This window comes from Nelusetta ayraudi, unplaced genomic scaffold, assembly GCF_046127955.1.
Source record: "Nelusetta ayraudi isolate G7.1 ecotype Tasmania unplaced genomic scaffold, CSIRO-AGI_Nayr_v1 ptg000084l, whole genome shotgun sequence".
NCBI lineage: Eukaryota > Metazoa > Chordata > Actinopteri > Tetraodontiformes > Monacanthidae > Nelusetta > Nelusetta ayraudi.
The window spans coordinates 3,273,477-3,345,565 of record NW_027466134.1 but is presented as its reverse complement, the minus strand read 5'-3'; the positions used below and the strand labels follow the sequence as shown (position 1 = coordinate 3,345,565).

Sequence of the window (72,089 nt, the reverse complement as noted above, 5' to 3'; positions counted from 1 at the left end):
CCTGCAGCTCAAGATAAAGTGACGGCAGGTGACAAATTCATAACGGCTTTGTGTCCTTACAATTCAGGGAGACTTTGGGCTCGGCCGAGAGTAAGGTGACGCGGCTGACGGGGATTTCATCTGTCTCAACGTGCGGCACGCCGCAGCAAAGAGACAATGCTTTGCCCGATGGATGTTCTGAGAAAGTGAAACAGTGAAAGATTTTTTTTTTTTGGGCTGTTTTTTCTTATCTGCACAATATGTAGTGAAAGAGAGAAGATTAGAGTGACGTAGAATTGATGTGTCGACTCATTTACAGGACATTTGCTTTGGAATCAACGCACTTCATAATATGCACTTTTGACAGTTTCAGCTTGAAACATGTCCTGAGCGTATTGCTGCAACATCTCTGCTCTGCCTTCCTCTCCCCTCCCCCCCCTCCCCCCGTCTCCAGCTGCTGTCACTTGCTGCATCTCACTCCGCCACCTCTGTTCTCTGTAAAGCTGTGATTCACCATCTCACCCTGGTTCTCTGCCACCGTCCCAGAGTTTGAGCTGTAATGCCTGCTTGAGCCCGGCAGCTTCGTTACCCGCTGTGACTGACTCTCACCGCCTCCTCAGTGCAGCCAGAATAACCGCGGAAGGCGGATGTTACCTTCAAGTGCTGCCCATAATTACAAGCTGCCCTTTTAACTCAGCAGATACACTTGCCGCTTTAATTTGGCCAAATGTTCGCCGAGGCTTCCTCGACAAACACACTGCGTGCTGTGTTTGTCTGCGGGCATTTTTAAAGATTCGAGAACTTTATTCGTCGCATGCTCAATGCTGGATGTGCAGCGAAATGACAAAAGTGGCAACGCTCACGAAAGGCCGATAACATTCACAGTAAGGAAAGAGGCAGCAGCAGCAAGAACAATCTGGAATAACACTGTAATACAACCGGTGTTCAATATAGATATAAAAGAAGCACACAATTTACAAGGGACCTTATTAAAAACATATGTAATATGTAGTGACTAAAATAAACGTTACTGGTTATGAGGCCGAAGCAAGCTGATTGTTGATTCATGGACCAAACACTAACGTTTGTATGTGTGGTATGATTGGTGCATTCTTTCTTTTGTAGTTGTTGTGATTTTACATGTAAAGGGGGTAACAATACAATTAAGAGTCACGGGGTCACGTGACCAGTTCACTTGACAAGTGAAAATGACGCGTTATGATTGGACGGAGGAGGAGATGCAATATTTTTTTTTTTTTTTAACAGGTAATCAAAGAGAAAAATAGAACAGTCCATTCTGGACAGCAAACAAACGTAAACAAACAAACGCAAACATAATTCTCACGCAATCTAACGGGACGAGATTTTACTAGAATTACGGCTTATGTGCTCCAGATTCCCTCCATGCAGACATGTTTGGGCCTCATACAAGTTCTAATAACGACACCAGTGTGGAGCAGCAGTGTGTTGGTCCTCTCTGTCGCACAAACAACAGCCAGCGTTCTGTGTTTGTAGGGATCTGCACCCAGAGGGACAGAGGCATCTCTGTTGGCAGAATGGCATTCAATTATTTATCTCTCGCTACCATCTGTATCTATCATGTAAAGATCGGCCATTAAATATTTATTCCACTGAATATGATTATGCCGCAATCTGAATACTGAAAAATAGTTCTTGGAGATTTCAATGTGAGTTTGTTGTGTATTGTCATGTCGGCGCGGTCAAACACAGACGCGATTGATCTGGTTTATGTAATGCTGTTTTTTTATTGTTTTTTTTTTTGCCCCCTGACTCCTGGGACTGCTTTGACCTATATGTTCTACTCTCAGTTATATTTATGTCTTTATCTGGCATTCGGCATTGTGTTCCCCCAGCGTGTTGCGTCAGTTCTCTCCTGACACTGGCTCCCTTCCACCTTTGAAAGAAATGCATGTTATGCCAACTGAAAAACTCTAAACTGTTGACTCTCAGTGTGAAAGTGACTGCAGCTGGTTGTTTGTCTCGCTGCGTTACCCCCGCGATGGATTGTTGCCACGAGGTCCAGGATGTCGGCTACCCCACCTTCGCCCCAAGACAGGTGGGATGGGCCCCAGCACCCTGCGACCCTGGGTGCAGGATAAGCAATTATAGAAAATGAACTGGATAGATGGTAAAACCCCTCCCATCAATTTCTATCATCGGCTCCAGACTCCAAACTGGCATTGATTCCAGAGCCGCTCTGTCTATCTGCACACTACAACAGCTGCGTATGGGCCTGCGAGGTCCACAATGAAGTGCCGCTTGGACAATCTTAGAGGCTAATATGTGCTAGTGTGCACCTGAATAGAAAAGCAAACAAGAAGCAAAAAATAAATAAATAAATAAAGTTCCCCAGCACTCTTTCTTGCCCTGTAAGTAAAACAAACATTAGTACCAAAAAAAAGTTTTGGTCAGTGTATTTACTGAAAACTGCTCATTATTTGGCTACTTCAGGCAAAGAAGCACACAATTCACAATGGGAATAAATCTTTCTCACAACAGATGAAATAAGAGTTCAGTATTCAAAGTCTTTCACTGGTGGAAGTGTGAATTTTGAACAAAATGTGAAGGAATTTCCCAAGTTTTAATAGAGTTGTTTGTCGTTAAGTAACACTTGTTGTCAATGCTTATGATCATGTCAGAGGTTTGCAATAGAATTGAGTTGCTAAGGCAGTAAATATTGAGAGTGATAGTGTCCCAAGCGTCTTAGGGTTTATGAAAAGCGCCATATAAATCCAAGTTATTATTATTATTATTATTATTATTATTAGTATTATTATTATTATTATTATTATTATTATTATTATTATTATTATTATTATTTTAGTGAGGGGAAGGAAGACATAAAAAAAATTGAGGACATTGTTAGAATTCTCAGTCGAGGTTTATTGAAACTGCACTTTTCTTCAAGTCAGCACAGGAGTTGGTGTGAAGACTCTTCTGTCGGCTATCTTGTGTATTTTAATGGCAGGGATTACATTGAGAAGTAGACAACTGATAATCTCCAGTGAGAAAATGAAAGAAGCAAAAAACGCCTCCAGACTTTGGCAACCAGTTCATAATACTGCTTCTCCCACTCATGTGCTACGATGCAGCACGCTGGGAGGATGGTGGACTCAGCTGCGTTCCAACTTCTGAGCTCTAAGCCACAAACACTTCAGACGGCGCGAATATTTACACCAACATGATTTTGGTAAATGCCGGGTTGAACGTGAGCCTTATTAACGTGCGCCTACTCTCGCTTGTCAGTCACTGTGCTCGCCAGCCTCACTTCAGAGGATATCAAAACAAACAAAGAAGAAAAAAAAAAATACACATTTCCAAATGGCAGCATCTGCGCTGCTTCCAGGATATACGCTCTGAAGATTAAAAAAAAAAAAGAGAAGAAGACAGGGGAGACAAAGAGCAGGGAACAAAAAAAAAAAAAAAAGACAAGAAATCCACTTTCTCCTACCTGCGGCCTCTGACGCCCCCATCTCTCACCTGCCTTACCCCCATATGCTGCCACCCACATTCAAATGTGTTTCATCATAATGTTTTGTGCAAAAGCCAGGATGATTCATCACGAGGGGGATCTGAGGGGCAGGAGGTGACGGCGGGGGGGGACGCCAGACATCCATCCTAGCGAGCGACCTCCTTTTTATCCTCCCTGCACTTTGTCTTTACTCCTCATGTATCAGTCAGAGAAGCTGCATACGGCTGAAGCGCCCGCTCGCCGCCATCTGGCAGCGGGAGAAACTCTGAGGGCAAAACTTGAGAGTGAGCCCAGTTTAGTGTTAAGAGACAACGTGACCGAAATAAGGCTTTTATTACAGCTTCATTTGATGAAGTCCTTCAATCAAATTGAGTGTTTACGAAAAGACGATAACATTCAATCAAACTCTTTGTTATTGTAAATGAAACATTTTCTCTTTTTACCGTCAGTTTAAACAAAGTCTTGTGCGAAGCTAATTAAGCAAATACGTCGACTACTTTTTCATTTGGATCGTTTTTACGTAATCGTTCCTTTTTTTTTTGTGCTCACAGCAAGACGTTATTAAATTCTGACTCCCGTGCGTGAAGTGGCAACGAGATTAAACAGTGTCTCTTGCAGACGTAATGTCTTCATAATTGAGGACTGTGTTTAGTAGAATGCATGGCTGCTAAAAAAAAAAAAAGTGATAAATCTTCTTATCTAAAAATCAAGTCGGCTTCTGACTTCATCGAAAGAGACGGTGAAATGAAGCCGTGCCGGCTGTGTCAAATTAGAGTCCGAAATGGAGTTGATTTCAATATTTTCACATTACCTCAAAAGTAATTGCATGTTGTTTGGTTGTCTGAGTTAGCTCAGCAGCCAGTCACTCCTTGTTTCCAAGAATATATCCTCCAGGCTGCCAGGCTGCTGTTTTGTCTGGTGCACAAAGTCTACCAGTTGTGACTTTCTTTATCACTTCTCAATCTCTTTATTCTGAGCTCATCTTTTCCCCCCCGATCCACCTTGTTAGTTTCCAACATTTCATGTGAAGGACGGGATTTTCTTTTCTTTTCTCTTCTTTTTTTCCCACTTTTTTTTTTTGCCCCTTAGCTACTGTCACTGTCAGGTGTCTTTATGAAATCTCAGGGCCTTGCTAGGTTCATGCCTCGGTCACCTGTCTCTTCAGCCACTGGGGGAGGAGGAGGGGGGGCGGGGGGGGAGTGAGTGGAGCGAGCTGACTGCCAATCAGGGGGTGCGGAGGAGTGAATAGTCACGGAGTGCACTTTGACATTTCTGATGGTGTTGTGAAAAAAAAAAAGTGCGCAATTGTCTGCCTTAATGCATCTGTGATGTTGACCCAATCACCTCGCACATAAATACGCAGAATAACGCACGGCTTCTTAAGTGTTCTGTAGAACAAGTGAAGTCAGAACAACGCCACAAGTGAGCCTGCTGCTGAGGCGGTATACACAATTTATAACTCTGCCAAAGAACTATAAAAGAGGCGCATTAGCAACGGCACAAAATGAGACTGGCTAACACTGCAGATACCTCCACTATTCATGTATGTTACACTCGTATATCCAGTTGTCACTGCGTTGCTGATGAAGAAATTAGGGAACATGACATCACGATCGGGTTTGTCTCCTCCGGTCGTATCTTTTGTGAGCCTTTTCCATCTTGGCCGCAAATTCCTTCTGCCGGAGTGCCGTCAGTGTCTGGAGATGTTCCGTTCTGTATTTCGTTTCTATCATTTCAAACAGGGACAAAAGTTGAAAGTAGGAAGCAAAAAAAAACACCTCAGAAAAGCCACCTCATTCTCTTCTTCTATACTGCTCTCCATTGTTTACTTTCTGCCGTGCTTTCTGTTGAGCTCTGTATATGTGAACAGCCTCCACGGATCAGACCTGAGATTTTCGTCCAGTGAAAAAAAGAGTGGGGGTAGGGGGGGGGAAAGTCCAAAAGGAAAAACAAATTTAATTACACCCAACTGTGCTAAGGGCACAGCGTGTATCGAGGAAGCAGAGTTCTTGCAATAAATCCTGGGCAGGAAACAGAAGTGTCTCTGATATAGCCAATCAAGGGCAATTAATCTCCATTGCAGGTGCAGGTATGGCTTGGTTGTAAAGGGCCCAGAACCCCTGGCATCATTATACACTTGGATGCCTGTTGCTTTTTAATAGGTGAGCCAGGGTGGTCTATTTGTGCATCGAACCATGCTGTGTACAAGCAAGGCCGGGGACATTACCCTTGCTGTGTGTCGCGACACTGCAGCTTGATCAAGGTGGCCTGCAGGGAGGCCATCTGTGAATGCTCTTATCCAAATGCCATATCTATTACGCCCACATACCGTTAGCTTTTCTGTAAAACAACTTGCGTTCCTCCCCCCTGTATTAATATACATAACGGGCATGGATGCTCAATCCAGCTTCTCAACTCAGGAACTTAGTCAAAGGGCACAAGGTCAACATGCCAAACAGAAAGACGGCCAGTGTCGGAAGAGGCTCGAAGTCGAGTTTTGTTTGGTCAAATCCCATTTTGCAACTCAAGCAAATTCTCTGTAGTATTGTGTTTTTACACAAACTGTATTGAGGCAGAGAATCATTATTTAAATAACATGCATTACATTCAGGAGTCTGCACATTGACTAGGACCGCTAAGGTATGGTCGTCTTCAGTGGAAAGATTTGCTATTGCAGTTTTAAAACATGTGCAATATGAAAATGACTTGATGATGGCTTTTGGATTTGTGGACCCAAACATAAATAAATAAATAAATAAATAAATAAATAAATACAGTTCTTTCCTTCCTAATGTGGAGGCCATTTGTGCGAAACACCAAACATATTGTTGTTGTCCTCTTAATGATCTCCCCAAAGTTATTAGACCTCAGTATTGCAAGCATTCTAAAAAGTCACCATGGTACATTTACTGCTATTAGAATTGTGTATGGATGAGAGGAGAGGAGAATCCTCCGCCTTGTATGTAATTTAATGTATCTAGTCGTCCATTAAATCACATCATGGATTATGTGGAATGCTGTATCCAGCATTTTTCATGATACATTAACCCTGTACAGTATGCACTTATCCAAATGGTGGCTCTGTCATTAGCGCAGCAATTACCAAAAAAAATAAATAAAATAAACACGGTGGAGAAAGAGAAACAGAAATTAGGCTTTTTCTTTCTTTCTTTATTTCCTAAATTTATACTCCACTCCCCCTCACTAGTGCTCCATGTATATATTTTTTTGTACTGCCGCTGACTTCCAATTACAGCGGAGCACAAAAGGAAGAACAACAATGGACTGTGTATAGAAAAAGCTATTTTTAATACACACTGGAATACAGGAATGAGAAATCTATCATGTGCAAATGTGTTGCTTTCGCGAGAGGTTTGCAATTACTCCAAATCACATCAGGCCTCTCGTCAAATGAGCATCAGCGGATAATTTGACCCCGCCCACGCTATCAGCAGAAAGGTAACAGGCCTCATGTTAACAATCTAGCACCTTCAGAATCACTCCGACGCAACGCCACTGCGCCTTAATTGTTACCGAGGGTGCAGTGCAGCCGCCGCAGCAACTCCTATGACAAATGACATCACAACACATTTCAATGTCTTCACGGAGAAACCCGGCGTTGCTCTGTGGACAGCCATATGCACAAAGCAATTTTACGTTCTGAATGTCTCCGTTCCCATTGGGCCATTCCTCCGCGAGAAGAGAAAAAAAGGCTGCGGGACCAGGTGAAGGAGCGATATGAGCTGTGACTTGCTACAAGGGAAAGAGAATTGGACGTTGAATGAGCAAGTGTTTGGGCAGGACTCGCGGGGAAGCGGATCAGAAGTACAGGCCCACTGAGGTTCGGCAGGAAGAACAATGAGAGTGAGGTCCAGGTGTGGAGGAAGTGGTGGAGAAGAATGGGATGGCAGCCTGGAGTGAGGTGAAAAAGGAGCACAGTGGTAAGAAGGATTTAAGAAGGTAAGAAATGTTTGATTCTTTTTTTCTTATACAGTCATTTGCCCCAGACTCAAACAAACATGGGTGGGGTGGCAACGACAGACCAACCTTGCAGGACAGCAGCGTAGCCTCGATTATTATTCTGAAACAGAAACACAGCCAGGAATAGCAAAGATGCCGCGCTCCATTAATAAAAAAAAAAATAACAGTTTCGGTTGGTTGGGGGATTCTATTGCTAGTCAACGTCCTCGAAAATCCCAGACAAAGTTATTGGCAAAAAAAAAAAAGAAATACATGAAGTGACTGCAAGCGTATGCGCTGCTACAGATTAGTGTGAAAGCTTCCGTAGCAGCAGTTCTATCAGAACTAAGTGGGATTTTCACATTAAAACAAGAGCACGGAGCAGCACTAAAGGCTTTTGAGGAAGATGTTTTCCCTTTGCACCCAACGAGGCTTCGGCAAGAATTAAAGGGATATTTCCCAGATTAGCAACCAGCTTTGATTCACGACAAAAATCCGCGGTGAAGCATAATGAATCCGCGTTCCTTTCCTTTCTCCTCTCTGGTACTGGCTCCCCTGTTTGGCTTAGCGCAGAACACTCCATTGGATGAGAATTTGCCCTGCTTATTTAATTCTCCCTTTTTTTGAAATGAACGCTGCAGCCAGGAACGAGGGTGGCGGGACCTCCGTAGGATTTCTGCAACACTGCGGGACTGTGTGAAACCTCAGTGCCATGGTAGAAACCTTTACAAGACTGTCTCAACATCACCGGTTCACTCCAGCTCCTGTTCACTACGTCTCAAATTCTACCTGAAAAGCGCGTCTTTCTAGTAACATTTTCATACTGTGATAAGGTTGACATTTCTCCCCCTCATTTGCCTCTGTGTTTTCTTTGTGTGTGTGTGTTTTTTGTTTGTTTGTTTGTTTTGAAACCCCGTAAAAACAACAACAATCACTTTTAATTAAAACTTTAAGCTTCCAATTATTCATCAATTATTCGTGTTTTGGGAAAACAGGCCTAAAAGGTGTTCGTGTGAAGCCGCCACTGTTCACATAAAAAAAACAGAGCAGAGGTTTTGAAAATGACATTTGTGTTTACTTTCTCCTCTGACCTTCAATAAAACCAAAAAAAAAACAACCTTTTTGTGCAACACACATGTGCGAACGCACACACACACACACACACACACACACACGGAAAAAAGAGCAAGAGTGACATGTTTGCCTGAGGACCATCCCATTTCAAAGGTGGATTTTGTATGTAGACAACAACCTGGTAATTTCCCTCGGTGCTGCAGCTGAGCACACTCATCTGTGCGATGACAAACTGAAAGGGTTATCCGGTCCCCTCAGAATACCTCGCAAACATCACTCAGATAAACCTAATTTTGCCCATGGCTCTCCTCACCCGTTTCAAAACTGGAGCAATGCATTTGCAAATACCTTGTTGAATTCCCACTCGGCCAAACCTGTGGTAGCAATATATCCGCAGGGGCACGTCGCTGCCCCTAGAGGACTCGGTGAAATATCTTTCAGGCCTCCAGGTGTATCTTTTTTTTTTTTTTTTTTCCATGACGATAAAACGAACAAGCACAACGCACGTCATGAGAACATTTCTCAAACTTTACAGTTATCTATGATTTTTTTTTTTTTCTCTTGTTTTGCAGTTCGGCCTTCATGAATATTTATCAGACAGAATAATTTATTGTCTCATTAGATGCTTTTTTTCCATGACCCCTAGAATTGCACAAAACCTAAATATTGCAATAAAAAACTGGTCACAAAGTAAAGTTGGAAAATATGGCCAAAGGGTTTTGACGCTGCAGTGAGGTGATCGTTACAGAGGTATATCCCAAAAGTGTCACGGAAACACTTTTTTCACATTTACGAGTCATCGGACGTGACGGACATGGGTCATGTGACCAGTTCACTTCAAGTGAAAATGGCGCATTGTGTTTGGACGGAGGAGGAGATGGAACCATTCTTGACAGCAAACAACCACAGACAAAACAAACGCAAACATAATTCTTATGTCCCACAAGAATTCTTGTAAAATCTCGAATAGCGCCTTACGCTCTTCACACCATTCACTGGAAGCACCTACAAATCGCAGTTGTTGAAATTTTAGAAACATCACTTTTATTTAGCAAAAAACTGTAATGGAAATGCAGCTATTGTGGCGGTAAGTGCAGCCGGTGGCCTGGATTAGATTGTGGACTGAAGCATCTTGAAAAGTGGGAGTTGCAGACATGCACAATACAGAAACATTTACTCACAAATTATATATTTTCATTTTATTCATGGACAAATAGGTCGAGAGGAAACCAAACTAGCAAAATGCCAAAGCGTCCCCCGCCTGCACCCCACTTAATGAGCTCCCCAAAAAGCTCTCTGTGAACGTTTCACACTGCATTCCAAGAAACGACTCTTGTGGGAGTGGCAGGCTGACCTATAGCGGGTCTTTACCCTGAGACCAGAGCTGCTTTTAGGACGGGCGGCCAAACTTTAGGTCACCGGGGATTAATTAGCTTTTTGAAACCCGCCCTGGCAGATGTCAAGGTAATCTTGAGATGTGGGCTGCCGAGGTCAGTGTAATATCTCTGAGCGGAGGGGGAGTGAGAGCTGATCTAACCAGTGTCCGGCTCCCTGCCATGCTGGTCATTAGTCCCAGATAGGCCACGATCTGCTCAGTGGCAACCCTACAGCCCTTATTTAGCACCCATTAATGACGGGGCCTGGAACTGGGTCACGCTTAAATCCAGCAGAAGCAAAGTTTGATGGCAACTAGCCGGAAGATAACTCCGAGAGAGATTTGCAACCATGCGTTTGGACAAAGGTAAAAACAACAACAAAAAACACTGCTTGAAAATATGCACATTTAGGGGCCGTTTACACGGAGACAGATTTTTTTTTGGAAACTGACAATTACCGAAAACGCTCTTGAAAAAAAGAACGGTCTTCAAAAATGTTCCCGTTCACATTAAGACGCTGGAAACGACTGAAAAAGTGTCGTACCTAAGCTCGGCCTGGTGTGGCGCCACAGGTTTACTCCATGAAGGTGGAAGAAGGGGAAGAACGCCTGAAGCAGCTGTGTTTAAAGAAGCAGGAGCTCGCTAACAACATTAGCACCACTGAGAACGGAAAGACAGATCGCTCCTGAAAAGACGGTGAGTTGAACTTCTGCTTCGGAAAAAACTTTAAAAGATCCATCTTGAGGTTGACTGGGAGTCATGCCAGTAAAAGTTTGCTAACATTTTTGTCATTTAGGTTTCCTGCCTCAATATCCCAGTCCGCCCACCAAAAAGAAAATCAATAAAAAGTAACACAGGAGGTTTGCAAAGAGCTCTCGTTGAGTTTATTTTCACTTGGCATACAATCCACAATCGATCCACGAGCACCGTGTGTTATTGTTCACTGTTGTTTGCGGTTCCATTGTCCGATGCTATTGTTGTTCTGGTGAGTGGTCGTCTGCACCTCACGGCGGCTCAGGTTGTCGGGAGCGGGGCGGGGTTTGTACCTGCGATATCAACATTTCCAAAAATGATCGGTTTCGCCGTTTACACGAGGCCGGGCAAGGCGCAGTTTTCAAACTTGTCCACCCTGGACAGTGTTTTGGAAAATGTGCAGTTTCGGTCTGTGCGGTTCGGCGGCATTGTGTAAACGCAAGGCCGAACCGACTAAATATGTGCACGTTTTCAGAGAAACCCATCTTTGTGTAAACGGGCCCTCAGCCCGGTCACAGAGGAGTTAAGTTCTAATTGTCCCTTGTCCCTTTTCTTGCCAGTAAACTGTTTGCCAGAACGACCTTCTCCATTTGGGAGCTCTGTGCCACTGCGGTAGGAAACGGCAGCCAAAGCCATTATTATTCTGAGAAAGGTGAGAAAACAGGGTTGAGAGTCATTGAGTTGAGAATTGTCAAGGGCTGACCCAAAGTGTCTGCTAAACCTGCTGGCGCTGTAACAAAAAAAAAAAGAAAAAAGAAACTGCCACAGGGAGAAATCTCTGCAGCATTTTTGGTCAATAAAGGCTCTGCAGCATTTTCAAGCTTCCGCCCGATGAAAGATCCCTCACATATTTTACAACAACTGTGTCAGTAATGTTAGAAAAAAAAAGAAGTTTTTTGCGGATGTAGATTTGAATTTGTTGCACACAAATCTCAAATTCCACAGTGCACTGATTTGTTAGTATTCACATTATTAGCAGTACTTCTGTCTTTGTCGTGGCGCAAGCTGACCATCAATGGCAAAACTCAACAGGACAGAACAACATTTGGATGGAGTTTGTTGTTCACTGTTCCGAAGCAGCTGTTGCGTTCTACAACTGATTGCAAAGTGGCTTTTTGGGAAATAATGGTTGGACTGATAATTAACTTGAACTGCTGAATTTTTTTTTTAGTTTTGCCCATTACCGAAGTAGCTGTTACTTTACGGACCATCTGTATTTTGCCGGCATTAAGGCCTTGTCCACTGTGTTGAGTGTTTCATGAGACCCTTGTTTGAATTTGAATTACGTGGACGTCCTCTAGATGACTGTTGTCATGGTGACTCTTAGTCCTGGGCCACCATTAATGTTTTGTGTAACACGTGTAACTCAGAATGAAGTCTGAGTTCATTATTTCAACTCGAAACCGTTGAGATGAAACCAGAAACTCTGAAACCCAGAGTACATAAACTCAGACGCTGGTCAACCCTTCTTTGTGAAATAGGTGTTTACTAGAATCTATAAACCCAGTACGACTCTGTAGACTCAGGTCAGACAGTGGAGGCCAGGGTTCAAACTCAACATGGTGAAGCAGCATTTAGCTGTTATGCTGCACACAAATAGGAGAAGTTGCCAACAGAAGTGAAGTGAAGAGTGTGAATGTTTTCAAATCCAGGTCAAAGACTCTTCTTTTCTCTTATGCTGATGATTGAGTGCTTTTGTTCAACTTATTATTTTTTATTATCAAATTTTTATTTCTATACTCATTTATGACTGCTCTATGCATTATAATCTTTCTTTGTTCCTCTGCACTTTGTCTTTGAAGACTCTGTTCTTTGTATTTTTAAATGTTTTTAAAATATTGAATTTTAATCGTGTAAAGCACATTGAGTTGCCTCGTGTATGAAATGTGCTATATGAACACAGCTGCCTTGCTTTGCCTTGCCTAGACTAGCCAGTCGACCACAGTACATTGCCAGTTAAGCACACAGAAACATTTGAACGTTGCTTCCCACACTCCCACGGCACGTACGCCACTAAACAAATCAAACTTAAGCCAGTTGGGGATCAGATCGTTTGGGAGGCGGCAACTTTAAACAATTCATCCCAAGGGGCTTCGAGTCTTAACCAAATGTCATGGCAATCGATCCAATAGCTGTGGAGGCATTTCATTCAAAACCCACAAATGTCAACCTCACGGTCGACAAGGGGGGGGATCTCGAAGCCATTTGAATATATCTGCGGGGAATCAGGAGTGACTCTGGGACCAATTCCGTAGTGAAGATCCTTCACCGTGAGCTGTTCAGATATGTTAGGCAAAGCACATTGGCAGGAACAAGCCAACAAAGGTTCACACAAACAAAGCAACACACACACACACACACACACTTCAAACTTTTAATATGGGCATATGTCATCACAGTGGTCGACGATGGAGGAGTCTGGCAAAAATCAACTCCGTTTGGGATTGGGGGAAACAGAGTTGGCAGACGGGTATTAACTGCACTGCGCCAACAAAATTGTGAAACTATTTGCACATCCATAATTAAACACTTGCGATACCCAGTCCATCTCTTTTACATAAAACACACAGGGAAATGATTCGCATATCTCTCAGACAATCTGCAAACTTAATCAAACGGACGCTGGACCCAAAGAGAGAGCCGGAGAGGGAGGGAAAATAATTTTGTTAATTATGCCACACTTCATAGAAACAGATATTTTCGATAAGTCATTTGATGTGAAATATACAAAATAATGCATTTGAGATAATCTTACTGCATGGGAAATGGGATGAGAAAGATGAAGGGAAACGCAGAGGACAGCAGTACATTCCTGCCGTGCACTCCTCCCTCTCTCTCTCTCTCTCTTTCACTTCCTGGTTGACCCCGCTCTTGAAAATTGGCGACCCGCTCTCCACTGCTCCAGTGTTAATGACTCAGAAAATGCATCCAGGCAGGGAATTTTCATGGGAGCCTCAGTCTCAGTATTGCCATACCGTAACGTTGGATGTGCGCAGCTTTAATAAGCAGGTGCAGTGGCGGAATATGTAGGTCTCATCAAAGCCGGCAATAACCCGGCTTAGTGGGAGTGAGATGGCGCCGTATATCCCCGGCCAATAAAGGGCTGAGAGTTCCGGGAGTGCACGGAAACGCATTTTTGTTTTCCCACTTGAAATTTTTTTTGGTGCGATGCGCCAAGATATTATTAACTCGGCGCGACGGAGATCACTGTCCCGGCACGTGGGTAAAAGTGAAATAGAACCTAGCTGCGTTTCACGGTGCTGAATGCAGCAGTTTTATAGGGCAGCCGTAAACAATGCGTTACAGACTGGCCATCGTGACTGATTGGGAGTGCAGCGTATAAAACCCGACAGGAGACAAGGATATTTAGACTCTTCGACGACCTGCAGTCAGAAAAACAGAAGGGCTAGACGTCTTGTCGGGAACAAAGTTGCTGTGAATTATTACACCAGTGGGTGGACGTCTACAGCAGCAGTGTGCTATGACCTTGGACCAAGCAGAAATTAGCTCTTTTTTATATTCCTTTGAATTTGTGATTGTTTCATGAAGTTGAAATGCAATGCAATGCAATGTTGATATTTGCTGTGGATGGAGATTATGTTAATATTAAAAAAAAAAAAAGAAGCTGTTTATGCTCAAACATTGAAAGTAAATGTACACACTTCTATCTATACGTCAGGCAATACGAATTCAGCAAGAAGGATATTTGACGCAGTGTTAAATTTCCATTTCTATAAAAACATAATTCTTGGCTCCTTTAGCCTCGGAGACTTCATGCCGTTCATTTGGAGGAACTAATTAGGTTCAATGGAAAGAAAAAGAAAATGCAGAGTCACAGGTATGCATTACTCATTTGTGACACCAAATTACTGAATCATGCATGCAAATGAATGGCCCTCACACACAAATTACAAAGTTTGAGTTTAGCACTTGCCTAATGAGGAAAAACATTCACCTGATGTGGTTTGGACTTTACTAAGAGGAGTCATGGGTGCGTTTATTGCCAGGTCCAGCTGGACCTAAAACACTGTTAAGCCCCTGAGAGGTTTAGAATTTGATATAGAGATTTTTTTTTAAAAAAAGAACATGTTAAAATAAGGAGGTGAGGTTATGCTAGTGAAATCTTTCTTCTAACTATTCTGAAGTCCCAAGCCCTTAATGGAACCATTGTCTCAATTATACTCTTTGGCCAATGACAAACCTAGATAAATAATAATTGTATTAATTATACCACTAAGAAACATAGTTTTATCCATTAATTGATTTATTCCTTCAAGTCATGCAATATTAAACTTCAAATGATTTGAGATGATGATACCTTATATAGATAGAGATACCTTATTCATTTGCACAGGGAAACTGGTATATACACATACAACACGTACAAAAACATATATAAATCCTGTCATGTACATACATGAGAAGACACAGAAAGCAACTTAAAATACACATAAACTCAAGCAAGACTGTGGCAAACGCATTGACCAAGTCAAACATATCAAAGAACTGTTTGATATGAGGATCCAGTGTTCTCTTGCAGTTCGACCAGTGACGCTCACAGACTTCCTCCAGGCTGCTGATTTGACCACAGAGTGCTGATCACTCCTTTAACTTCTGATTTTGACCAACTGACTTTTTCAATATTGTTTCCAATTTTAATTTGCAACTGCCAAGAGGCTTAAACGTATTGGGAGATTATGCCAAATGAATGCTGCCAAGGTCTGTTGCACACAGCCGCATTAGAGCTGGAAATAGGCAGGTAATAGTGCATGAAGGCCGGCGTGCTTTTACCATGACACTGGGGAGTGGCATTTATGTCTGCTCAGGAAATAAACAGCCAGGGCCAGAAAAATCCTGTCACTTGATGTGACCTCCTCATATAATGGAAATAGAGCCACTTGTTACTTTGCTTCTCCAGCTTTCTGATTTCTCTTGCCCACAGTGACTAAAAAAGGACTTTGACAAGGCAACTTCAGAATGATGCAGCCTGACTAAAATGTTGAGGGACATTTCATTTTCAAACAATTTTTGGCTATAATTTTTTGAGGAATGATGGACCCCACAGGCATTAAGAAGGACTTTATCAAGCAATTGATGTGAAGTTTGCAGTTTAATGGGTTTGTATTTGGTTGGAGGTAGAGGGGAGCACTTTCATTTTAAATCACTATCTAAATAATAAAACAAGCAATTAAAAAAAGGCAAAGTCAATTTAAATTCAGTCATCACTCCAAAGTGAATACGGACCTTGTGACACTCACTAATCTACATAACCATCCTTTACCGAGGCAAAGCCAATGGGAAATGCAACAGCTCTTAAGCCAGGAGCGTGCACGTGTGAATGTTGCGCATGGCGAGCTCTGAAGGTAGCCTGAAGCATCCACTGAAAAACTCGGCTGCCGCATCCTTCATGTTGGACACTTGGATGAAACAAGACAAGAAGTATTGAACCATATTATGTTATTGTTTGATTGTTTCACCTTGGACTTTCTGCCCATGCTAGATGTCCATTCAGGGGAATTCTTTACCTTTATGAAATTACTCAGGGCCACTTTTCAGTGTTATAGTATCAGCGCACAGTATGGGGAATATAGAAAGCTGAATATCTTATTTTATCTACAATAAGATGGGAAACTTCGACTTTAGCAAGGACAAGGAAGATTTCTTTCAGAATGCTATAGAACCTGGTGGCCCACTTGTGAATGCATAAGGTGTAGCAACATTTTAGGTTTCAATAACATTCAATAGAGGTGTTCTGTTACTGTCTGGAACAAAGAAAGAACTGGATGAATCAACATTTTCTTCAATTATACCACAACAAAACTGAGATAATTGTTTATGGCAGCGAAGAAAATAGGATTGATATTAGACATTAGATAGTAAACACCTGGAGTCACTGCCTTTCAAGACCAAAGACCAAGTCTGGAAGCTTGGTGTGTTGATAGACTCGGATCTGACCAGCAGTCACATCAAATCAATCACCAAAACAGCCTCCTACCAGCTGAAGAACATATCCAGCGTGAGAGGTCTCATGTCCCAAGCAGACCAGGAGAAGCTCATCCATGCTTTTATCTCCAGTAGACTAGACTACTGTAATGGCCTTTGATAGGACTGCCCCAAAAGAGCATTAAAGAGCTGCATCTCATTCAGAATGCTGCAGCCTGGGCTCTTACCGGAACAAAGAGATCAGAGAATATCACTCCACTTCTGACTTTACACTGGCTCCCAGTAAGCTATAGAATAGACTTCAAGGTTCTGCTACTGGTCTGTAAGTCATTGAATGGTTTGGGTCCAGAATACATGAATGAATGAATATAAACCCAGTAAGACTCTGAGATCTGTAGACTCAGGTCAGATAGTGGAGCCCAGAGTTCAAACTAAACATGGCGAAGCAGCATTTAGCTGTCATGCTGCAGACAAATGGGAAGTGAAGCCCCAAGTGTGAAGGTTTTTAATGGCCAGGTTAAAGACTCTATTTTTTCTCGTATGCTTATAATTGAGTGCTTTTGTTCATCCTTTGATTTCTTTATTACTGCTCTATTTATCCATTTTAATCTGTCTTTTTTCACTGCTGTATAAATAAAGCCGCCTTAATTACAATGCCCTCTATAGATAATGCAATCCCCCTTGTGTGCAACTAGAGCTATAGGTCCATCACATATATTCTCTGCCATGCAAATTTTTTCCCCTATTTGATGCACTGACTTTTATCATCCAGACATCAAAACTGCCTTCCTCTTTAAATTTTGATGTGGGCATTTAAAGATATGGTCAAATATGAATGAATAGAGTGGCTCTTCAAAAAAGAGGAATACAAGTCTCACTCCATACATTCCCTTTTACTTTCTGCCTTATGGGTGTGTTCGCACGTGTGTTGGAGATTCAACGTCCTCCTTCAAGACACTTCAAGGTCCCGTTTATCTAAAATCTAAATCAATGGTATCTATCTTTAGATTTATTTCTCACTTTCTCCAGTTCACAGTGAAACAAAATCAACGTGAAGCACCAGTATTGTGACAAACGCGGGCACTAAAAAGGTCAGTGGGGGAAAACAACAAAGACTTAATGCCATTTGAATTCAAAGAGCAAAGCCATTCGTCTTGTGAGAGCAGATATCGAAGGTGTTCATTTGAACACGCAGTCACTCTGCTCTCTTCCAGCCGTAATTAAGAACTGAAACAATCATCTGACAGAAAGGTGGAGTGGATAAGAAGGAGAATCAACATCAGTCACATTTTGTTTAATTCACTCAGAGCAGCTTATGACCTGAAAGGTCCAATAAAGACAAAGTTCCGTTAAATAAAGTTTTTTTTGTGTAGGGTCCTAAGTTTTGTGACCTTTTGTCTTTGTGTAATTGATTCGATTAATAGGTAATTTGTTCCATTGATAAAGGGCCTCCTCTTGTGTTTTCCTCTGCCCTGATTTACTTGGTTTTGCATGTTCAAGAATTACTCCTTTGAATTCAACTTCATTGTCTTCTCCTTTAAAAAGAAATGCATCTAAAACGAATCTAATTCATTCTGAGGTTTTATGTTTCAAATCCCCCTGAACACTTTTTTTTTTTACTTGCTGAATTTATTTAAGCATTGACTTGTGCCAGAACATGGTGTCTCCAACAGTATACAAATTGTCATATTTTCTTAGTTTTGTTCAACATTGTCAACAATAGAGATTAAGGATGATTTGGTCATCCTTTGACACTGTTGCCCCCCAGACATAACTTAAATGATGTTATAATAAACAAATCATCTGCTATTACCAGTTTATTGGTAATGGTAATGCTGTTGATATTGTTAAGACCATGTGGGACATGTTAAAATATATAACAATGTTTTTCTTTGTCGGTATGTTGTAAAAGCTTTGGATTGTAAACTATGAATGTGACCATATAATATTGTCTTAACTAAGGGATTATTATTCCCATTGTAATTCATATTAAAAAAAAAAAAAACACAACATGTCCTGATGTCAGTGAGCGAAGGGCCTTTTCTACTGCAGTGGATGAACCAGAGCACCTTGGACAGTTCCAGCTGCTCTGAGAGGCAGATCCAGCACCTTGGAGAGTTACAGAGTTCTTCCACTCAATGCTACTTTTTTTTCTTTTTTCTACTTGTTTCTCCAGGTTTCCATCTACACAATGTGATGACTGAAACCACCAATACAAATACTGACGGCAGTGTTATATAGCTTCGGCTTATGATAGAACACTATATGTCACAGCGCACTGGGGTTTTTGTTGCAGTAATATCGTGCATACCTGTGACCTACACTTCCAGGACCAAGTCACTTGACTATGGTTTTGCTGTGTGACACTACAATCATATTTTCTATTTGTTGAGTATCTGGTCTGTTAGCTCACACAGTGGCAGTCACCTCCTCTAAGCCTGTGTGGTTTTCCCTACTGAACAAGAGCAGTTTTTTGGCACCATCGCGTTAAAGTCGCCGTAATACTGGTAACTGCTACGTTTACAACAAAAACAAAACAACTAAAAACAAAACAACTTTGTGTTAAAACCAATCATGTTTCTCATTTTTAGATGGCGTTTTTGGAGGCGAGAGGGAGACAGATGTTGACCATTTACTGCCAAGTCTTAAAACCTCTGTGTTTTGATGTTGTTTTCAAAATTCAAACTTCATTCTTGAAGCGGATGATCCAAAAAATACTCATGCTGACTTATTTATTTATATTGTGTTGACCTCATTAAGAAAACGTCATGATGAAGAGTGTGACGATTTGGTGGCGAAAAATTAGAAATTATTAGCTTCCAGAAATGACAAGCTAATTATGATTACACATAATAGTTTCACATGAATTTGAAATAACTGAGGAAAAGGTATATCATTAACACTGCATTCATTTATTATTGCAAAAAATATGCTTTGGTTTTGTTTAAGATCATTTGTTTCTACTTTGCTATTCCTAGTCCTTTAAATACATGGACAATCAAAGGTTATATGAGTAAATAAAGGCCAGGCATCATTGTAATTTACCTAGTTGATAAATCGAAGACACTGCTGGTGATAATCTTCAGGAGGGTTCACGCCTCCGAACAGAGGACACAGTTACTAAATATTTAATGTCTCTCACAGTGTGCCCCAGCCTTATCTAATGATCCGATCTGCACTTGTTTTTATTCACACTGTTTATGCATTATGCATTACGCTCATGCAAGTGATGGGATCGGTAAATTTGCATGAAGTGGAGAACGTTCTGAGAGACAGAAACAGATCTTCTGTGAATGCGAGAGATGTGGCTAAAAAAAAAAAAAAAAAACAAGAACACCCACAACCTGTCCTACATTTTTGGGTCACTACTTTCAAACGTTAAAATAATTTCCCTCCTCTTCTGAAAATCACTGTAATGCCTCCGAGTTACAGGAAAAATAAGATTATGTGGGTTTACAGCCGTTTATCTTCAGTCCTCAGCCACTGCCTTCCAAGAATACAGTGATCAAAACATGATGGATAGCTTTCACTTGGACCCTTGTCTGCAATCCCTCTTGGCAGCGCCCACAGACATGTTCATACGCTCTTAGTTATGTGGGCATAAATTGTGAAAACTCGTAGCCTTGCAATCTGTCATGCGTTGCCATAGGACACGTGGGAACAATTATGTTTAATCAGACTTTAGCTCGTTCAGTAATTCTAAAAGCAATCACAATACCCCTGGTGTTTTGACATCAAATGTAGACTTGGCACTAAGTGCCAACTACTTTGGAAAATGTAGCTGCTGCATGTCAACAGACAGTGTTGGGTTTTTTTTGTTTTTTTCACTACTTCATGAAAATGTAAATTAATAAAAACGTCCAACAGTCAACAAGTTTTGTTCGGTCAAAAAACTCCTAGTTTATAGAGAGAGAGAGAGAAGGAAAAAAAAAAAACATTCCTCCCACTCTGCTTTGGCTCCCCCGTCCCTTCCAGTCTCCTTCTGTGGTTCTGCCCCGGAGCAGACCAGTCCTTTGTGATTGGCCAACCGCTCACTCGATGGCTACTATCTCTCAGGGTGAGGGAGCAGTGCTCTGCACACATTAAAAAGAAAAATTCTGCAGAAGCGTTGATAAACCATGATAATCGAAATCCCGATGACTCATTTGAGCGCAGTGCCACGGAGAAAGCCAGCCTAATGCACAAACTGTCTTTTTTTTTGTTGTACTTGGTGTGTTAGTTGGCTATATGTATATATATATGTTAAAATAGAGCCCCCTTTCTTAATGTGATGTATGAGGCTACAGGCCCAGGAGTATGTGCTGTGTCTGTGTTTGATAACCAGGTCGATAAATCCATTCTAATAACAAAACAAGCTGAATTTCCTCAGGTTAGCGTAAGGCAGGCTTGCGCAACCTTACAAGGCTGTGTTTGAAAGACTTCTGAGGCCTTGTGTCTTTTCTTTGACCCGAATGCCGATTTATTTTGCGTCTCAATCTGACCTTCTAACTATTCAGACTCAAAGGTGATGTATATGTAATTGCTCTGCATCAACTTCTCTTCTAGCAGCAAAATGGAATGAAAGCCATTGGAAGTTGTTGTTTATTCAGAAGGAGGCAAGTGAACTTGCTTTTAGGGCATGATCACCTTGAAATGAAAGCAGTCAACATGTGCTCCAACATCAGCTCTAATCCCACACATTTAAAATGACCTTGCTCTTTAAAGATGATGAGAATCCTTTATTTAAGAGCGAAAAAAAACAGAGTTGCAGACCGGCCAGCTTTTCATCCTTTGGAAAAAGAGTTTTCTCTTTGATTGAATACTAGAAGTTTGGTTTTTTTTCTCAACAGTGACTGACACCTGAATGTGAACCTTTAGCCAACATGAACATTTGAAAAAAAAAAAAAAAAAAAATCAATATTGCCTGTTGCAATCATTGATCTGAGTGGTGTTTAGAAACCTATCGGTGATATGGACTCAATGGAAAACATTACACTAGTGGTTTATAAAACATTGCTCATCCTTGTCTCTGCACAATTGACTGTCTTTTGCACATCTTGCTCTTGTTTGCTTGTTGCATTTACATTCACCTGACTCTTGGAATTACTGTATAGTTTATTTTTTGGATTGTTTTTAGTGCTGCGAGGGCATAGTTTCCCAATTTGGGATCAAATTAAGTACATCTATCTATCTATCTATCTATCTATCTATCTATCTGTCTATCTATCTATTCCAGCAGAGGTAAAACAACACAAATAAATAAATGAAAGCTAAATGGGTTGATGATTCATCTCCATTCGTCACGTTATAATCTTCACGAATCACAGCACATCGACAAGTAGCAAGTTCTCCTCCTGTGCCCCAGACTGATAGTTATGAGGAAGGTGATGTGACTACCCTACAGCAGGACTTATCGGCTGGGGCTCTGAGCTGACACATCCCCGAGAACGCGAGGCTCCTTATCAGCATTCACTCGGCGTCTTCAACCGCCGCAACCAAACAGATGGCCGCTGCTTTTACATAAACCCACATGAAAGTGTCACAAGTCGCGCATGCAAAACCCAATGTAAGCTTAAATAATTGGGTGTCACTCTGCATAATGTCCATGTTTCTGATGGGTTTGCAGCTCATAATAGATTCGTAATTAATGCTTGTACATTCTGAGAGGCGCCGGTGCCGTCACGCATGATAAGACTGTATAGTCTCCTTCAGCTTGTTTTTTTTTTTTTTTTTGTTTGGGGGGGGCTGGGGGGGAAATCAGTGGACTTGAACATGATGATGATGGTGATGATGGTGATGATGGCGATGATAACAGAACAGCTCTATCTGGAGTTTATTGCGTCTGTGTAAGCGCCGGCCTGCCAGACATCCATCTCTGCCTCCGTAATATTCTTGAACGTGTGCTGAGAACATCGTTTGTCTCAAGTGTCAGGGGCGCTTGACGTTACGGGCCCACGGAGCCTACATCAGAGGGGTTGACATGGATCTGCCAGGCGATTTTTGGAGCCATCTGAGACAGGGCTGATCCGTCAGATGTCCGTTCTTTGTGTGCTTTAAAAGTTCGCCACGAGATGACTTTTGGAAAACTTCGAACCGAGAACAAACCTGAGGAGTATAAAGGGAGCCCAACGTTCGGCGGCAGCATGCTGATGATGAGCAGATTATTGGCCCGAGCGCTGCGGCATGATGGGCTATGGCCAATTTAGCAATTTATCCAAAGCCAGCTAAGTGGTGGGCCAGACCTCAGAAAAACTCCACTCTCTCTCTTCACTACGTGTCCGGCAGATTTGAAATGATTTCGCTGTGCATAGTCACTGTGCCTCACAATTTCCGTGAGAAATTTGCACCATCGCCATGTGCGATTAATGTCTCGCTGTGCTTCCACTGGATAGCGAAACATCACTCTTCTGTCACTTTCGTTCACTCTGATCAAGGAACAATTCCTGCACAAATATAGAGTAAATTTATTATTTTTCTTAAATTCATTTGGTGACATTTTTGACCAATATTACATGCAGTTCATGCAAAGTGAACATCTCAAATAAGTGGCTCTTCAATTCTTTCATTTATAATTTCCTTGGATTGTTAATGATTGTCTGGTCCAGGAACCTGGTTTTGGTCAGAAGACACCCCTGCTGTTTATTCTGGACTTGATCAGGGAATGCATTGAGACGTTACTATGCTTTTCTTTCAGAGCAGTCGCCCCAAAACTCTGCTTCCACTTCATCAGGGAAGCCTGTCGCTCTACACAGCACGTTGGTGGGCGCGCACACATCTGACCATTTTAGTGTTATTATCGTGAGCAAGACTTGACCGGTCATTTTCAGGATGCATTCAAGGCCGTAGTCCTTCCATCCAACCCTGCATCATTTTGTACTGTTAAAATTTTCCTCGTGGGCAAAACAGTGACTGTTGATTGGAGTCATCCAATCGGTGGTCATCCAGCCTTACATTAGCTCAATCGAAGGTTTACCCCGGAATTCTGCCTCGGAGGATCCAATTCCACCTTGCACAATGCGTGCACTCCCTCAGTGGAAGTGTTCCCCCCGAGAGGTTGAAAAATGGATGGCTGCGAAGCAGATCTAAGGAACTGTTGCAGAGCAGCTGCACTGTGAAATTGATATTAATTAAAATTGATTATTCAATCTGGGACACATGGGTCATTAATTTCTAATCTCCCCCCTCAATCAATAATATATGCCTCCCTCTAAAGTGTCTTTTACAGCTTTTAACTCCTGTTTATGAATAAAAATGATTACAATGATACCATTCCTTAATTAAAGCGCAGGCCTCTCTGCCTCGTCATTACTTTGCTGAATTTCACGCCTCTACATGATAAAAAAGTGATTAAGCTAAAAAGCAAAAGAAGATTTTGGGCAGAAGTATACTCATTTTCAAATCCTTTTAGCTCCTTCCTCTCAAAATGCATGCAATGTCTGACCATTACGTGTTCAATTCCCATATTTATTATTGCCAGTGGCCACACCAGTAGTGCAGTGCTGGTATCATTGATTGTATACAAAGATGGATGAGGCTTCTGGTGTCAAAAGGAAGCCAACAATGGACATGCCAAAAACCTCGATCATTTGACCATCAAAAATGGTTTTGATAGGACTGATGCAAACCAGCTCAGGGTTTGGTTTTGTTTTTTCAACACAGGCACCACCGTTTCTATTCCTCTGATTACATTCAGCTACCTACTGAGCATCCATGATCTGGTACAGTCATTCACTGTGCTCCGACACAAAGATGTCAGCCTCTGACCTTTTTATTGTCTTACCAATTCCCGGAAATGGGAGATAATGCTGATTATCGCTCGCTCGACATTGGCACTGTTTGCGGCATTATGTACTTACATTCTTTTGGTTTGGCGCACATGTCCACTATGCTCAGCTACACTCTCTTGAGGTGAGACAGAACTTATTGCCCCCTTAATAACAGGGTCTGAATGACAGCCAAACCCCAACACTGGCCTCACGGTGCTGTGACCAAAGCAAAGTCTGCAATCAGGCCAAATGTGTTTGCAACATTTTCAAGAGTATAAACGACTTGAAATTATCAGGGGCTCGTTCAGAAAGAGTTGTTTGCCACAATACAGTCTGATTAGGCATTGATTATGTTTGTTGCTTCAACCTTAATCATTCCGGCGGTTTGGCGTCTTTCTTCTCCTCCCGACTACCGAGGCAAACTGCCAATGAATGGGGTTGTGTGCAGTGGCCCTGTGCACGCGTCAACAGCAAGACTTTCAAGTGCCACTGAGGTTGCTAATGAATGTCGCCGAGCACTCGAGGGTGCTCGGGATTTAATTCGGAGTGTGCGTCTCCCATTCTTCAATCAGAGAAATTGAGAATTGCAGAACCTCTGTGCTACTGAAGTGATTGAAGTGTCTCTTGTCCAAATCTTTATCATTATGCATTCGAAATGCCAGCAAAAATAATCCCAACAAAAAGGAGGGCTCTAAATCAAATGCGGTAATAAGAGGGAGACTATAACAGAGTATAACAGAGAACAGATTTTTGGAAAAGCCACATGGCAGACTCCAGGTTAAATGCATTGGGTTCGAACAAAAACAGCTGTATGGATTTATGGTGAGGAAAAACATTTTATCCTTGGATTTTTTTTTTGTCCTAGTTCTCAGCTATTTGATGTCAAACTGGGTTATTCAAGCCAGATTTTGGAGCAGTATCTCAGCAGTAACTCTACATGTAGAGTCTTTTTTTGTGTGTCTCCTATCACAATCACCATCCTGTCACTGCATTTTAGTCAGAAGTTCTCACAAGTACAATCTGCCATTTAGATGAGATTTACAACCTATGAGGGTTATTAATTAACTATAAATGTACTGGATCTAACATTCTGAGAGTATATACTAAAGTAACATATAGATTAACGTATAATTTGCTTTTTTTCTGGACACAGTAGCCAAGTCAAATAGCCTTACGCAGCATCCTTCTTGAAAGCAGCAGATAAAAGAGATAACTTAGGAAATATTCCAAAACTGGATTTACTTTTTTTTTTTGACATTATCCACACTGACAAGAGATGCCGAGGGGTTCAGTGCCGGTCTACAGCTAATGTTTTCCTTGAGACCTTCAGGCATCTGAGATCTGTTTCTTATGCGCCTATTTTTGGCGATTACAGCAGCATCAAGAGTGCTACTATAAGACTTCTAGTGCATTTTTTTTAAAAAACATATTTCAGTCTCATCAAATCTTCTTCACAGCCAATTTCCCACTTTTCACAGGCCTTTTATGTTGTTGTTTTTTTTTTTTATCATTCCACCTTGTGCTCTTGAAATATTATACAATTAGCCCAATTTAATCTCCTCATTTGGACAGAATTCCAGTTATCTAGGAGGCAAGTTGGATGTTGATGAGTTTTAAGTGGGTAACTAATGCTTTATAAAGCATCTTGTCACAATGGGGCCTCAGTTTCAGACAAGAAACATGACCACTTTCACACTTCACTCCCTTTAAAACACAGACAAGAGCAGACTTGGACGTTGGAGTTGTGTATCTGGAAAGATTTGACACCGATCCAAATAATTCATAAATGACCTTGTCAGCCGGTGGCGCCTCCATTCTCTGATGAGTGCATGTCACAGCAACGGATTGGCTAATAAGTGATGCATTGGAAAGCCTGGTCGGAGGATCCCTGAAGCAATTCTTTTGTAATTGATGTTGCACCATTAAATGGCTCTCAGTGGGCCGAGTTGATTAGTTTTTTTATTTTCTCATCTTGCTGTTCGTCTCTCACAAAGTCGCTCAACAGGTGCAATGACAGTTTGACATCCAATTATCCCATTAGGCCTGATTGTGCTCTTACATGCCCCATGTTCGTCCTTTAAACTTATCACTAAAAGCAAGATGCACAGCGAACATTCTGTACCTTGCGTTGTTTTCTTGCGAGAAGACAGGGGGCGGGAGCGTCGACAGAAGTGAATTTCTGTTTTTGGTGGCGGCCAGTCAATTACGAAGATTTTCTCTCTCTTCAGTGCTTCTCTTGTTTCACACCATCCCGAAACGAGCACAGAGAGTCACTCTGTCTCTGAGGCTTGGTTCACTTTCAAAAGTACAAGTGAAATCAATATGAAAGCACCCACAGAGTCAAACAACCATTCACACTCATGTTCAGACCAATAGCTGATTTAGACCTCTGACCGAGAGTGCAAGCCTTCCGTGGATTGCGTTGAGTTTTGTGAGTCAGATACAGAAGTAAACCAAAAAAAAAAAAAATGTTTATGTTGCAAAAACTGTAATCTTGATCTAGATACGTAATGTATTGGCTTGGAAGTAGTAAATAGTAATTCTCAAAAGTAGAGGGAGAGCGCTTTCATGTCAGTGTTACCTCATCCTATATGAAGAAGCTATTTCATTCTAAGTGCATTCGCACCACCAACGCTGCTGATGTGATGTGATGTGATGACAGTAATGGCAGTAAAGCGTTACTTAGAAACCAGTGAATCTGTAGTTTCTATGCCAATATGAGTCTATGTGTGTGTATGTCTTTGAAAAACAAAACAGTAAAACACACGGAAACACTCAATCGCATGAAAACTAATATGATTTAAAGTGAAATGATCTTCCTTCACTCCCACTTCTCCTGCCGTGCGCCCACGATACGTTCCTCCACAAAGAAAAATCAATTTCAGTCATTATTCACTTCAAACTTCATGCACTTAAGAAATTCAAATAGAGGGGGGCCTCTTTGCTCCCATTACTTCTGAACACACTGCAACCCAGGTGTGTGGGTTACATGCAAGTTTCAATCAATTCATCCAGGGACACATTTTCAACAAAAGGTGCAAAAGTACTCGAAACCCAAATACAAACTGACCTCAGGCAATTGCAGTGTAGCATAAAGGATCTCTGTGATTCAGCTGCCCTGCAACTGAATCATCACTCATTCCCAGTTTGAAAAGGAATCAACAGAGTTGCGACCATAATGATTCGTGGTAAACTGACGTCCAATCCTAATCAAGCCAGAACTGAAAGTTTCATGAGCAGTTGGAGGATGCGATTACACAAAGACAGTATTTTTTGAAGAAGACCTGTTGCATGGTGCATTTATGGAAGTAGGCAGGCAGGCAACGTAGCACCACAAACGGTAAAGAGCAACATTGAGGACTGATGGCAAAGTTGAACTTCTGCTTCGAAGTTACTTTAGAGAACGACGCCTCAAAGCTCCATGATAACAGTGACTGGGAGTCGTGCCAGTCAAAGTGCATTTTGGTTTTTCCTGGCTGAATATTGTAGTGTAGTAAAAATATAAAAAAGGGAAAACAAGAGCTTTACAATTCACTTCTGTTGTGTTTGTTTTCACTTGGCACACAATCCACAGTTGCTCCAAGAGCAAGAGCACCATATGGCTTTTTTTTTGTCCACTGTTGTTTGCTTCTTGTTGATGTGGAGAAAAACATTGTGCTGCAGCAGCTGCAACTGGCTGATCATCTTTTATAGCGGTAACACAAATCCGTTGCCACCCGTAGGTGTTGTTGTTACGACTGGTCGCATGTGTCTCACGGCCGGCTGAGATTGCAAGGGGGCCTATGACATCATTGTTTACAAAAAAAAAAAAAAAAGCTTTCGGCAGTTTCTGTTGCTACACAAAGCCGGACAGGGAGGCATTTTTATACCGTCTCCGCCTGGAACACCTTTTCAAAAATGTGCAGTTTTGGTCTCGCCGGCTTCGTGCAAACGCAAAAATGAAACAATAGAGAATTTGACCATTTTCAGTGAGACCCGTCTTTGTGCAAATGGGGCCAAAATAAAGGTGCCTTTCTCTTCCTTTCTTCCCCTTTTTACAGGACTCCTCTACCCATCTGTCAATCATTTGTTTTTATTTATTATTATTATTGTATTTGGACTCTTCTTTACTGTCAGAGCTGCTGCTCCTCAGCTTTCAGTGTCTTGAGTCAATAAGAGAGTTCCTTGTCTTTCTCCTGTGGGCGGAAGCTGACTCAGGGACAGAGAGAAGACACAACTCTGCATATTAAGGGGTCGTTTACATGGAGACACTTTTTTTTTTTTTTTTCGCATTTTCGAAAACGCTCCCGAAAGAAACCTATATGTATCTATAGAAAGGAGTAAAGATAAGGCTATAGAAAAACCATTGCATGAGAAGGTGTGTCCAAATTTCTGACTGGTCGTGTATGTCATCTACTACTTTTCTAAAATCAAAAAAAAAAAAACAGACTCAATTCATTTCATAAGGCATTGCCCAAGGTCCCACAAGTGGTTTGATAAAAGTAGGCAAGTGAGCAAAACATGCATTGTACATTGAAAGAAATTGAGAGAAGTTTTCAACAGGTCTTCATCCTCAGTGCAACCTCAGTCAAGTACAAACTTTCATTGTCTGATAACGCCATTCATCTGGCACCGCCATAAGGCCATTTTACCATGCATCATAGCAGCTAATAAACTCAGGATTGATCTGTGCTTATAAAAAGAAATGTATCAGGCGGAAACCATCAGCTTGGTAATAAATTGAAGCTCATCTGGCCGTGGGGACATTACTGCCAAATGCCAGGACTATCTATTTATTTATTTATTTATTTATTTATTTATTTATTTTTGTCTCAGAGGCTCCTCGGCGGTGCGGTCGATCTCGGTGCAGAGCCTTTTGTTCTCTGAAGTAATAAAGAAGAGTATTGATTTATCGGTGTCCGACAGTTACCTTTTGCCTCCTCCTCTAGTCCTCTGTTTCGTTTTACCATCTGGTTCCCCTGGGAGAAAAGTTTGCTTCACGGACGCTGAAAGAACTGCACTTTGCTGCTGCACGGTGCACGTCAGCAATGACAGGGAGACCTCAAATGCAAAGGCAAATGTGTGGATTGAGCGTTCGTTTCAAAGAGCAGTTGTCGCAATTGACTTGGTGCCTCACTGTCGTGCGTAAATATCTTTAGATACATGAGAAAACACACCCAGATCTACCCTCTGCTTTTGGGTAATGTAGCTTTTAGTTTTCAGCTTTTATTGGCACAGAAAATGAGGCATGTCCCGTCATGGTACTTGAATGATGGAGTCAATCAAAATGAACTGGACTTGGAGGTCAAGAGAGTGGCGATCGAAACAACAACAAGCGTTATTGTGCAAAATATTTTAACATTTTGCAGGTTTAATTCAAGCTGGTGCTTTGCCCCCTTTTCTTAGTTAGTTTGTTTTAATCTCAGTCTTTTTTTAAGATACTTGAAGATTATCGACAGTGCTCTAATGTTGAATATTTGTTTCCTTGCGTACAGCACAGCATTTTATTTCCATAAACGTTTCAAGTAATTCAATAGCAACATCAGAAGTAATATTCTGCGCCGGAGGCAGAATATACAAGATGGAAAAAAGCAATAATCTTCAACAAAAAGAAAAAGGGGATTCATTTTCAGCAAATCCAGGGGGCACTTTGCCTTTGACTGACAGACTTCAAGAGGTCAAAATATCTCTAATCAATGCTCCATGAAGCACAATGCAAGGGGACATTGAAAGAAGAAAGAAAAAAAGAGTTATTTTCAAAGCTCTAGAAGTTCACTTTCTCTGCAGTTTTTTCAGATTAGGAACTGTTAATTGCACAGTGAGTGGAATGTTTGTCAGCAATTACAGGTGCACCTGGGGATCTTTTTAATTCTGATCGAGCAGGTGTGAGTGAGAAGGCTGGAACTGTTGTTCAAATCTCCATTTCCATTTTCCTTAGAAAAACACCATGCACATTCCAAGATTGCACCTACCTTACCTTCGTAGTTTGTACAAATTTGAATTATTTATACATGGAATACATTCATATTTTAATCCACCAGTTTCACATTTTGTAATTGTTCTTGGCATGGGCCGAGAGCGATAAAGGAGTTTGGCTTTGCAGGGTGGTTGCTAATCATCTCGGAGCATTTTGCTTTTACTTTAAAGCTTTGAAGTATCCAGCGACGTTGCAGGGGCACCACCGGAGGTGTTGGACCTTCTTTGATGCTTTGGTGAGCAAACCGCTTCCTCCCGTAATTGACACAGAAACACCTAGGAGGTGGGGCTTTCTTTCTGTTCCAACATCCCACTGATCGCAGGTCTAATAAACCCTCCATGCAGCTCCAGCCTGTGTAGCTTTGACACCTTTAGTGTTGATAGGAGGGGCGGACAAATTGAGGTGAGGACTGATAACCTTCACAGGTGACCTCTCCGCTTGCTGGTCTTGCAGAGGCGCGTGTATTGTGATAGATTACAGCCTGCATACGATTCCTGATAGGCTGTTAGGGGTATACTTGACACTGTTGACCTTAAAGTGTTGATCTTTGCCTTAAGTGGGGAAAAAAAAAAAGTATTTTCCCATCCATTTTTTTGAGTACCTTGTGTGTGTGTGTCATTTATCTCTTGTGTGTTGGCCTGGATGAGTTGGACAGGGTGCACTGCATTCTGCCAGAGCTTAATTGGAATCTGGTTCCATCACCTTGTCCAAACTGGCCGTGCAGCAGCAGTAGCCGCAGCAGCCCAGAGGAGCAACTGCTGTTCACTGTCTGCCTGGATCAGTTCAGCCGGCGCACTGCTTTGTGCTCAAGACAACTGTGACAGGCTTACGAATGCACTACACGGGTATACACGTTTGTCACTGTAATGCACTGTACGTAAACGTAGCCATAAGGCACGTGGGGCTATGTGGCAGGAGCTGAAACGATGTCACCCTGAATACACATCACCTGTGATAATCAAAATGCAGAATAGAAAGAGAAAAACATGCCAAAAAGGCATATCTATTATTAATACGGTGAGAGTGATATTCTTCATTCATTTAGTCTAAATGAATGAAAAAAAAACAAACTTGAAGTAACATGTTTGCAGTCTGCTCACATTCCCCATTGCCCTTTACACAAATACCCACAGTGCTGCAGCCGAGCCGTTCTCATAACATCATGACGAAAAGCAGCGCTGGATTGGCTCCAAGCAAAGACTTAAACTTTGTAAGTTGTTAATATTTCTCAGGACCACAGAATGTGCCCTTTGGCATTACATCGCAGCAAGAAAGTGTCTGGAAATCGAATGGTTTAACTTTTTCTTCTTATCTTTTTTTCTGCAATGCCACGAGTACAGCTTCAGGAATTTATGTCCGCTAAACACCATTGATCCGTTCTTAGTTCAAGATCGATTATGTGACTAACCTTAAGTGGTTGCAGTCCTTTTTTCCAAGTCTGTGCGATTTGTGCCTGCTTTGATCGAACATAAGCTCTCTTTTTTTTTTTTATTCACTTAATCCAAGTAATTGAGACCTTTGGCAGCAGGATCAGACATACAGGGAGGAAAAAAAAGAACTTTAACAAAGACAACTGTCAATCTGATTATTATTACTGCAGTGTAATGGATAATTTCAACTATTTATTGCAACAACTGTTTTATAATTCACAAACTAAAAATGGCCCTATTCTTCAACTTTAATTTTTTTGATGTGCTGATGTAATCACTCAATATGTTCCCTCCACACTGGGAATAGCTGTTTTGATAGACCTTTTTTTCTTGGCACTTGAGGCCAAATTTTCTTCTTCTCCATCTCCTTGCAAATTGAATGAAGCACATATCAGGCAACACTTTGTTGCTAAGTCTTGACACTAAGCTAGCTGAGAGCAAGTATTACACAAAGTAAGAAGGAAAAAAGCTGGGGCTTGTTATAACATGATGTTTTAATATCAATTTATCTACAAAATCTCGATTGACACCACTGTATTTTCTTCTCCATGAAAAGTGCACTGTCACTGAAGCAAAAAGAACATATAAAAATTACAAACAAACAGTACTTTGTACCTTTTTTTTCATATATATTTATATATATACCATAAAGCGTCCATTGATTCGGCATTGGTACTTACAGTAAAAATGCGCAGTCATATTGAAAACAGAATGGTTTGACTAACATAGCTGTATTCATTTTTTTTTTATGTATAACTTAAAATTTTTGTTGTACTGTTCCCTATTTTTGTTGGAGACCTAATCCGTGTGACACAGTTGAGCAAAGACCTCTGCATCTTTCTATCCTTACGATGCAGCACTGAGTGTAGTTGCAGTAAAATAAAACTCATAACAACAAGATAAGTACATTCTTTCAGATCTCTTTCCTCTTGCCACACAGCCGGTAACCCACAGAGACCGTAAGCTTCTGCCCCACAATCGGCACACTTTGCATCATGTACGTCCAGCAGTCCTCCTCCAGGTCCGTTCCGGTCTACTTCTCCCACCTAGCAGCTGTTAGCTGCACAGCTTGGTAGTCTCGTAATCCATCGAATTGGGCAGACGTAAGCTGAAGGCCTGCAGAGAGGCATGAATGCGGGCCACCTCGCTGGCGGTCAGTTTGAGCCGATGCCTCAGAAGACAGGCAAAAAGGTCCAATTTTTGCTGACCTGGTGGGGACAGTCGGTTCACCCGGTCTCTTATCTCCAAGAGCTGCAACATGGCCGTGTCTTGTGAACCTTGGGTGTACGGGTAGTCCAGCTGCAGAATCAGGTCACGGATTGCCTCCGGGTCAAAGTGCATGCTGTAGCCAAAGACCTGAATGGTGTTGATCTTCATGTAGCCCAGGTTACGAGCAGGTTCCGTCACTTCCAAAGGCTCGTAGTACATGCTGTCATTCACTCCCTCTTGGGTCTTTATCCTGCTCCGAAGGTAGATGTGAATGGTCTCAAAGAAAGTCTTCCACTTGTTGCCCAGTGTCAGAGTCCAGTTGTAGCACTCGAAGGGTAGGTCCAGCTTGGTGGCCTGCCAGTCAGGGAAACTGTTCTCGTTGACTGGGATGTACCAGCTCTCTGAGTGGCTTCCTCCGAAGGGGTTGATGTAGAGGGTGAGGGCAGGCTCAAGGGTGCTATTTTTTGTAAGGCAGATCTGGAGGGATATCCCCAGGAGCATGTGGACCATGTTGGACTTGTACTTGTTGCTCTTCAGGGTCAGCAGCATCCTCTTTCTCCACGACGGGTCAAACCAGCTGTTGAGTCGCATGTCATTACTGATGAAGATGGCATGGACCTAAGGCAGAAACATAGACATTTGAATGATGAGTTTGTACTGGTTGACCTACGTTCCGACCCTCACCTACGGTCATGAGCTTTAGGTAATGACCAAAAGAACGAGATCGCAGATACAAGCGGCCGAGATGAGTTTCCTCCGTAGGGTGGCTGAGTGCACCCTGAGGCACAGGGTGAGGAGTTGGGCCCAGCTGAGGTGACGTGGGCATCTCTTTGGGACGCCTCCCTGGAGCATCTCTCCAGGGAGGCGTCCCGGAGCATTCACTTGCTTTAACGTAAAAGCCTGGTTGGCTTGTCCACTTAAAGAGTAGCAGAACAACACAAACAGGGGGCATGCAACGTCACCTTTGACTCATGCATTCCCGTATGCAATGGAAAAGAATAACTTCATGCTGGGTCAACCAAACAGCCTACCTCCAGCCTGCGGTCGGCTCTCTGCAGCAGGTACCCCAGTTCCAAATCCTGGAGGTCCGTCTCAAATCCCAGGTAGTTCTCGGTGGAGTCTGCCACCATGGGCCTGCAGACGCCCTGCGTCAGGCCAAAACCCGGATTGCAGCTCCCACAGCGAGTGTGGTTGTCCGGTGCACACGCAGCACAAGCTGATCGTTCCCCGACGGTGCAGGGCGGCGGCAGCTGACAGGGGCTGTGTTCATACTGGCAGCTGCAAGTGTGAAGCTCCTCTGAGAATTCACCAAGCTGATTGTTCTCTGAGCAGTACAAGAGGGACTGGAAGTGACTCAGCCAGTAGGACTGGGTCCTGCACCAGGGATCAAGAAAACAGAAGAAAGCATATTTAGTAGACAGGGAAATCAAAGAAGGTAAATAACATACAATAACTTTTTATGGTAATTTCTTCACCATTTCTACACTCTAATCTGTATTATCATTACATATACTATCGCAATGATAAGTGATTGAGTGAAGATTTTTTTTTTTTTTACACAAGGTTCAAGGTGTGTTATATGTTGAGATCAACCTTAAATGGCTGTGGGAAGTGAATGAATGCATTGTGATAGTGTTGTATTGTGACTGGTCCATTCATTCATCATTCATTTTCCATACCCGCTTAGTCCCGAGCTCAGGGTCACGGGGGTCTGCTGGAGCCTATCCCAGCTGTCTTAGGGCGAAGGCAGGGTGACACCCTGGACAAGTCGCCAGTTCATCGCAGGGCCACATAGAGACAAACAACCATTCACACTCACATGCACACCTACGGACAATTTAGAGTGTTCAATTGACCTCACATGCATGTTTTTGGAGTGTGGGAGGAAGCCGGAGAACCCGGAGAGAACCCACGCAGACACAGGGAGAACATGCAAACTCCACACAGAAAGGGCCCAGGCCCGGAATCTTCTTGCTGTGAGGCGGCAGCGCTAACCACTGCGCCACCGTGTCGCCCGTGACTGGTCCAATTACATGCAATTATTTTTGGTTCGACTGACTGGTCGTCTTAAAGATTGTGTGTCAAAAGATGGAGGTTTTCCAATTCTTTATTAAAAAAAAAAAGAGCGAAAGAGAGAGGGAGAAAAAGTTATTTATTTTCTCCGTCAGTCAGGAGAAAGTGCAATAAATATTGGCCTTCTTCATCTCGAGGCTGTCAAAGGCATTTTGATTGTGGATTTTCAAGACAAGTTGATGGGGGGGGTGGGGGGGGAGGGGGGAGACACATCGGTCGATCAAACACTCAACAATTTTGAGTTTTGTCTTATTCATGGAATGAATGTATGGTTAGTATGTATGTATATATAGATGGAATGAACTATGATTATTTAAATATTAAACAAACAGAATAAATACAAATTTGTGCAAGCTTAGCTGTTTCTTTGAACAGGAGACTCTCAAATAATCCTTTTTAGAAATCAAGCCCATCTTTGTTTGACGCATGTCAGAGTTACTTCTTTCTAATCCAATCCCATGCCCCTCTTCTCTCTCTCTCCCTCTCTCTCCGTCTCGCTCTCCCTCTCTTGTGTTTTGTCACCATCATTTTAACTGCATGCAAACTTTGTTTCTTACTTGGATTATTAGTCTTCGCAACATTTGAGCTTAAATATCAAATAGCTATGGCAACCATCCATGGTTATATAAGCTGCAGGTGGTCCAACCATCAATCAAACATGGGTATTCAACAGTGCATGTCGTGACAAAAAGGTAAAGCCATGAATTAAAGCAACAGACTGATTTTCTATTCTCACAGAGGGAAATATATCCAGGGAGGGGCTTATTTGCGCCACTTACAATGTGATATAAATATAGTGATGAGAAGGACATTGATAAGATGATACTGCAAATGATTCATGTAGTCCACGTGTTCAGAAAACTTTGGTGAGTGAAAATGAATCCTATTCAGCGGGGGACATTACTTTTTTCTTTTTTTTTTGACCCCCAGTGGAACGAGTTGGTAAAGGCGGCAGACTACCTGCTGTTGGACATGTGGCACTGCCATATGGGCTGATGCAACACATTGTGTGTTATTTTTCTGGTCGCTGGGCATTCAGATGGAGCAATTTGCGTTGCACTTTATTCTCGACTCTGAATTGAATTTGTATGGCTCTGCAAACTGTCCACATGCTACACAACTCTGCGATGCTCCTGCAGTTGCAACTTGTTCTTGTCGTGAGAAAAATGAGTTGTTTTGTAGCTGCCAGTCTCTCTCTCTCTCTCTCTCTCTCTCTCTCTCCCTCTTGCTGTCATGCCTTCTTCTTCACATGGTGCTGGTTTGTCCTTTTAGAAAATGTTAATTCTTCAATTAAGGCACAACTTCATGCTGATTTGTTTGTTGGACTCCACTACAGACATACTTCTGTCTGTAACTCGGTCTCACTTGGCACTCGGCAGTTGGGAGCAGGTTGTGCTCTGCTAATCATTGACAATTTGAAAAATAATTTGCTTGAGTGGAGGGGTTTTCGTAAAAGAAAAAGAAGCCAAATGGATATTTGCTTTCCACCCAGTGCTACCTGCAGGGTGATTGCCCCCCTTCTGCTTTAATAGAGCGAGGAGTCACCAAGGCAAGACAGCATTTGTCCCCTCTCCTGATGTGACCAAGTGCAGCCGCAAATCTTCCCCTAAAACGGTGCAACAGCTGTGCAAAAGTGCACTTCAGGAACAAGAGAACCAGAGAATTGAGCAAGACTCTGGCTCGTCTTCACTCTGGATTTAGAGTTATATACTGCCTGATTTTAGCAAACATTAGTAATTCCTTTTGAGCACATGTATTGTTTTCTGCATGGATTTTTGAATCGTGCAGCATGTTTGTCGAGCGCAGAGGTGGTTGTTTTACACTATTTATAATAGTAGTTGGGCAGCTTTAAGGGCGGGAGGAGGTAGAGATTGACATGCACTAATACGCACACTCGGCCAGACCAACTTCATAAACATAAATGATAGAAATGGCTCAATATATATATATAATATATAGAACTAAAGTGACCCCTTTAGTTTTGGGCAAGACATTAAACTAACTATGAAAACATCCACATGTCACAAACCAAAATTGAATTGTTGAAATTGAATATTATAAGTCATCGTTATTCTGCTTGTAAGTGTCTTAAAAGAGTGTTCCTCTCAAACTGAGAAATGTCACTCCCATTTAGTTGTTGTTGCGTTTGTGAGGTGCCACAGTGTTCGGTACAAAGTGTTCCGATTTGGCAGCCCCTGGTGTGTATTGGTTCGGGGTGAGGCCAGGAGTTTGTGAATGCCAAATCTTTTACTTCCAGTTGACAACATTTTTTTTTTTCCAGGATCATGTGGAGAAGAACAGGTCATTTCCAAAGGGGCCGTCAATTAAGTGCACCCTTATTAAAAACACTGAGGTACGGTTGCGGGGAAATCTCTGCAAGGCTCACATGCTTTTACTTGTGAGTCAACGTGCTCTTGATTCTTTCGTTCGTTTGTTAATTTGTCTGTTTGACTGGGCGGTATACACAAGTAAGTGGAAAATACGAGAGTAACCAAACTACCCACAGTCTCATTTCAGGTTATTTCAGGTCATTTTAAACAGGTTATAAGACATTTCAAAGGTTGCCACCAAAGGCCCAGCGTCTAAATCTCCGACAGGAAATGACAGTTTAGAGAGCAAGCTGGACACTGCAGCGGAAAGGGAGTGATATCAAAGTGAAAATGATCCTTGAAGCTTTACTGCTGCTACAGTGAAAACAAACCAACCGCCTGCGCAGGGACCTCGGCTGTAGTGAGCACTGCGCTGCCACACAGCAAACAAGGGCACGTGTGGACATTGCGGACCATGTCTATTTAAGTAGCAATGCCACCTTATTAAGAGGCATTTCCTGTATGTTGCACTTGAAGTTACCAATTTCCAAAAAACATAATACTTCATACGTGTATATTTTGTCCCATTTTATGCCAATTGAAACACACTGAGCTTGTTATATTACTAATCAGTAGACAATTACTACTCCTACACATAATTTTACTGATATTGCCTAATCTGCAATAGAGTTGACCTAGAAGAATTCTAATACTTCTTAAAGCTAAAAAAAAATGGATTCCCACTTAGAAAATCCAATAAATACCACAGAAACATCCCCAAAGCAATGTTTCCCAATTTCGAAAGCATTAGCGAAAGAAAAAGTCAAAGCCCATTTGTTTGGAGGAAGAAAGTACATTAGGAAGGCATTTTCACACTCATTACAGCAGAGGAACTGAAAAAATAAAATAAAAAAAAAGAAACAGTTGAATGAAAATGCGCGTCATTATGTCTAATGGTGAGGTTTTGAGCACAGAGTGTACCCTTATCATCCCCCACCTAATAAAAGCCCAGCTGACTGCTGATTTTCTACTGGCTTATTTGCTCATAATTGTCAACACGGTGGAAGTGGGGGTTGGAGGTGTGTGTGTGTGTGTGGGGGGGGGCGAGGGGGGGGCTTCAGGAGACTAAATCAATGACATCTCTCGTCTGCCTCGAGTGCCTCCAACAGGACGTTAAAGGAAGAGGCTTTTCTTCTCCCCCCCCACCCCCCGACTTCTTTTTGTCATCAGCTTCCATTTCTCATTCAGACAAACTGACAAACACCCCGCGTCCCATCTCTTTCCCTACGTAGTATGGAGATCCCTGCCAAGACAGCCAAGAAAGGAAGCGCTTCACGCTTGACACGGTGGTAATAACACAGATAAACACCGCCTGGATGAAGGCGCCCGAGCCGCTCCCACTCCCTTTTCCTGGAAAGTGGAGGGGCCTATCAGCGGCATGGATCAGTGATTAATGCGCGCCTTGGCAACCTGCTGGAGAGACGGAGACGGCGGCGCGCAGAGGGAATGGAGGAGAGTGGACATTGAGCGGCACGCAGTGTATAGATTAATCTGCCGCTTGATTCATGTGTTGTGCTCTTGAGCGCCGCCGCTTCGCCACAAAGTCGATCCGAACGCCGCGTGATTGAACGTAATGTTCACATTCGTCATCAGCCACAATCACAGCCCCTGATGGGGAAGAGTCGTTCCCGGGTGAAGGCGAGTTCTGCTTAGGAGAAAAAAAAAAAGAAAAAAAAACCCCCGGACGTATTCAGACACGGATGCTCCAAAAAAGAAGAGTGTCTTAAACCCTGTTTTCATTTTGCAAAAAAGCAGGTAGTTCAGAGGCACTTGAAACCCCCGCCCCATCATGTGAAAATAGGAAAACAGTCAGAGGTGTGAAAAGCCGCCATTTATAAATGAGAGAAAATGGCTGGAAAATTCAGTCTTTCTGACGGGTAGCATTTCTCTCCCGCGTGTGAAAACTCTGATTTTGTTGCGTGACTCGCGTTGTTCCGACGCATGCGTTTGCGAGCAAAATAAACATATTCGGAATGTGCAACATGGACCGAAGACCAGGCTCCAAGGCGCCGAGTGAGCTAAACAATGAAGGAATGACATCGACAATGTGAATGACTACACATGGCCTCCGCTCGTACATTTGCGTCGTTTCCCGTGAACCACAGGTGAAACTGCGGCATTGGGGAGGATGCAAAAATGTAAAATCCCATTGAAAATTCCAGCATTCTTTTCTTTTTTTTTTTAGTTTTAGTGCAATATACAGCATTGCAGTGAAAATGTGACTCGAGATTTATACCATGTTCAAAGATCGATCAATACTCTTGTCTGAGCACTCTTATGAGAGCAATTTAATACTGATTGATTCTTCAACACTGCACCACTTAACAGGCTAAATGCTTCTTTTTTTAATGGATTAACATTTGACAAAGAGGATGGCATTTCAGCGGCAATAAAAGTGTTTATGTAATTTGAACGTGAGGCGAAACTCAAAGCTAGTAAGTAGCTGCCGCCAGACTAATAATTAATGAGCCTTCTCTGGCATCACATTAAGGTCGAATAAAAGAAGGCAACTTCTGGCTTTGTCAAAAACCTAAATTTGATCATTCTCACTGCTAATTCATTGAATCTATTCATGCTATAACCACGATTAGAATGGCGACGTGGTGGGTGGATGGAAGTCTTTGTTTATGTTGCCATGCCCCCTGCTGCTTCCTCTTTGCAAGAATGTTATCATGAATGGAAACATTGACTCCTACATGGCTTCCAACGTTCCTCCAATGTGGATCCAACATGACGTCAAAGAGGGTTCCAACTAAAATACTGAACACATCCGCTAGATCAGTGAGTGGTGTTTCCACAGTAGAACGTTTTCAGCAGAAACAAGGACAATACCTCACCCTTCCAAGGAACCTCGTAAAACAACCTATCATTTTTTAATTCTTTCTTGGTGGTAGGCTGTGGAAACTGCCTAACTGCCATCACTTTGGCACATGCAGGAGCAACAGAACCCCTTCAAAACCACTTGACCCACGTGAGCCACAGTTGCACGCTTTGTCAGCTTCACTGAGAGCTTTGTCTCAGACAACCAGTGGAACAGTGCTCGAGAGGACCAACAACCAGATCGTCCCAATACACTGCACTCCCAGCCGAACCATTCGCTACATGGTTCATTTATGCTGAAAGGTGGCTGGGCGCGTTCCATAGTCCAAATGACTTTACTTTACAGGAATAAAGTCCAGATCGGGTCACAAAGGAAGCCACTTCTTGAGAACCTCTTGGCCAAAGGCACCAGCCAATTACCTCTAATAATCTTTTTTTTTTTTCACAGAACTCCAGCGCTCAAACGCATGTTGCAGTCCTTTCTGATGAGTTCTGTCTGGTGTTTCCAAACCATTCGCCGAAATTGCAGAAAAATCCATGTTGACATACCGACGAGAACAAAGAGGAACTGAAACCTTTCCATCCATAGCAACAGTCACCACGGGGGGTGGGGGGGCAGGACAAAAGAAAGGACAAATTGACGAATGTAGGTTATATATTTCAGTCAGTACAGTAATTATGCCCAATGTGCACAAAAGGTTCCGCTGCATTTGACTTACTGTCTATGCCAAATAACAGACAATAAGAAAGCACGTTGAAACTACCAATGTCTCTGTCCCCTCTTGCTGTTACAACAGGAAACAATCCACCCCTATATATCTACGCATGTGTGTGTCTAAGACCTCAAGCATTTGCATTTGTTTTTACAGGGGAAAAAATATATATATTTCTATGCCTAGCTTTATACAACTGCGCTCGCTCAGTAGCATGAGACATTGGAGCTGGGTGGGTGGTTATCCAACACATCTCTCCTTATCCCCGGGGTAATGATTTACTCTCCTTGCCATGGAAAATCTACTTTCACCTGGCCCGACTGTTGTCCCACTTCCACACTGCTTCATGCACTGATCACTTATCTAGATTGGGTATCGGCCCCCTCCCTATATTAGCAAAATAGATGGATGGGTATTGGAAAATGCAGCCAATCTGTGAGCCGATCCTTTCCTTTCCTTTCCATCCATCCATTTTCAATACCCCAATACTCTTCCTGAATTCAGGTCCACAGGGGTCTGCTGGAGCCTCTCCCAGCTGTCATAGGGTGAAGGCAGGGTGACACCCTGGACAAGTCCCCAGTTCATCGCAGGGCCACATTGAGACAAAACAACCATTTGCACTCACACACACACACACACACACACACCTACGGACAATTTAGAGTTTCCAATTCACCTTCTCATGCATGTTTTTGGAGTGTGGGAGGAAGCCGGAGAACCCGGAGTTCCACCTGCAGTCAAGCCACTCAACAATTTGAGAAAAGCGGTCAGGCATTGCAGACGCTCAAACCCACTAGCACTGTATAGACGAGCTATTACAGAAACTGCAGCACAAGGGCACTGAGAGATAGAATTGATTATCTCTTATTTTGTCAAAAAATGAAAATGTTTTGCTTTCTGCGTATATATGGTCGACCTTGCAAGCCTGAGAATGCCCTTGGAGATAAAAAGAAAAAAAAAAAAAAATGAAACCTAGGTTTCCAGGATTTCTCCTCCAGAAGATGATTTTTTGAGGGATTTCATCAAAATTCCAGTGAAACGAGAAAAAGAATCCATCATGAGGTGGAAATTCCAGAGGCTCAGCACAGATTTGAAGCAACAGAAACAGCAGCCTTGCCTGTTGGGATCTGCTGATAATTGCAAAATAAGACTGGCAAGTAGTTTGCAAATGCCAAAATAATGTTTAGCTTAGTTTCATACGTGCATTCATTCATTCCTTTGTGTAAAGGTATTTTTCTTATGCCTGATTTTTTTCTTCATTTTTTTTTTTTAAAGAAAGCTGCACAAAAGAGATAAAAATGAAATCCTTGAGCACACCATAGTGAGTTGGTGCAGCGGAGCACAGCAGAGCACCCTGTTTACTTCCACCTACACTCTTGGATTAGCTGACACAACTGTGGGCTTGATTAGCTGTATGAGCTCTGGATAGAACAAGGCCACTGCTCTTGAAAAGGGAAGGAGAGAAGGCGGCCGACATTTTGCAAAACAATTCTGCGGCTCCATTCCCTGCCCACCTTTTATGAAACTATACCAGAGCCCTGTTTAAAAAAACAACAACAAAAAAAAAGTGTATGCAGAAAACAAACACGGAGCCACGTTTTCGTTCAGTTTCTGTCTGGAAGCCGCACTGACCTCTCTGTCGGCAGACGGACCTGGGGCTGCCTGTGACATCTTTTACTGAGACTGAAGAGCTTGAAGATGACTCTGTGGGCCCGTCGGGAGAGGAGCCGCATGCTGGTCTCCAGCTGCTCGTACCGCCACTGAAACGTATTGTCCATTGACCACAAGTGTTGGATGGCGGACACGTTCAGGAAATAGTTCTGCGGCAGCCGCGTGTAGAAAGCCTTGAATTCGTCTGTGGGGGAGAGGGAAAAGCCGAAGACATGCAGGAAAGAAACAATGATTATATGTGAAGCGACTGTTTAATGAGGCACATGGAAGCAAGCCAATTATAGCTGTGTGTACTTTCTTCTGTATTTTGTTCGAGCTAATTAATTGAATCATTTATCGCAGGCGTTATTCACTTTCTGTGAGTCATTACCAACATCCACATTGAGTCCAATCCAGGGAACGACGTCAGGGGAACTCACTTCAGTGGTTTGACCACAGTGACGTGTTTACAGGTCGTGTCGAGTCGTTAATTAAGTGCATCAAATGTGTCGTCAATATGTTGTGAATCGTTTATTTTGTTCAATCATGTGGTGCATCACTTCTATTCCTGACATGTGGTGCACTGAGAATAAAAATGGCACCAGTTTTCTTTGGAGCTGATGTTGATGAAGGGTGTCCCAGTTCAGGTTTGAGCCGATGAACACTGAAATACTCAGAAAAAAAAACCTGTCTTGATCTTTTCACTTTCTCTGTTAGTTTGGTATCTGTTCGACAGAGAACCATATAGAAGCCTGATGATATGGATTGGATTATTGGCACTCACAAACACAGACTGCATCGAGGGTTCTGCTGTCAATGCCGAGGAACGGGACGGACGGTGACAGGCGGCTCATAACAAGACAGACAAAAGCCTCGCCATTAAACATTGAAAGCATGGTCCACTTTCTTCTGTTGACAGGTTATGCTGCCACTGTCATCACTGTGCTGAAAGACTGTAATTTCTGCCAGGTTTAAGCATTTCCAATTGTGAATCCACATCACCCCAATGTGCAATTAACTTCATACTTTGAGGGTTTTGTTTATATAGCTACACCGGACTGTATAATTAAGTGCACATTTTGGCGTTTCACTCGAACAAATTCTTTTGTCTTTCATAATGTCTGTTCATTTTTCATCTATGCACGTTAACACTTGCTCAATGATTTTGTGCGTGCTCACATGGTAATATTTTTTTCCAAGAACATTGTGTTAATGTCATGTGAAGTCAAATTGGACTGCTTGTCCTCCAAAGACTAAGAGGACAACAACCTGGCCTCTCAGGTGGGCTGGATTGTCCACACCAGGCTTCCTTAGAAATATGGCGGTGCAAGATGGCAGTTAACTGGGAGCAAGACCCTTGCTATATGTAAATTCTTATATATATGTACATGAATATAACCGTTCAAGGGTATGGGAAAACCAACTTACATTTATTGTACTGCTATTATACACTTTTATTAACGTATTTATGAGCAGTCATGTTCAACTTTTACCAATATAAAAATCATCAATCAAGACAATTACACACTGGACCTTTAAGTGCAGGTGCGCTACCTCCATGGGTGGTGTTACAGCTGCTGCATATTGTAATGGATGTTCTCTGTGGAGGGCAGACATGTTGAATGTTGGCGGCCAGTGTTTTGCAGAGAAACCGGCTGAATCTGAATCCCAGATTGATTTCTATGTTCCTATCTTGTGAATTCCGTGTTCATCGGTGTCAGCGGCGCCGATCTGTTCCTGTCAGTGTTCTGACAGATCGGCGAGCTCCACGTTGGCGCTGCTCTTCGCTCGAACGACACACCTTAACGTCCCTCCAGCCCGTCTGCATTCGGAGCACGCCCCCCCCTCCCCGTCATCGCTCACGTCGTTCACGGTCGTTAAAACATACACTGCGCCTGAGGACGTTTCAGCCTAAGCTGAGACGTGTTTGGAAAAAACAATGTCCGTTTTGATTTTGCCTGAGTAATAATCGCAGAGGCAGGGCACGTTATAATAATCGACCGTGGCATTATGTTCAGAGCTCGCACTCAAGCTCCGCTTTCTTGGGTCAAATGAAACGCCTCGCTCGCCCGGAATGGCTCTCCGCAGGCCGTTACTCTGATGCGGAGGTGTTTTAACTGCCTCGGCCGAGAGCGCCACATGTATTTAATTATTTATTTACACTTTAACCACATCCGCATCACTTTGCTCTCTTTCGTACAGATGCCGGCCCGAGAACAAGGATTCACAACCTCATATATTTCACCTCGGAAATCATAGGACAGTATGAAATAGATGTATAAGGTCCACGCAAAGACTTAATGATCCAGATAAAGCACTTGAATTCATCATCGCGCTTTCCCTTCCCGTATGAATAATTTATATTTCAAAAAGTTTGAGTTTCCTGCATTCAAATGAACCATGCAAGGCAAAAAAAAAAGGGTCTTGGAAGAATCTCTCATCTTCTGTCTTTGTTACCTGATTCCTCAAACTCTTTGTAGAGGATCCCCCACGTCTCTGTGATCCTTTGCAGACTCTCCTCCATGGCTTGGATGTCCATATAGGGACAGTTACACTCAGGGAACTTAGGGTCGCAGTTGCACCAGCAGTCGTTATCCTTGCAGCGGAATTCGCCCTCCCCATTGCAGGCGATGTAGCTGAGAGCAGCCCGCACGAAATCTTCCCTCAGGTAGTCTGGGAGGATCAGCTGCAAGCCTGGAAAGTCAGGATGCGTTAGTCTGTCGTCAAAATGAAAGAAAACACGCAGCAGTTTGAAGCCAGGGCGGGGATAACGCCACACAGCTCCACTGCACTGACGCGGTTCTAATGACGTGGGAAATTCAGATTGAGAGCAGAATTTTTTTTTTTTTTTTCTTCACTTAATGAATCTATTGAATCAAGTTTCTTCAGTATGCGGTTTTGTTAACTCCTTCGTTTCACCTGGATGCTTGGTCAATTCATGCTTGTGATATTTAGATAATATATTGTACATTTTGTCTTTTTTTAAAGATGTTTTATGCCACTTCCCGTCTTGGCAATACAACAGAGATCTTTAATCGTACGGCAGCTTTTGTGGTTTAATAAATGTTTAAAATTTGAAAGGACAGACGGTGCATTTTGGACCAATCCCCCCCCCCCAAAAAAATGATGCCGTTGTCCCGGTGTGGAGGGGAAAGCAACAGCGAAGTATCTTCACTGTTACACATTAAAACAATAAATGCTGTTGCTTAAACAAAGCCACAGAGTTTTATTTGTGCTTCATGTTTTGTTTTTCAGACCTCAAAAAAAGGGTGAACGGCAAACTGGTTTTCTGGTATTTTGTCAGTTGCAGAAATCTTCAGATTCCTCCATTCTTTCAAATTGAAATGGCAGTTTTTCATGAACTGTTCCTACAGTCAGACCACTATACGCAGCGTCGCAGGGGAGTCACATTCCATGCTATAATGCTACACAATGTTTGAAAAAACAATGTGCTGTTGTACTAATGAACTGTATCTGCAAAAAGAAGAACAAACAGTATTCGACCAACCTTGCAGCTGCACTTTATTTTCTGGGCTCTGCACGAGAACGGAACTGACGGAGTCAAGGTTGTCATAGTTACTGCATCCAAGGGGACCAGTGCGAGTCTCTGTCACCTGAGCGAAGACAAAACAAACAAACAAACAAACACTTGATGCTCTCAAACACGTTGCGGAAAGAATCCCTTTGCTTGTTTTGGTTAAGCATCGCTTTCAAACGTGACACGAGGCAGAAGTTGTGTTTTGAGGGGGAGCTGAAACCTGGCTGGTGGACGGAGGGGACAAAGAAAAAAAAAAAAAAAACAGCTTTCACAGTTCAGCTTAGGACAGAAACGTTTTACTTTAATGTGACAGTAGCATTTGGAAAAAAGACAAAAACTGAGGTCGGCTCATAAATTAATTCTTCGGACAACTGCTTCTTTTTTTTCTGCGAGAACTTTAAAACCTCGCTCATTTTTCATTCATTCAGTGATTGAAGACGTTTCCATTGACCTTTGGCACAAAGCAGCCCCCATTTTTTCACTTCATTTGCAATAGCGAGATCTTATTTCAGCACTCTCTCCCTCTCTCTCTCTCTCCCACTCTCTTTTTGTCTCTCTGCGTTACGGCAGGAGAGCATCTAACCAATTGCCATTTTTCTTCCTTTGTGTTGGCGGGACACCGTATTTTGTTTCAGCGATTTGTCCTGCTCGGGCTGCTGGGGGGACAGTCGGCCACAAAGTGACAGATGGATGAGGCGGGACAATGATGGTCAGCCGATCACTAAGACAATCACAGAGAGCTTGAAGGGCTCCGCAACTTATATGAAGGCCTCCGCTGCAGGGGAGTCAAGACTCAAGTGCGCGCGCCTTTAATCAAAAGCCTAATCCAGAAGAAAGGGGCCCCGCCGGCAGATGGACTGCGAATGAGCCCAGAGAAAAGCGAAGATAATCTGCACAATTGTGCGACTATAATATTTATATCACATTATAAAGCCGCTGTTTCCTCTCACGGAGGACTTTTAATCCTGATATGACTGTGAGGAAATTAGATACAATCCCTGCTTTGAATATTGGATCCACATAAGGAATTATTTGATATGCCATATGATAGACCATATGGCAAAACATTGAGTGATGAGCAGAGCATTCAATTTCCGCGTTGCATAGCAGCTGCGTTCCACTGTAGATGGATTCTGGTATATTAAAAATACTTAATAGGACATTATTGGCCACCTGTATCTTGGCACACGGCTGTGACGGGGAATGAAGGGAAAGTTGGTGCTCTGCATGAGGCTGGAGTCTGTGCTGCGCTGCAGGTTCTTTTGTATCCAGCCGACGGTGTTCCTGTCTGAGAGCCGCGGTGGCCACAAGGTCTTTTTTCTTTGTTCACATCCACCGGATGGAGGGAATCGCAACAAAGCTCTCGCACTCATCGTCGAGCAAGTGTTTACAACTTTATGCATCGCCCCTGTCGAATTCTAGTTTGAGGCTTTAAACTCTCTGAATAAGAAGCGAAATGATTTTCTTTAAGTTCACTGGAGACACTGTGTGGCACACACTCCGTGAAAGCAGCTTGAAATCAGGGTAATAAAGAGCTATTCAATCATTTATATAGTGCGCTGATGTTTAAGAAGACTGCTGCTTAAAACTGCATGAAATTCAAGTAAACAAATAATTTAAGCTTTTCCTGCAAGAAAAACAAAGGATTTATTTTATTGAATGTTATTTAAAAATTAAAGCCAGCATCAAACACGAAATACAGACATAAAATTGGCAGGTTGTTAAATCAAAATCACCCATATGAATAATGAAAGGGAAGCTTTTAAATGCCATAATTCCAACTACTAATGGTGCAGAGTGATTCCGTAATTCTCGTAAAATCTCCTCCCGCGACATTTTTTTACGAGAATCACGTTTGCTCTGGTTTGTTTACGTTTGTTTGCTGTCAAGAATGGTCGTCATGTTTTTCTCTTTGTTTTTACTTGTGAAAAAAATTTCAGTCTTCTTCCCCATCCAAAATAACGCGCCATTTTCACCGGTCAGTCAACTGGTCACGTGACCTCCTAAGTCACATCCAGGTGATGTGTAAACGTGAAAAAAGTGTTTCCATGACACTTTTGTGATATTCCTCTCTATGGATACATCTGAAAAACCACCTCATGAGAGCGTCAAAACCTTTTAGTCATATTTGAGAGCTTTTTCCGAGTCCAGGCGTTTCCATTACCAGTTTTTTATTGCGATCGTGGAAACGCAGCTAGTGAGAAACCAGCCGCTCCTCCTGATTCCCTCTCATCGCCACCTGCAGGCAGACGGAAACCACGGCCCCCGGTCACATTAGGCCACTGGCATCACTCAACGTTATCAAATTGTGGAAAAAAGTGATTTGGGAAAGTCTTGAACGGCCGGGGTCCATCATTCTGTGTGAGAAACAAGCCGATCCGATTGCCAGCGCCCCCCCTCTCTGGCACCGTGACTGCTTTGAAAGGGGGCAGATTTCCACAGTCAACCTCCTGGCACAGCACAACAGCAACAGGGCTTCCTGCCCAAAATGAGCTCAAATATGCTATTTCCTCTTTCCATTTCAAATGTATGCGGTGGCGGTGGCGGGGGGGGGGTGGCTTTGAGTTGTATCTGTTCCGCCGCTGCTGTGGGGGTCAGCGCCCTGTGGAATTGAGACACGAGCGCGAGGGGATCCGTCACACGGCCCGCGCGCTTTCTAGTGGTGATGGAGGTGAGTCTGCCTTGCCTTTCACTTCCTACCTGTCAGTTACGCCTCGTGACCGCCTTTGGAGCATGAAAACAGTCTCACGCTCGCTTTCTCCCTTTCTGTCTGTAGCCGCCCCCCCCCCCAAAAAAAAATAAAAAATAAAAAATCTTTAATTCCCAGAGAAATGAAACACACAAAAGCATCTGCCGCCGGCGCCTCTGATGTGCCCACCTTAGCGGCAAAAGAAAGACCCAGAAGTCCCCGAACACAATGTACCGAGAGGACGGAGCTTTGATATAAGTACAGGGAGGCTGATTCATGCTCTGCGAAAGCAGTGAAAGCATCACTTCACAGGCAGACTCCCACAGTGTTCAGCGGAATGAAAAAGACAAAAAAAAATAAATAAAAGAGGGCGGGTCGGTCGGTCACCCTCCCCTCCGCGGCGGCCCTATTAGCCCCACGCTACCGGAAGGTGACAACCGGAGGCAGGATGCTGTCGCGAGCCGCGCTTCGCCCGATTCATTTATCTTCCCCGCGCCATATGTGCACGTCGCAGGGCTTCCTCACACTGGATGTGCTCGTGGCGAGTGGAGATGGTATCTCAGCCCAGGTAAGCCGATGAAATGGCAGCGTTTTGACACCTCAGAGCCGACTTTGTTTGCACAACAAAGGAGTCACAGACAACAAAGTGAAGGGTCGCAGGTATTCTCGGGACACCAGGCGGTGGGACCACAGGCGCGTCTTAAATGAATAAAAAAAAATAAAATAAAATAAACACTAGACTTATGTTTGTCCACATTGAGAATAATGCTGAAAAAACACAAACACTTATATTCTATATAAGTTGTCACACTTTGTGTGTATGTATTTATGTGTTGTCCGCTTCTTGTTACCGTTGAATATGGTATTACTGTGATGCGTCTTCATTTCCCTTTCTAAGGTTCCACAGCTGCGACTGAGAAATGTGTAAAGCATGCAGGCGTATGGGAGTGCTGTACTTTGAAAAAGGGACATATATATTACATATTCAGTTACGATAATTGCGTTTTGATTGCATGAAAAAAGGCAAGGTTTCACCTGAGGTTTCACGACATAACAGCAGAAGCAGATGACATTGAAAACCTTAAGTGGCAAAACCCTGAAAACATGCAGAATTCCCAGGCTCACGCAGTCAAAGCCAGATGCAATATGGAAATGTAAAGACAGAACAAGGAAAATAAATGCATTTTTGTTTCCTCTGGGTTTGTTTGTGCACAGATCTTTTTACTTTATGGCTTTCATGTCATCACTGTTTGTTGTAAGAGCAAAAACCACAACCCGTCTTCTACCAACTCCTTCTGCAGCTTTTCATCGCTGGGAAATCTCATATTATTCACAACCGACGAGACTAGAGTTGAAGCTGACTGGGGAGAAAAGGCAGCAGAGTTTCCTGACAGTCAGAGAGCCAGGTGCTGCCACCGGAAATTTCACACTGAGATCAGAAGGCGCTACCTTGATGGCAGTGGAGGCGATCTGGATGTGGTGCAGCTTGCGCAGAGTGCTCTCCCTGTCGATGAAGTAGGAGGCGGCCAGCTGGTGCAGAGCTTCCAGAGTCACCGCGGAGGAATTCCCCGCGTAATCGCTCACCTCAGCCTTCTTGCTCAGCTTCCTTTTGTCCACAAAAATTGTTAAGGCCTCCTCTCCTGCAAGAGAGCAGATTTTTTTTTTTTATCAGGGAATTATCAACGCAATATCCCATGGATTGGCTCGGCACATCATCGGCGACTATTAAAGGTGTCAAAGTGTAATCCCGCTCGTTCGACTTGGAGGAAACTCGGCTCTGATATAAAGATCAAAGCGCTAATATCTTATATCTTAAGTGGTTTATTCAGGTGCTTAGCGCTCAGAGAGGAGACTCGCCGAGCTGCATTAGTACTCATATGTTTTCAGTCGTACCCCTTTTTTTTTTTTTTTTTTTTTTTTTTGAAGGAACTGACCAGGGTTCACTTTTTTTCACCTACACTAGCAGTCAGAAGTTTGGACACAGCCAAGAGTTTAATGTCTTTTATTTCCTTCTCATGACTATTGACGTTGCAATTTTTCACTGAAGGCATCAAAACTACGTATGAACATACATGGAATTATGTAGGACACGTTTTATATTGAAATTCTTCAAAATAGCCACCTTTCACAAAAAGCCTATTTAGAGTTATTTAATGTGTTTTTGCTGCATAATTACATATATCTTGCACATATGTTTGATGTCTTCAGTATCTATCTGTAGAAAGAAGAACTGCATGAGAAGGTGTGTCCGGACATTTGGCTGGCAGTGTGTGTTTTCACCCAGGGAATGCGCCGGTTTTTATTTTGTCCACAATTTGTTTTCAAAAATGACTTCCTGTTGACCTACAACGTTGTGCGTTTGCCTTGCCGATGTTATGCGTCAGCAAAGCAGTCAGCCCAGCTTGTACGAAAACAAAGCAGAGCGTGAAAATGACTGAAATTACAGGGCGACGCAGCCACACGCAAGCCTCCGGAGCACAAAGAGGCTCCGGCAATTAGACGGAGCCGCCTCGGGCCTTTATCTGCGACCGTTGATCACGGCAATCAGCACTTTATAAGTGTGGCAGCCGCAGTGTTGCACACTCTCTTTGCCTCAGAGTCCCCTGGACGCGGCACATCATAATTCTCATAATAATGCACCGTTAATGCGTTGGAGCCATTTTTCTGCCTGCCGCCTTCTCCTGCGCGGCTGCTGAAGGGCACCCTCTTGCTATCACAATTTATTTATTAATTTCATTAAGTCCATATGTTTCTGCACGCGGAGGTAATTCATTTAAAGCCACAGAGGCATATCTCTGGACGCAGTCCAAGGCAAACTCCTCATCTCCCTCTTTCTCATAGAACGGTGGCAGGGAGCCAGCGTCCGGGGGGGGGTTACGAACATTTCATGCAGGATCTCACTCGTTCCCCCCCCCCCTCCCCCCCCACTTCGCACGAGAAAGCTCGGAGGAGTGGGTGATTATTTGTCTGCAGTGCAGAATCTCCTTTGTAAAACCTTCCGCCAGCCTCTCGCGGTTATTGTTGTTTCCACTACTTCATTTTAAGACTAATTTTGCGCGTTCATCGCAACACAATACAAGAACAAAAGCGGGAGCAGAGTTGCTGGATTTGAGTTTGGCAGGTTCACACAACGCTGGCTTGTACAAGTCTGCGAGGAAATGCTCAATTCCGCCAGTGGCACATCGGTTTGTTATGATGCGATATCTGGTAACTAAGTTGGAATGACTAATGACGCCACCCTGTTTTCCATATGCACGCTCAGGAGAGCAATTTACAAAAGCTTTTATCAACACAAATTGTAGCCCTCGGTTAACTTGACTAAATGCTGAAAGCTTTTTTGTTTTTTTTGCTTTCCACTAAACGCTAATGTACTATAAGGTTAATTGAATGCTTGGAAACAACAACACTTTAATTTCCGATTCTTTTCTGTTTAAGCATACATGAATATGTACATGACCGGCATTTCTGATGGACCAAGTAAAGGGGTAAAGAGACAATTGTCCAGAATGGTGAGATAAAATACATTATTTTTGATTAAATAAACACATTTGTATTATCCGGCTTCGTTTGCATGGCTAGGAAACCTTCATTTGGACATTGATGGGACTTTCAAACTCAATGATGCTGCAATTGAAGAAGCTGGCGTGAGTGAGTTGTCAAGTGACAATCACAAAAAGCCCATTTTACATTTACACCTGATGACTGTTACAACAGGCCAGTCATGAATTTAAATAGACGCATTTGGAACTGAATTAGGATCGATTGATTGGGATTCATTGCCAGTAATAAAAGTTGGAGGTCATTTAAACGCAAGATTCAATTCATTAGCATTTATCCAATTGCCAAAATTCTGACGTTAAAGGTAAAATAAGAAAGTAGCACTTTAAAATAATTTTAATTTGTAGTTACTAATTTTCTTTTTTCCCCCAAGCCTTGGCAGCGCAGAGCTTAATGTGGGGTTTGATAGAATTCCACTTTCTTTCTGATGACAATCTCTCTTTGCTTCTTGGTTTAAAGCTGATCTTTGCTGTGCAGGCTTCTTTGGCAAAATGTTTAGTGACTGAAGTCTGTAGAAAACCCAAAAGATGAAACAGTGTTCAGTTTCCAAGTTACAGAATTAATCTTTATCATTTAACTGGCAGAAGAAGATAAGATCATCAATGGCACCAGCAGTTTAAACTGGTGATGAGAAGCGCTCCATCAAAAAGACAACATTGGCGCTGGTTTTCTTTGGCCGGCTGTGTTCTTCTCTACTAAACCATGAATGTGTTGTTCCAAAAGTTACTGTGATGCTCCACTGGGTCCTCTCTGTTATTGCAAATCCACTTCCTGAACTCGAATGGAAGGCTCACAGTTAGAAGCGTTAAAGCAGCGGTTAATTATGGGACTTGTTGGGATGCAGTCGGTGCTGTTTCGTATTGCTTGTGCCGAGCTATTTCCCTCCTGCTGTTTACCTGACCTGACTTCAGTCTCCCACACCTGCAGATTCACTCATTCACCTGCGCAGCTTGCAAGACCGGCTTCTTCCTCCGCTCGTCGCCACATCGTTTCCACACTGTCGTCACGCTTGGTTCCAGATTTGTTTGGAACATTGACTTTTTTTTGCATTGTTCTTTTCTTGTGGTATCAGCCTGTCTCCACTCTATTCTTTTGTGTTCCAGTTGCTTAACATGCTTAGCCTCGTTCGCTCTGCGCACCTGCCTGCTTCAGCCTCAGCTTTCATTTGTTGTATTTTCTTGAATAAAATCCCTTGAACTGCTTTTGAGTGTCCTTGTTCACACTTTAGTTTTGTGCCTTTGGATCTCGTACGATAACGCAACATCCATGTTTGCAAATGTGTATCTTTGTATTTATTCAGTCCAAAGGACTTGCAAGTTTTACTGACGCAATTATTACTCAAGCGTGTTTTTGGAGTCTGTTTACCTCCCAGTGTTGCTGACAACAGGAAGTGGGTTCCATACTTCCTGATGAGATTGTCAGTGATGGTCTGGGTGGTGGGTCTGCGGCCAAGGAGACGGATGTTCCTGATGAACTCGGGGGTCAGGGGCAACGGAGACTCCAGGAAATCTCTCCGCTCCACGGCCAGGTTGTTCACCTTCCATCTCCCAAACTCTCTGGACAGAATCAAAAGTCAAAAGTAAACGTTTCGCTTGCCTTTACACTGAATGCAGGAAGCTGCTGGAAGTTTAGACACATCGCTGACACATTTTATCGACACATTTTCACACATTGCAGTACTTTCTCTTTCGAATGATTGACAAAAGAGGTAGAATGTCATTTCTTCTATTGTGGTCTCATAATGCCAGGTCCGTGGAACACAATGGAACAGCCTGGGCTTCAGGTTAAAGGAAGCACCCAGAATGACAAAGAAAACACAATTAAGCAAACAGTGAGATCTAAAAGGAAAGCAACTTTCCTGACTTTCCTTGAGGGCAGACAGAAGCTACATAAAGCTCACAGGCCCCCCGGCCCTTTCATTTTAGCTGTTGCAGAAATATTTCTTCAAACGGAGAGACGTGCACTATGGTGCAGGATATCGCCTTGTCAGAGGATTGCTCTGTAATGAGACAGAATCTGTGGCTGCAGAAAATAAAAAAATAAAAAAGGGGGGTGAGTGGCACTGCAGTGAGGAGAAGTCTTCAACGGACAACTATTATTTCAACGCATGCAGGGTTTTCACAAATCTGTTGCGACGGATTTTTACATCGGTGGGCACTGTGTCCATTCTGAGGCGCACGCTGCACAATATTTCCCTTCAATTCTGCGTGAATTCTTTCCTTCCTTCCTAATACTAACAAGGGGGATGAAAGCACACGTTTTCTTAAGACCGAATAGTGAGTTACATAAAAGCCAAGCCACCACCGACTCCAATGCCATAGATGTTGATCAACTGCCGCCTCTACACGCCACGCTCTGTTTAGCGTCTTTAAAGGGTTGATTTTGTTTCCTCCAGGCTCAACCCTTTCAAGCCAATGTACATTTCAGGGCGCTTTGACACATACAAAGGTACCTTTGTACCAAAAAAGATAAAAGGTGTCTGGTGGGAGATTTCTGTGTGATGCGTCACTCCCAGATCCATAATGCACACCTTCAGTAGGCGGTACAGTGTGCTTTTGAAACTAGCGATTAAACATGTTTTGCACTCGGTGCGTTTTCAGGAGAAAGGAACCAGGGTCGTTTTTACCGAACAACTCTGCAAAGTCAAAGGAGTCATTCGCAGGTGAGCAGCTAAATTGCTTTTTTCTAATTCCAAGCACTCCCTCCACCCCCTACCCCCTCTTGTTTATTTCAGAGTGCGACTGATCCCGGCAAATTAAATGGCTTTCTTTTCAAATAACATAATGTTAGATTCACGGCAGCAGGGAATCGACTAAAAAGTTCATCTCCACCCTCTCAGTGAAGCCAGCCTAAGTGAGGTTGATAGCAGAAAGTAACTCATTTCCTCGTTCTGTTTTCATCTGAGACACTAATGATTGCAAAGCTACGGAGGAGCCTCATGAGTACGGAGTTAATCGCCAGCGGAGTGAGAGCGGAGATAAATCAGCGACTCGGAGGCTGAGCTGTGAGCTCCAATTTCAAACTATCGGATAGTAACTCAGAAAAAAATAAATAAATAACTGCACTCTGCGTCTCTGGAAAAGCCTAGAGCTCAAATACACTTATTGTTAGATTAGCTCAAGTATGCATACATCATGCATTTGTGCATTAGCAATTTGTATCGAACATAATGGTCATTAATGTCCTTTCAAACTGTTGCTTAGTTTCTGTACATTTGGGCTAATGTTGTAGAATGGCAATGATTTTCTTTCTTACACTTTGACCTGGAATGAAATTTGGAGAAACAAGAGAATGAAGAGGGGAAAGTGTTTCATTTTTCCAAATTGGTTCTAAGTTTGCTTAAATATGTCCCTTCCTTGCAGTGTTTCACAGTAACATATCCTCATCCTGGTTGTTTTGATGCCCCATGGTCCAGTAGACTTGGTTCGATTGGCACGGTTTGATCTGCGTTTCCAGAAGCCATTTAAATCTGTTTTAGTCACGCCTGTTCAGACCATTCCTGTTTTTGACCTATGCTTGTTTTTATGTCCCTTATGAACTACAATTGATACTCACCTCCCTGTTTTCTCTGATTGTACTCCACATTTACTGATTTATTTGATGGTATTCCTACCGCAGAATTTATTCTGATGTGTTTTAACCTTTTAACCTTTTCTCTTTCATAAAGCGTCTCTATAAATAAAATATATTATCATTATTGTTATTATTACAAATGTCCCATTCTGTTAAAAACGGCAAGTTAAACAAAACATCACGTCTCGTGTGTATGTACGAATTAAGTGGGCAATGACGACTTAAAGTAAGTCTTCGACAGATAGATTTCATTTGATGAGTCACAGTGTATTTCCATCTAGTATACAGAAGACATAGACCCTGGCAATCTAATATTATTCAGCTCCCAGCAGGAGCCATGATGATACATATGAATCTGTTATTAAAAAAAAATAAAGAAGAGTCGATTAACTCATAAATGTTCTCTATAAACGTTTCACGTAACCAATAATTGTGTCTCCAAGTTCCCTGCCAGCAGCCAGCTGCCGTTGCAGCTGCGCACACACACACACACACACACACATATATGTCCTATAAGCTGCAAAACCAGCTTGTTTGGCTCAGGGTCTCCCGAAGAAAAAAATTCTGCAAAATTCTGATGGAGGAGTTCTCGCCCCTCCCCCGCCCCCAGCAGGTGAGGCTACCAGTTGAGGCGTCCGCGAACCTGCTGTCAGAGCAAATTGGATAAAAGAACCAACGGCTAAACTCCATATGACCGAGGCAGCAGAAGATCAAAATGCAAGTTCAGAACAGCTTGGTTCATCAAAAACATCTCTCAAACCTAAAAATCCCACTTCAGGTCCGTTCATTTCTCATCTTTACCTCGGCTGTAGGGCCCCAAATCCAGTGTGACTGTGTAAGTAGGAACTAAGTCAGCATTTATGGAGCAGACGGCGGCTCTTAAACCCCTTTTAGTCACTGTGCTGTGATCGTAAGTGGACAAAAAGTCAAATATTGTTTAAAAGATTGAAGTAATTATCGCTGCCTGTCAGAGGAAACATCACTAGTGGAATGGATTTTCCTCTGAAGCTGCTTCCAGGTTTGCTATGGGTGCAAGTCAGATTTAAGCTTCAACGGTCATTCATTCTCTTGCTATATTCCCTATGTTCCACTCTCTATAGGTTTAACATTTCCAACACTGGCAAAAGGGCATCCAGATAAGGGAGGATTTAGTGGTGCAAAACATGGAAACCAAGGGGTTGAACGTTGAGAGATAAACATCTACATTTGACATTCATGTATTTTTTTTTTTATACTGTGACACATGGACACGCGCTATTATGGCATTAGCAAAGCAGAGGCAAAGATCTTTTTTCAGTTCATACAAAAGCCTCTTTAGATTCCATGCAAGTCACCAGGCAGGGTTTTCACTTCTCTGCAGGATTCACATTTTAAAGGCCATATCTAAAAAAAAAAAAAAAAAAAAAAATACAGTCAAGCCAGAAATACAAAACATTTTTTTTTTTCATCTGCGAGAACCTCCTGCACTTGTGTGCACTTTGAAAACAATTGGCGTGATGATGTCAAAGTCTTCTGACTTCCCAAATAAGATGCTCGAGTGGTGTTGAGTTTGTAACATTTTCATCACGCAAAGATTCATTAGCCGATACTTTTTTAACAGTTGTTAGAAGCCGGAAGAACATGCACACCCATGGGATCTTTTGTTTTTCTCCACACCAGTTCAAGTTTGCAAAAGAGGGACTTTTATGTCGAGAGAGCAAAATTTTCCTCATTAAATCTTTTGTTAAAAGAAGACTTGCTGTTTCATATACATCAATAATCTAATTAGAAAAGCAGTAGGGCCACCGTTGCTCTTCCACCACAGGGGGAGAAACTAAGAATAGCTTCAGTAATGGCACTTTATTGATGTGGGCTGGTATTTAATTAAAATGTAACGGGATTATCTAAACATACACATATAAATCCACCTGCCGAGAAATAACCCATTTCAGCGTCCAAAACGAGGACAAATTAAAAATGTACCCAGAAAAAAAAAGAAAAAAATCCCTCAGATGCCCTTTGAAGAGGAGACAACTTTGATGTTTAAAAAAAAAAAAAAAAAAAAAAGTACAGCTGCGATATTAGGTCACGGGCGAGATTGCTTTTTTTTTCCACTAGCACTTTCCCCTCTGTCACAAATCAACACGGCGATCAATGTGAACGTGACGGTTTGGGATACACAGACTCATATCGAAGCCGTAATTATTACAGATTGGCTGTGATTACTTTGAAATTTCTCAGGCAGGTTGCAGGAGCGCAGTGCCAATTCATTTCCCGTCCGACCCGTAATGTATTCACACAATCAAGCTCAAAGTCGTGGAAAAATAGGACTTTATTTTTTGTATTTTCATCATTTTATTTTCAACCAAACAGCACACTGTGCGTTTTTTTAAAAAAAAAAAGTTTTGACAGGCTACATCCTGATAGTCATTGTCAAAGCGCCGCGCAGAAGCCCTCGAGCTTCCAAATTCGTGAGGGGGGACGGTGGCGGGGAGCGCTTGATTTATTGCGTTGCCCGGAGGGATGTTTTTTTTGTCAGATTTCATTGTGTGGCGCGGCATAAACATGCGGCAAATTTATGTGAGCCGCATTGTCATATCAGTCAAATTGTGCACTTTGCGCTCTCCAAAATAAAAAGGTTGAGCGCCGTAATCAGGACAGGTTGAGCCACCTCGGCTGCCGATGATGGATGGGGGGAGGGTGGCCTTTTGAAAGGGTGTATATATCACATTAAACGAGGAGTAATGAGGAAAGCTCCTACACCCAGATGTTTGAACGATGCAAAGTATTAATTGCCCGCAATCCAAACGGCCACCGAGGGGGCATAAAGTGCGAGCAAGTGGGTGGCGACGCGCATCGATTTTGAATTCTTCTCCTGTCGTGGGGGAAACGAGACGCTGACGCGCTCAGCCATGAGCGGAAGCTGCGGGCGGAGCGCGAGGAGCGGGCCTAACGATGTTAAATGGATATGCGGTGGTGACCTTTTTTTGCTGACGTGGTTGGGCCTTAGACAAAGCCTTTAGACTAATCTCCAGCTCAGATGTACGTCCGGCGCGGCTATTAATCTTCACCTCGTTTCACGGCCCGCAAATAAGAGGCCTCTTTGAACGGGACGGCGTCTGCAGTCCCACTTTGTGTCCCCGAGAGCGCTCGTTCAAAGCAGCGGCACGCAGGGAGACGGACAGACGGGTAGGAAAAGGGGGGCTTGGCTGGGGAGAATGGGTAAAGAAATAGTATTCACATCGCCCTCTGTCATTCATTTTTGCGGTTATCGTTGCAAGTGATAAGCTAGCCCGGTCTTATCTTAAACCCCCAATAGGCCGGAAGCCTCATCCTGCAGGGGGAGGAGGGAATGAAATGGGAATCAGCGCAGAAGCTGATTTTTAGGCACCAGAGTTCCTCTCGGAAAGCAGGTGTGCCATTCCTCTGCCACTTCTAATTCTAGTCGAGTACAATACAAACTCTGGCACACTGATCTCCAAGTTGAGATGGGTTTGAATTTCACTAAAAGTGACAGCAAGACGCTAAATTACATTGTTATCTAATTTGCATTACTGGCTATACACAGTGGTCTATGCATATACATGTGCACGTAATCCAAATTTCATTTGTTTCAGTTAATTAATTCGAATTTTCGCTTTTACTTGAGCTGTTCCGTTTACTTTTTCTCAAAGCTAGCTTTTTTTTGTAGCCGCTTTCCACGTGCAAATCTCATTTGCAAATTGTGCATGTGCAATTCATTTCCATTCAGGACTCAAGAGGTGTGAATATCTCCTGCTCTGACAGCAGCTGGGAGGGACCTTTGCTATGATTTGGCCTCCCGTCAGTGCTTTGGGATGGGGATTGGCCCATGGCAGCACCTGCTGCTCAATAAAACCAGTAAAAACCAACAAGGACAATAATCGTACATGTATGACAACACATTCACTCATGTCAGAAGTTTTGCAAGTTGCTTTTTTCGAGAAAGCGGTTGATCGAGAGGGGTCTGAGATGATGCCATAATTGCATATTGAATGCAGGTAATCATTATGCACATTGGGTAATTTTACATGATGATGCTCGTACTACAGAAATTAAACATAAATCTATCCGGGTGCGGCTAATAGAAAGCATATTCATTTATTTTTCTGGCACCCTACATAAACAACTTAATGATATTTAATGAGCACATTCAAAATAATGTTTGTCATAAAAACCTTATCCCATAAAAAAAAATAATCACATCCATTTCCCCAATGCAATATGTTCAATATGTGTTGAGAAAACACTGCCAAATGCATGTCAACATGCCTGCATTCGCTCTGGTGATTTTAGCAGCTCTCCCTTGGCAGTGTTTCCTGAGGACAGGTGGCTGAAGCTGGAGGCCCACGTTGTGTTGGTCCTGCGAGCGTTGGCCACGCTTCACAAGTGGATCACAGCGACACGCTCAGAAATAAAACAAGGGGGAGGAAAAAGATCTTTGATTTGAGAAATCTTTCAGTCAATCGTCACTGTGCGGCAAATTAAATAGAGGGATGAATCTGTTAATCCATCATTGGTGAGGTTGCCCCGAAACTGGAGCTCAGCTCTCGGGAATCTGTCTCCGTTTTCAAGAGGATTTAGCAGTAATCCAGACAGCACAAGAGAAGACCAGAAAACAAAACCATCACATTCAGGCATGGCTGCTTTGTACCTTGCCAAGACGCGACCAGACACGATCGCTCCCCTGCCGGAGAGCTTTTACATCGGTAATGCTGTTCCGTGTGTGGACACGCTTGCATATGTAATTAAAATTACCGATGTGTGAGTCCAAAATTAATTGTTCGAAACTCCTGGTTTTACTGGCTCCTGACTCATGATTCCACTGCTCATGTTAATTCTTCACTGACTGGCCCCTTGCAACCATGGATATCTTACAAAAACTGGCACTACGGCATCGCTGTGATTCTTTTCCAGTGTCCACTCGAGGTACTGCTTCCAAAAACCCCATGCGGCCCAAGAAGGACAAAAATAAACGCCTGTAAAAACGGCCGACGGGACGCTTCCGACCTGAAACATGCTTCATAATAAATCTTTCTGTTGTAGATTTTCAAGTCATGGACTTTTAATCATTTTAAAAAATGTATAAAGGCCAAAAATCCCCTGAAAAGAGTTTATTCCCAGTGTGATGTCATACGTGCTGTCTCTTGGCTCGTTCTGATTGGCTGATGCATCCTGGTGCGTCACTTGAGTTACAGAGGCATGATTGGAAGAGACACTACCGTGCGTGCTCTAAGATGTGGAAGTAACTTTTTTTGGTGCATGCACAGGGTGAGCAGCTCCATTGAAATGATGTGGGGCGCTGGGGGCCTGCTTGCAACCCATGAGCCAGTTAACTGCAAAGAGGACACCAGGCAACATGCTGACAGCTATTCTAAATGTCTCACCACTGTGGTGGAAAAGCAGCAGCTTCCCCTTCCTGCTACAGCTCGCTAACAGATCACTCAGACCCTAAAGGTTTTCCTCACTCGTCTTGTGGTAGAGTGTCCACCCTGACGCCGGTAGGTTGTGGGTTCAAGCCACCAGACTGTGCAAATGGTACCCATTGCCTCCCTGCTTGGCACTCAGTATTCAGGTTTTGAACTGGGATGGTTCAAAAGCGGAGAAGTAATTTTGCATCCTTCGGGTTGTGACAACTACCGGGACTTTAACTTTAAACAAATTACCCAGTTGCACACAAATGTTATTTTTCCTCAACCTTGTACATGGAACCAGGAGAGAGGATGATCTGCACTGAAGCTCCAATTGAAAGCTTTATTTGGTCTGGTCTCGTTGTCAAGATATTGAGTTTTCTTTCAAACTGCAGCTCCTGCACAAAGCTGACTTTCTCCAACCCTTGCGCTGACAGGCGTGGTTTGGTAGGTTGGGTGACAAGACTTCACGCTTGCGTTGGTATTCAAACAGGCAAAGTGTCTTTACCGTTGCCTCTAGTACGTTTTGTACTCGCAATACTTTGTACCTCTGGTGTCCGCACACTTTGACTCCATGATTCAAATGGCTCAAAAATCGTTGGTGAGTCATTCACGCTGAGTCGATGACTAGTTAGCTGGGTTCACATAGAGTTAGTTTGTAAAGCAAAGCTTCACTAAACTCCTGCGTCAGACTTCTTCTGCTCGAGCTGAAGTGACTTTGCCTGCTGTTTTTAAGCTTAGAGATGCAAACAACGGCCATCTGGCTGACTTTTTCTCTTCAACATTCAACTCCATGTTCTGCTGTGTATGCGAGAGTCACCACGTCCTTCTACTTCCGTGTTTTGTTGTGCGGTGATTGATGCTGTGCGCCGCATCGATCCATCTGTCACACAAAAGACAATCATTTTCTGCGTCACAGCTACAAACACACCGACGCCCTCGCAGTCGTCTACGACTGCAGAGGCCTGAAGTGGGAATAACAGACACCAGATCGAAGCTTGGGAAAGCTGCTCAACTCGTGGGACACCGCCGACATCATTTGCCTTGAGCGCCAGCAACTTGGGAGTGAGAGCGAGGGGTGAAATGAAAACTGAGAAATTAATTAGGCTGACTTAGGCTTTGCTGTCTAATCTCACGTCTCCTGCCACGTTCAAAACAGGGAGGTGCCGAGACATTCTGACGTTCGGAACAGTGGATGAGGGAAAACGTGTCCAAGGCGAGAGTTTAGGAGCAGCGACGTGACAAAGGAGATCAGTGGGAATGTAAGAATGGGATGTGGCACCGGAGGAGTCTGCTCGGAATCATTCACCTCAAACTGCAGACTCCCCCGTGGGAGTGAACGTCTCCAGCTGGGCTTCAGGTTACTCTTGTATCCAACCTGTGAGCCTTTTGTTGAAGTCAAACTCTAAGCTCACATGTTCAACTTCCTCGGGTCTGCAGGAGAAACTAAGTGAGTTCCAAATTCTCCCGGTAGTGATGGTTTTCATTCGCATTGACGCAGCCTTTCTTTCAGGTCCTGTTGGTGCGCATTCATGTCTGTCTGAGCCATTGCGCTGTTGCTTTCTCGTAAGCATTAACTACCAATTTTGTTGAAGAGAGGAAGAAGAAAGACAAGCCCAACCTGTCAGTTAGGATGAGTCACCCATCCTGTCTGGAGAGAATCAGTGCCGTCGATGCATCCATTGTTTGGAAGAAAGAAACTGAAGGACTGAGGTTGGCAGCCAAAATTAGGTGAAAGTTTGATCTCTTTCTTTTCTTTTTTTCCAATCCAAACTTTTAACAATCAATTTGTTGGTCTGCTTACTCGCTGTGGTACTGTTCCCCTTGAGTATTTTGTAAATGACATTCCAGCAGAAAGCAGCGGGTAAGGAATTAGAAGCAGAGGTAAATAATATGAGAAAAGTTATTGTACTCATTCAACTCCTTTGCTCAAGTAAAAGTAAGAAAGTGCAGGCTCTGAAATGTATTTACACTTCTGTAAACATACTTTGGCATCATCAGCGTTGCCAGGTGGGAAATGTAGGTCTATCGTACCAGAGAATCAAAATTGTCTTATTTTGACATGATAGATAATTATCGTACTCCCACTCCGCCGGCACAGCTGAACGTCACTCGTTTGTCTTACGCTCAATGGAGCATGATTGGCTGCAAATCTGTCACATGGGAGGAGATGCCTTCAGGGTTCAGTAAAAACAACTATGACAGACTATAGCAGACTGACAAATTCACAAAATGGTCAAGTGATTGTAGATTGTACGTTCGGCATTATTGATCGTACATCTTACAGAGGGCAAATCTGTCGTACAAATCCGATAATCACGGTGCACCTGGCAAGACTCCAGTAGTGCTCAGTCATGGAGATGCACAAGGTCTAAGTTACTTTGTTTGAGCTTTGCCAAATAAAGACTTGGAAATCAGCAGTTAATCAGTCGTTAAGGAGAAAAACTGTTTGATTTGACGCGTGTCCTCAGTTATCAACACTGCGCTCCATCCTCCAAGGTTCTTCCTAACTTGTAAAGACCATGTTCCGGGAAAAAAAAAACACGTTCTGCTGACAACTGAGCTGCATCATTTTATCCACTGCAGGAAAAATGCACCTCATTTGCATCTCACTGCTCGAGTGAAATTCCCTGAAATGACATCACCATGGTTCTTGGACAGTTTCAGCCTGCGCTGAGAGGTGACATTTGACTTCTTTTTTTTTTTTTTTCCTCCTGGCTACAAGACAGAAAAGCTGGGAATTAATGCCTCGGCACATCAATTATTCACCTGTTCTTGTTAGTGGTGCTTGATCGTTAATTTAAGGACCTATGCTAGCCCTGGAGACGCAAGCAGCTGTAAAACTTGGACCCTTTTGAGGGAACACTGCAGTGGGGCCGTGTTCTTTAATAAAACAACCTTAATGCATATTTTATGAGCAGGTTCCAGGTGTGAGAACCCCCCCCGCCACCTCACACCGAAAAATATCTCCACGCTGACACAAGCATTACATTGAGCTCTGGGTAACCAAAGCAAACGTACCCACTGACGTCCTTCTCGTTCACATTTAAATGCCCCTCTAAAATTGAATCCAAGTGAATTTCAATTACAAGAGACTTACTGGATATTTACCTTTTAGATTTTTTTTTGTACCCCCCCTTTGATACCATCACTGCTAATCAATTCCACATTGTGGTAATCTAAAGAGTCTCAAATGCCACCTTGCAGCTGACAGGGGCCTCTCAGGGGATTCTATGATAATACAGAGTAATAAGTACTAAGAGCTCACTAATCACTGGGCCACATGATAAGACTATTAATCGTGCCTCTCGTGCAGCTCGGCTTTAGCGGTTCCGCAGCCTTTTGCCAAAGACGGAAATGCAAAAAAAGAAAAAAAAAAAAAAAAAAAAAATCTCTCATGCAGCGAACGCTCGCCGAGAGCCATAAAGCATCCCGAGGCCAATCCATAGACGTCAGGAACCCTGTCCATCTATTTCCAGAGGCCCCCGGCAACATCGTCCTTAATGACGAAGGAGATGATTCACGACTGGCTCGCCACTAATACGCTCGCATGCCAATGCCTCAGACTGTGTCTGCTGTCATGACAAATCATCATTTTTTTCCCCCCCCCCCGCACGCTGCTAATCAACATATATCAGTCGGGGCACCTGATCAGGTGACTCCCCCCCCCCCCCCCCACACACACACACACACACCGCCTCCTCCGAGGGGTTTTGAAGGCAGTCGGACGTGATGTACAGCTCGCTGATAACCCCCGTGCCGTGCCGACGTGCGACGCGTCCTCCATCAGTGCCAGACGCACCGCCAGCGCTTGATGGTCGTGCGTCGGCGCGAAACCCCCCCCCCCACGTTCTGCATGGCAGGGCAGGGCGGCGGTAATGCGGAGAGCGCCTTCAGCATCACCGCAAATTGGGTTTCCGTACGCGCCGTACCGCGCACCATGTGTTTGAGTGGAGGAAATGCAATCGCCTTTCTTTTAATGCCTCACCAGCGGATGGAAATATGCAGGTGTCATCAAACAAAAAGGGCTGCACCTGAATTGAAAGGGTGAATTCTCCCGTAATGCCGCGGTGGTGCTCTAGCAACATTACTGCATTTCGCATTAGAATGCTCCGAGCGCGGCCCCGCACTCAACTTTAATCTCCACCCTCAGCCAGTATACGACGGATGTACATTAACAAGTCTATCTGATCAATGCGCATGGAAATTCACTCTCATCTTCTTTTCTGTCATTCTTCCATCTCTCCAGGTTTTACTGCTGTGCATTTTGTTCACATCGATACGGTTTTAACTTGCTAGCAGCTTGCATGCAACAAAGGCCTGGTTTGATCTGAGCTTTTCTAAAAATCCATCAATAGCCCCCCCAGCCAAAATAAATACACAACAGCAGGGTGGTATGAAGTAAAGTCATTATTAGCTATTCCAATATCGAGGGATCATGCTGATTTTATTTACTAATTATTTTTGTTTTATTTTTACATCTTTTCATCTTAAGTACACTTATAATCAACCAGGGTCAAATATCAGTTTGCCCACTTGTGGGTGAAGGGTCACAGTTTAAAGAGCAGAGGTCGGTTAAAGTGAGGCCTTCAAGTTGTGAATAATACATCTATTTTTATTAATTAATTCATCTTATTTGAATTTGCTGTACTTGATTCTAGTTTTAAAGTACTGAAAGTACTGGAATTGACGGGTTTTTTTGCATTTTTTTTTGGCATTTAGCTAAAATCTTTGAAAGAAGTTCAGATTTGAAAAGGTGCAGAAACGATGAAAGTTGCAGTGCTGAATATCATTCCAATCGAGTCGACATTTTTCTGTTGATGTCACAGTTCACTTGAAAAACCATCGATGGATGGGATGACCTGATGACGCGTCTACAACAGCGGTTCCGCTGCGGCCGACTCACCTGTATATCTTGTATCTGGTGGAGAAGCCCTGTCGGTTCTTCTCCACGAAGTCGATGTACTCTGGAGAGTGGTGGAACGGCCCTTTATCAGACAGGAGCCAGTCCAGGGGCCCCCCGGGCTTGTCATTGGGAAGGCTGCTCGTTGTCGTCGCCCCCGACGCAATTACGGTGGAGCGCAAACACACCCAGCAGTGCAGGCTGAGGCTGACGAGGCCCCATAGAGCCATCAGAGATGGAGGGGGGCGTGAGAGGGATGGCGGCGATGTCGGTGCGTGGCGCTCAGCAGCCGGGGCCGCGCGTCATTAGCTGGCTCCTCCACTGGCTCGACCGGGGGACCTGCATCACCTCGCCACCTCCGCTTCACCTGAGGACGAGTTCAGAGCCACACATGAGGATACGAGAGCGAACACCCACGGCCGTCTTCGAAAGGCTGAGTCAGATTCAAGGGGTAAAAGAGAGCAGAGGAGCGTCCCTGCGTCAGCGGTATCTCAACGGATGACTCTTTGAAATGCGTTTAATACAAACACATTGTCGTCCTCGAGCCACACGGCATCACGGCGGCGCAGTGATTCAGCCATTAATCAGGGAGAGGTGTCAGGGAACACCGTCCAAACGTGACAATGATTTATTTGTCATTTGAATAATTTATCAGCGAATAATCACTCACTGCTGTACGAATGTCGCGCTGCGGCGAGCGCTTTCCGCAATATAGTACGGTGCACTATGCTTTTACTGAAAATTTGAATTTTTGAGATGACAGGCATTTAATTCTATTGACGTCAAAGAACGAAAGCGCTGGGGCCACCGGAAAGTTTTTTTTCTTGGATTTCAGCCTCGAACTTGTTTTGATTGACGGGAGATCTCAGACCACAGAGTCATTCACATATTTGATTGACGATTGTCACACAACAGCAACTGCAGACAAACTGCACACACTTTGAATCCGACACTTACTACACAGAGGAACGTGTGGCTTCATTTAAAAACAATGTCAATATGATTTGATGTATCACTGAGTTTTCAGTGATACGTTGGATGGAAATTGAGCCGTTCACCCCACAAATGCCACACAGACTTGGTGGACGGCAGTGCACAAACCTTGTTCAGTTTCAAATGACTTGAAATTCGTAAACTACAAGTATACGCAATCAATAAACCAAGTAACAATAATGGAACAACAGCCCACACTCAAAATAAATAACACATGCGTTTAGTGTGATTTCCCATCGTGTTTGAGAAACAATAATTTAGCCGGTTTAAAAGTCACATTTTGCATTTGTTTTAAACTGCAGTCATAGTTTGAACTATAATTTGGCTAAAATCCGAAGAACTCTTTATAGAAATATGAATATGAATTTCCACGTCTCTATTCCATAATGATGAAGATTATATATGTGATTAAAATAAAACAACAATTTATTTTCTTTCTTTTTTTTTTTTTGTTGCCACAGTTCTTGGCCTCATTTGAATTCATGGATTTGACTTGCCAAATATCGACTGGCTCTGCTCACCACAGTCACATGCAGTGTTGGAGCAACAGATGTTTTCAGAGGCGTTGACCAAAAAAAGACACACGTACACACGCAATTGTTCAAACAATTCGTCTTGGGTATTTTTTTTTTTTTTTTTTTTTTCCCCTATATATTTTTTTCTTTTTGTAGCTGTTGAGTCCACGCTGCTCAGAGTCTTGGCCAGGATTCACAGGAGCCTCCGTCACCTTCTCCAGCCCGTCAATCTTCTCCCCCGCAGTGACTCCTGCCTTGTGTGTGTGTGTGTGTGTGTGTGTGTGTGTGTGTGTGTGTGTGTGTGTGTGTGTGTGTGTGCGTGCATACGGGGAGGTTTGAGTCTCATTACCTTATTCTGATGACAATCTGTCAAGCTAACTCAGCCATATGACCATCTGTGTGGGTGTACGGACACGTGTGGGTTTCCAATGCGTGACTCCCAGACAACAGCAGACAGCGCAGGAAGGGCGCGTCCCCGCTGGAGGTGGATGGGAAGGGCAGGAACAGCTTTGAATTTGAATATTAAACACTCCTGTATGGTAATCCACAGAAGGACACCGGAGAAACAGATGACAATCGTAATTTTAAATTCGAACCTTTGGCTTTCATTTGGTAGCGCAACGCTGCTGCACCCTCCATGCTGCTGCAAACTGTTATGCCGTATTTAGGGAGACGTCTCGTCCCGTCCACACGGGGACGTTTTTTTGGGTCCCCCGAAACGGTATTTTTTGAAAACGGGTCCCAGAGTGGGAAAGTCTGGCAACGCCGTTTCGCCGTTGTCACATGGTTGCCGTGTGGACGGTGAAAACGGCTTTTCCTTGTAAAACGATTACGTTTTACACGGCACGCAGCGGCACAAAAAACAACGATAGCGGCGAGCGGGGTTGTCTTTCGAGATTTGTTGGCAATATTTCTACAAAACCTCACAAAACCTCAGATTCACTTTTCTCCTTTTTTCCGCTACTCGCCGTTTTTTTGTTTTCGCTGTGTTTAGTGTGTAGCGGGAATGCCCTCTTTCTAAATCGTGGGTCCGGTGGCTGTGTCAGCGTCTGTGAACAGCGCCACCTTTCGGTGTGGCATACGCATTACATCGTTTTCACCCACCGTTCCGTTTCCATCTGTCAGCGTGTGGACGCTACTTTTTTTTTTCGACCCCGGGAAAGAAAAAAAAAAAAAAAACGGCAACGTTCCAGTGTCGAGATTCAAATTTCAGACTGGGTCTGCAGGAAGTCTGTTGAAGACAAAGTCATTATTAACTGATCTACATTTCGACAGGCATACAGACGCTGCCTGTATTGTTAGATTATTCTTTTATAGATGCAGAGTTTATTATTTCCTTCTTTTTTCAACGTAACTTGGACTGTTTTAACATCTGCAGTTACAAATCTGAAGATTCGCCATCCAACAAAAATCCTTTTCTGTTGACTAGCATATTAACAAAAAAAATGGTGGTTTGATGTGAAAACTGGTGGCCCCATTAAATTGTCACTCAGATCAGAATCAATAGGCCACAAAGCTTTCTTTCTGAAGACCCTGCGCCAGACAGAATCTTTGCACAACTGCAGGGATACAACTCGAGCTGTGCAGCCCTGAGAGAACCTGAAGTTCCTGGACCAACAAAGATGGGAAAATCCTGCACACAACTTTCTTACGCTGACTTTGTGAGTTATTTAATTGTTTTATCTCTCGAAAGGCAGAGAGGAATTCAACAGCTTAACAATGATTAGAGTCAGAGGAACTCCGCCATCCTAAACACAGACACATGCGCGCACACTCCTTGTTAGTGGAACAAAAATGGACAAGGATCAAAAATCCACCCCACCCTCTCCCTCCAAGTGTTTGCGGATGGCACAAAAACAAGAAGGAAGCTATATTTGGATGGTGCTGAGAGGAAAGCGAGGGAAACAAGAGCACTGCAGAGACAGCTGGAGGAGATGGGAGCGAATGGGCTACAGCTGAAACGTGGTAAACTGGATAAAACACAACTCACCATCCAAGCAGCCTGTTGGCTTTGGTCTTTTATTGGCTTTTATTGGCTTTTAACTCCCATTCGGTTCTTAAAAAAAAAACAAATCCAAGATAAAGTATGACGGGACAAAAATGAAACTTTTTTTTACTTTGAAAGTTAGCCCAAGACGCTGTGGTCCGAAACCCAAATCCACCAAGACTTTCGTGTTCTCCTCTCCACAATCAGAACTGGGATTGTTGGTCCAGAAGCATATTGGACGATGGACAATGGGCAGCTCCTAAATTCTGATTGGTAATTTCAGTTTATTTCTTTTTTTAGCATCACTGTTATTGTTGCCGATTATTAGAATTGTTTTGTTAATAAATACCACGATGAGCAATAGGAGCCTTAATGGAGAGCTTGGTTTTTCTGGAAATATTTCACACAGGCTGCTGGTGGCAGTTGCAACTTCAGGAGGGTCCTGATGCCACACAATGTACCGATTGCCTGCAGGGTACAACTACGGGGCTAATGCAGGTGTGTGTGTGTGTGTGTGTGTGTGTGTGTGTGTGTGTGTGTGTGTGTGTGTATGTGTGTGTGTTTTACAGGTGAGCGGAAGTGATAGAAAAGTCATGAAAAATATCGTCTATGAATGTTGTATCACTTCACGCGAACCGTGACCTAAAGTGTGCTTGATAAGCGAAACAGGGCTAATGCAGGTGCGTGGATGTATGAGAGATCGCACAGTATGAGCAAAAAGAGTTAAAACAACACATTTTTTTGTGTGTGTGTGTGTGTGTGTGTTGTTTTCCTATGTTGATGCAGCTAAACGGTGAGAACACAGTTCTCTGTGAGCACAGTTTTAATCGTCTGTTGGCAAACGAGCAGGAGGAACCCGGTCGTCTCGGCTCCCCTGTCATCTCCTGACACGACTTTACAGCCCCGCCCCCTCCCGGCAGGAGAGCGCCTCGACGCCGTCCGTGGGCGTCTCGACAAACGTCGACACGGCAGCGTCGCGGCGTCGGGTTGTGTTCACCGTGCGAAGAAACGCGACAAGTCTCCTGCAAGTCTGGAGCGTTCAAAGCTCTCGCACCCTCGCTTTATCTGAATACTGCGGGTGAAGCAGGGCCTCGCTTTACAAGGTGCGTGTGGTGTACAGTATGACCTAACTTCAAGGCAAGCGCGAGGTGTGTTTTATCCAACAACAACAACAACAACAACAAAAAAAAAGCACAGAGGTCGAATTAAAAGACTCTTTAATCCCATCATCCAGCAGGCAACTGTCCAAAGAGCTGATGCAGGGAAATAAACACCGGGCCCTCTCTCCGGCTCGGGTACCAACACCCCCCCCACTTCCTCTCTTCCGGCTCCACTTTTCCACTCGGCCCACACTGCTCATCCTCTGCCTTCTGGTAATACCCGCCAAAAGCCACTTTTCAATCTCAAATCCTCCTTCATTTTTCCCCCGCTTTTGTTTTTAAACACTAGCTGTGACAGTCGTCTCGGCGAGCACACATTGTTTTTCCGTTGCTGTTGTCTTTTTTTCTGCGGCGGCATTAACTCACAGCGCCAATCCACTAAGCCTTTTCCTATCAGCCGCCAGGGCGCCATCACATGTATGCCATTTTCGCTTTACAAGGGCATTATGTCAACCTTATACAGACGCCGCTTTTTCAAACAGCTTGGGGGAAAAAAAAAAAAAAAAAAAAGAGAAAACATTCCTCCGCCAAACAGGAAGGCCTCGCGTAATCTCGGAGAGGAGAAACCAAATGCCGGCTGACACAACGAGGAGGAATTTTCAATTCGAGCGGGAGGCGAGAGGGAGGCTCCCTGGCAAATCTACTGGAATATGAGTCTGTGCGACGTGGGCCAGCCATCCCCCAATCCCCCCTCCTCACCCTCCACACACACACACACACACACACACATACACATACACATACACAACCCCCCCGGCTGTTAGAAACCTCTCTATAAAATGAAAGCTCTGTTTGTTCCTGCAAGGTTCCCTCGGTGGAATTGTGAAGCGAGTGCGGGTGACAGCGAGAGAGACTTTCACTCCCATGAATGTAATGAGGACCTGTGTTCCCCCCCGAACAGGCAAATGCCAAGAACGATGGGCGTTAAAGTCGAGAAACCTCGAAACAACGACGGAACGGACCATCGCGGCGACCCGCCCTGTCCTGCAGACTGTTTTTTTTTTTCTTCTTTTAGTTAAAAATAAATCAGCGACAACGCTGATGCCAAGACGTTTCGGTCAGAGGACGTCGAGCACGTCTTGAAGAAAAAAAATATCGTAATTCATCTCTTTAACAGCGTCTCCGACAGGATCCCGTTTGTGCTGAGGAAGAAATATCCATTTCCAGAGTCCTTTCTTGTCCTGCCAGTTGCAAGCAGAAAGGCGAGTGTTAAACAAATGGC

General features: G+C 43.3%; 1 protein-coding gene across 1 annotated transcript; it reads right to left on the bottom strand.

Annotated features, from left to right (window-relative positions):
• Positions 1 to 32,184: 32,184 nt before the first annotated feature.
• brinp3a.2 (bone morphogenetic protein/retinoic acid inducible neural-specific 3a, tandem duplicate 2) lies at positions 32,185 to 66,572 on the bottom strand. Its single transcript, XM_076045589.1, has 8 exons — positions 66,216 to 66,572; positions 53,694 to 53,884; positions 50,220 to 50,410; positions 46,052 to 46,157; positions 45,001 to 45,237; positions 42,526 to 42,748; positions 33,950 to 34,292; positions 32,185 to 33,536 (listed from the first exon to the last, which is right to left on the bottom strand). Exons 1-8 carry the CDS (start codon positions 66,440 to 66,442, stop codon positions 32,766 to 32,768), a joined length of 2,289 nt encoding a protein of 762 aa, XP_075901704.1. The 5' UTR covers positions 66,443 to 66,572; the 3' UTR covers positions 32,185 to 32,765.
• Positions 66,573 to 72,089: the final 5,517 nt, after the last annotated feature.

Excerpts from the sequence above, each read along its gene's own strand:
- brinp3a.2 (XM_076045589.1), bottom strand. The coding sequence starts at position 66,442 with ATGGCTCTATGGGGCCTCGTCAGCCTCAGCCTGCACTGCTGGGTGTGT. Across the intron at positions 46,158-50,219 it reads TCGCCTCCACTGCCATCAAG|GTGACAGAGACTCGCACTGG; the intron begins GTAGCGCCTTCT and ends GTCTTCGCTCAG. Across the intron at positions 45,238-46,051 it reads AAATAAAGTGCAGCTGCAAG|GCTTGCAGCTGATCCTCCCA; the intron begins GTTGGTCGAATA and ends CTGACTTTCCAG.